Source organism: Zootoca vivipara, chromosome 2 (assembly GCF_965207765.1).
Source record: "Zootoca vivipara chromosome 2, rZooViv2.hap1.1, whole genome shotgun sequence".
In the NCBI taxonomy this organism is placed as follows: Eukaryota; Metazoa; Chordata; class Lepidosauria; order Squamata; family Lacertidae; genus Zootoca; species Zootoca vivipara.
Window position 1 is genome coordinate 75121543 of NC_142584.1, and position 72089 is coordinate 75193631.

A 72089-nucleotide genomic window follows, 5' to 3' on the forward strand; every position below is an offset into this window, starting at 1 on the left:
CAAACATGAACTAATACATAACCATTTATCGTGTATAATCTTTAACAGAACTGTCCTTTTTATTTCCCTAGTTCCTCCTGACCGTGCCTTTAAATGCAACTACCATGTGAGCTGCAGCCCAAACACACCTTTTTGCATGGTAGCCATCTGTGAAAAGTTGTTTGGATGAGAAAGCAACTTTAATCAAATGGAGGGGTGGGTGAGTAGGAAGGGAAACAAATCTATACAGCCCCTCACAAAAAAAAGCCCAATACGTATTTTCACTTTGCCCTAAGAGAAATGAGTGGTAAGGTCAATGTTGTTATTTGAACCCCCTTTCTTTTGTTGTCTTCATTTATGCCCCCAGTAATTAAAATTCACAAGTGGTGGTGGTGGTAGAGAAACAGTCTATTACCAGCCAGAAAACTGTTCCCTGATTTTAACCACAGGCAGACATTAAAAGCACTAGCGGTGCAGCAGGACTCTTAAATTATATACCTAAACACCCACACATTATTGGACCCAGAAGCTCAACTATAACCCGACCTTGTTTTGAAATATGACCTGCTCACCGATATTTGGCTGTGAATTATACTGCTGTCAACTATGCCTTAAAAACAAATGGCTGACCTTTTGCAAAGTTACTTGGCATGTAACTCTACACAGAAAGAGGGCCAAGAGGAAAATAATTCAGTACCATTCAATGGTTCTTAAGCTGTGTGGTTAGACCTTTAAGAGTTCTTGGTGAAGTTAAAAGATGCAAGAGTACGAGCTGCTCTTGCAGAAGGGTGGTTAGCACAAACTGCATGCTCAAAGGACATGCACACACTCTCTCTATATATTTGTAAAATAATAAACTTTTGTAGGAGTTCATTAACAGTATCCATGAAGGGGGCACAGGGCCATGTGCCTCTCCAACCTTCCTATCCTGAGCATCAAGATCTGATGAGGGAGATTGAAAGCAGATTCAGCTGAGTAGTCTTACGGTCCTCCACACGACTGGGAACCCTGATCACACAGGGCTCCTGTTTTTAAGGATTGTAGCATAACACAGCACACATGGAAACAGTCACTCTGGAAAGGTAGAAAAAAGTTCTAACAGACACAAGGAAGGAAGGAAACCCACTTCTTGAAGAAACCAAAACTGGTGATCTCCTGTGTTTATCGTCTGCGCAACACTGTTGGTGTATAAATAGCACAAACATGTTTCTGCATATTCTTAATTTTCCAAGGCAAGGTGATGCAACAGGTCAAATGGGAATAACCTTCAGCCACAAAGAGGATCAGCTGATTTTTTTTCAAAAAGTCCAGCCCTCTGGGTGTCATGTCTTCCTCAGCCATCCTTTTGACATTTTGTACATCTTCTTCATGCTGTAAGTCACAGATTTTTTTATTCCTTTAAAAGAAAGAAAAGAATGAATGAATTGCAGTGGGCTCCTTACATGGGGAGACATTGCTTCTCCCTGGCTATGACAGAGTGCAAGAGTTCTCAAGGGCCGAGGAGATATGCTAACATGGCTCAAGTTATCGGAGGGCTCATCTGCTCTTAAATTTTGGCTGCTGTTTTAAATCACAGTTTATTGGCTTTATCATTTTCTTGCATTAGTTATGTTAGTAAATATGTCAGTGTATTTTTAATTTGTCAGCCCCCTTAAACAGAAAGGCGCAGCAGAATAACTTCACAATGCTTATCCCCCCCCTTAAATACTGTTCATGATTGCTCCCCATTAACCGTTTTAAGAATGTGTTGACTGTTTTATAATACTTTACTTCGTTTGTAAATTTTGGGCTTGTTTCCTGCCCTGGCCTCCTTCAGGAAGAAGGTCAGGATATAGATTAAATAAATAAATAAATAGCAATAACTACCGGTAATAGACTGTTGAACAACAAATAAAACACTAACTAACTAACTAACTAACTAACTAACTAACTAACTAACTAACTAACAAATTAACTAATTTTAAAAGTAGGAAAAGGAAGCCAGACATTTAGAACAGCTTCAGTAACTAGTGTTTTATACTTTGTTACCTGGTGAAGCATCCCACAACTTTATGGCCAGTTCTTAAATCAAGAGAATTTGACAATACAGTATACACCACCTAATTAATCTATTTTAACTAGTCCCCAATGCGTTTTTGAAGACTCTCATTACTAAATCCTACTCTTTAAATGTCTCAAGACTTGAGACTCCACAGAAGTAGGTGTGTTTGTTGTAATCTTTCTGCAAAGATGACCATCTTCAAGATTTCAGTCAGCAGCCTGCTGGTGCTGTGTAACTAAATACCACACATGCAAGTGCTTCCTTCAAGCTCTGCCATTTGTCACTTTGAAAACTTCCTGGTATTTTCACTCAGAGAAAAATGGAACCACCCCCAGGCTTTTTCAGGCTAGATCTGTTGCCTGATATAGCACCCTTTGCTTTCTATTTCTCACTCCCATATAGCTTGGAAAAACAGCTGCCACGTCTCAGGGTTGACACCTGCACCTTACAATATATGCTACATGCAAAGCACTGCAGGATGTTCCGTTCACTCAGAATGAAGCAGACCAATATCTATCAAAAATCTGTCACTCAGACAAGAAACAGCCATAAGCAATCAACATGGCAGGCAAACCCGATTGCCTACATGGAAACATCTCTATGTAACTATGAGAATACAACCACAGGTTATTTGCACTTAGCACTGCTCATGCTTCCTTTGAAAAATCTGAGCTCAGAACTTGACCATCCCACTCATTTTAGATTTGCATGCCCCAGATGGCCACAACACTTAATGTGCTTCACCCTCAAGGAGATACACAATGATATGCTTCAAGATTTGTCACCAGAAGCAGAAAGGGAGGAAGTCAACTCTGAATTTCTTAACTTTAGTAAGACATTGTGTTCCTGAGAATTCATGAGCAATTTGTCATTAATAAGGATGGATCAAGACAGGCAGCTGAATCTGTCCCCAGCTAGGCTACTATTTTTACAATATGTTTTAAGAACCTTAAGACCAAATTCTTGTGAGTTTTTCTTCTACTTAGCCAATAGTATTTTCTGATTGCACCTTTGAAAAAGGGTATAATGAAAAAGGCTAGGAAGTCGTATTCCTGTTGTTGTATAACACAACAGTCATTAGAGTTCACGTTAACAGATAATGGGGTAGTATCTAATGAGCGTCACCCCACCTATTGGAGGGATCCAGCAGCAGAATGGGGAGGGAGACCATTTTTGTCTACCCCTCCTACTTGCACCTGCTCCCATGTGCTCTGGAGAAGTAAAGGGACACACATTGGTTAACACCCAATATGACAGGTAGGTAGCCATGTTGGTCTGACGTAGTCAAAACAAAATTAAAAAAATCCTCCCAGTAGCACCTTAGAGACCAACTAAGTTTGTCATAGGTATGAGCTTTCGTGTGCATGGTATCTGAAGCAGTGTGCATGCACATGAAAGCTCATACCTATGACAAACTTAGTTGGTCTCTAAGGTGCTACTGGAAGGATTTTTTTTATTTTTTTGACCCAATATGACAAGCTTTGTAGAATAAATATTTGGCTATATTGTTAGTAACAATACTGCACTGTTGTTCTGCTGTAATTGAAGAGGTGGTGCTGTTGGAGACCATGCTTAAATCCTACTGTTCTAATAGCGAATTCATTCTCTGTGGATCTTTATGGAAACAAGATGCTAACACCCACCAATAAGAAGCAAGCTTAGGAGAACCAGAATGTTTGCAAAAGTACCGAAAATATTTAAGGCAAAAAACCTCAGAGGAACCCCAAAACTACCCAATGAGGACTTGAACATACTGAGTGGGTATGGGAGACTGATAGAAAAGGAGGGGGAAGTGAAGGCATGTCCTAGAAGAGGGCAGGTGCCACTTAAGCCAGCTGGTAGTCTTAGACTCAGCAGTGGAGCATGCCAATTGGGTGCCTGGGGTGGCACCCAGGGGTGGGGCCAGTCACCTGCAGGGGTGGGGCGAGTCGGGACAGGGCCTCCAGAGCCTGCCTGCCTCCTCCCACCCAGCCGCTCTACAGCTGGGGGGGGGAGGCAGCGGGCGAACCATTTGGGCAGTGCAGAGCCTGTGTGCGCCAAAGCCACCGCATCTCTCCCAGGAGAGACGCATGGCTCGGGCATGCTGTAAGCCCCGCGGTGAGTGCCGCCCGGCATTTTGACACTCCCCTCAGTGGTGACACCCTGGGTGGCCCACCTCCACCCCACCCCCCTTGCTCCGTCGCTGCTTAGACTGCCAGCATCTACCCCAAGCTACTGGAATTTTCTGGTCTTTAACTATCAGTCTACATGGGGAGGGTGTTTTTCCTATGCAGCAGTCTGAATGTAGCCTAGCATTGTTCAAAGCTTCAAAATCTGAATACTCAGGAATACCTAGAAGAGATATCAGTTGGAATTAAATAGCAACGCATGCCTTGGCAGAAAACTAAGCACCGCTAGATCATTACTGCAAATATAACAAAACATGGCTTTATTTTATACAAGGTTGCCAAATGCAATAACTGTGTGTAACACCCACACACGTAAGAAGCAACTACCGTGTTTCCCCCTTTTTAAGACACCGTCTTATAAATTTTCCCCCCCTCAAAAAACACAGGGTGGCTTACTTTCGGTGGGATGTCTTATTTTTTTATTACCGGTACGGGTTTTACGGTTCAGGGCGCTGGCTCAGGGCGCTGCTGGGCTGTCTTGAGTGCTCGGCGCTGCAGCAGCCCCCAGTTCCGGGTGGCGGGGTGGCAGGCGTCTTTGGCCGGGCCAGGCAGAGGCCGCTGGCTCATGCGCTCCGCCCGCCGCTGCAGGGCGCTCCAAGCTCCTTGGCCGGGCCAGGCAAGGAAGAAGCAGTGAGCCCAGTGGTGGCGGCAAGCACGGAAGTGGCAGGGATGGCGGTGGACGAGAAGGCAGAGCGCGGGGATGCAGCCAGCAAGGCGGGAGCGCGATCAGCTGTTAAGCGGAGCTCTTGGAGCGCCTCTTCATAGCTGATCGCGCTCCTGCAGTGCTGGCTGCATGGAGTGACACTGTGAGTGAAGGTGCCTGTGGAGGTTGGTTTCCGCGGCGCGGAAGTATGGCTTATTTTCGGGGTATGTCTTATATTTCTCAAATACTTAAAAACCCTGCCATGGCTTACTTTATGACTACGTATTAAAAAAGGGGAAACAGGGTAAATATAAAACCTTTTCAAAGCTTCTAAAAGTTCTAAAAGATCATAAGGCCAAGAGGAAAAATAAATCAATGGATGGTGCCACTTCTAATAGAAACCAGACCAGAAGTCTTGCCACAGATTTTAGAAAACACACAGGCCCCTTTTCTTGAAAAGCTAAATAGGGCATCTGACAATAAACAAAAATATAGGGCTCAAACTAGTTTAAAACCACGCTGGCAGAAAAAGATGAAGGGAAATATTACAGTTGTTTAAAAAGTCCTTGTTTTGCTCCCTGCCAAATAATGTTTGCAAGCAGAGCACGGCAGCTACATAATGAGTGCCATCGAGGATCCAACTGCCTACCATATGGCCTGTAGATATTTCAGGGCTTAACAAGGGCTATTTTACCTGTGTTTCAGCATGTGATAAACTGTTTATAAAAATGCAGGCATCATATTGAAACAAGTAACTGTTGAGATTGCTGAATGTGAGTTGAGCAACAGCAAATGTTGACAACATATAGCAAGTCCTCCCTAGATAACAACCCTATGACTGCCAGGGAAGCAGAGAGAAGGAAAAGGGGGACATAAAAGGAAAATGCAAGTTGCTAATGCAACAACGTCTGGCTTTTGAATTCTGCCTCAAGCCTGCCATTAAAATTTGAATAAAATCTGCGTGGGAAAGAGGAAAAAGGGCGTAGGAGATGGGTGGATAATACACCAATGATAAATAATACTCATACAAGTCTGTGCTAGTTCAAAGATTCATTAGGAGAATTACAGTTGTAACAGGAGAAGGATGGTTAAGTGGTTAAACCGGTATCTTTGTATACAGCTGAATATATGAAAAACACCCACACACAGCAACCCAACTTAATTGTGTTTATGTTCTTAAGACATCTGCTGCACTGCGATCATCCATGCATTTCTGTGGGGAAGCCACAAACTTATCTATTAGTAAATTAGTATGTGTTAAGAGCTGAAAGTCAAGGCATGCTGGAATTCCCACCAATTAAACAGTTCTAAAACAGATGGTCAATGTGCCAGGATGCAGGTGTTAGCAACTGGCCTCTAGTGGCAAACATCTCAAGTATTTATGAACCCTCAACTCTGCTGGCGTGAGGCCCTCACATAGCACACTTTAACTCTCCAGAAGCCTGAAACAAAAGTTTCATGATCTGCAGATTATGCAAAGGAGAAGAGAAGGAAGCCCAGTAGCTCCTTTGTTGCTTCACAGCTAAGTCAACAGGAGTAACAAAGTTAACTTCCCTGGGTGAGCATCCTACACAATTCATGAACAGCACTAGCATGTGGGATAACTGGATGGGGTGTGGGTGGGCAGGCAAGAGTCTTGTACAGAGATAAAAATCCAGAACTGAACATACTGCAAGCCCATGACAAGGAGCCCATCATTGCAGGTATAATGTGTAATTCGGCCTTGAGATTTCTTTTCTTTTCTTTTTCTTTTTGTAATATCTCAGATGATAGGGTAGAATTTATTTATTTTATTAGATTTATATAGCACTCTTCATCAAAAGATCTCAGGGTACGAGAATAGAGGCTTCCGGTTCAGCGCCAGCGCCGATCGGCGGGGTCTCGTCTCGTCTCCGAGACGGCCCGTCCCTGCTAGGAGTGGGGAGGGCAGCGAGAGCGACGCTGCGCCCCTTAGAACCCCAGGAAGGGCGTCCCGGGGGCAAATTTTGCTCGGCAGAGCCCCAATCCGGACTCCCCAACTCTCCGGCTAGCTCTAATAAGAGCTCCGGAGCGAGGAGGGTAGAAGTCGCGGGGGCCATTTTGAGCGGCAACGTTATCCTGGCGGGGAGAAGCTTCAAGCCGAAGGCGGAGAGCGCTGGATTCTTCTGAAAATAAAACGATTGGAAATAAGACTGTAAGTAACCTCACGATTTGGATTATAAAACAATTTGGATCTGGGAAAGAGGGGAGAAAAGAGGAAGCCACCCCCCCCCCACGGCAACAAAAGAGACAGTAAATAGAAACCCGAAGCCGTAAATAGAAGATTTCAATTTAAAAGGATCCCTCAAAGGCATCAAAGAGAATCTCCCCTAAATGCAGGGTAAAAGGGGAGAGAGACTGTGGTCGTGAGTGCCCTGCAGTAAGAGGTAAAGACTAAGAAAAACCTTTCTTTTCCTCGGGAGCCGGCAGCCCAGACAACCCAGTGAGTTGATCAGGATTTATAAGTCAAACTTTATTTCAATTTTTACTTCTGGACTTTGTGGAAATTTTTTTGGTTTAAATGCTTGTGAAATGTGAGTTCGAACTTTATTTTTAATAAGACTTGAAGAATGCAGCCAGCTTGTTAAAATGGAGTCGAGAAAATAAACTGTGATCATATTCCACCCCATGTGACAAGTTTTGACCTTGGCAGGATTGAACTATGTCAACAAAAAGGTATTCGCCTGAGTTCCAGCGGACTGTTTTGACCTTAATGTGGGAAGCAAGAATAGAACTATGTCAAGAGGAGACACAACGGCAAGAGTTACAGCAACAATTTCAGATGGTGATGGCAGAATATGATTTCTTAGAAGATGAAGCTTGTGAAACTGAAGAAGACGAATGTGAGAATGACAATGATGGTGACTGCGATTTGGAAGGAAAAGATGAAGATGAGGACTGTGATAATTTAACACAAAATGAAGCCCACCACGAAAAAAATGATGACTTTACTCTACAAAAAGTTGGATGGAGTGCCTTTCCTTCGAGGGGGGCACGATTGGTATTACTGGAATTTCAGAATGCCCACAGGGAAGAAGGGAAAAATATGCAGAGAAGAGAAGAAACTCAGGGGTCTTGTATGGAGGCCTGGATGGCAAAAGGTTGTAAACAGGGGGTGGGGTGAAGGGAAAGTGAAGTTGTGATTATAAGGATGGATTAACAGGATTATAATTGGTCTGCTGACTATGGAATTTGCTGGATTGGGGGGGTGGAACCGGTAATCGGGGATGTAAGGTTAAATTGGGAATAGTTATAGTTTTAAAAGTGAATTGATTTTGGAAAAATGTGAAAATATGGAGGCTTATAGAGGGGGTAAAAATTAGGCACGGGAAGAAAAAATGGGAGTTTGATTTTTTCAGTGATTTGGACATTAGGTGAAAATGATAATAATCAATTTATAAGTAATATAAGGTATAAAGGTGTATTTTTATAAAATAAGAAACTGTTGAAGATGATAAAAAAGGGATGAAAACCGGGGGAGGGGGGAGGGTGGGGAAGCCCACAAAATATGGTTTAATAATTATGAATGAAAGAAAGATTTCTTCTGTTTTGTATTGTCTTTTTCTCTTTTTTGTTATTTTTTTCTTCTCTTTTTTCTCTTTTTTCTATTTTTACTCTTTTTTTTTGGTATGATAATAGATGGTTGGATGGATGACCTCCTGCGTACTGCCCTGGTTTACTGGAGCTCCCTGGTGGCAGGGGGGGGCTTTGGGGACAGGGGAGGGGGAGGAGGACAGAAATCCAAGCATAAAATGGACCATCTCTGACTGTTCACTTACATGGGATACTTCTGTGGCAGGGGAGGACCCATGGAGGGGGGTGGGAAGGAGGTGGAAAAGGTGTCTATGTATGTACCGTTTTTTGTAATTTGTAAAATTAATAAAAATTATGTTTTAAAGACAAAGCAGAATAGAAACACACAGTAACCACATTTCATAACCTTATATTAGGTTTTGTGTACAGGTTATATTAGGACAAGTGGTATTTATCAATAATGTACTTTGAAATGCAGCAGTGCAAGCCATTATTTAATGAAACGTTTGTTGTTGTTGTTTAGTCGTTTAGTCGTGTCCGACTCTTTGTGACCCCATGGACCATAGCACGCCAGGCACTCCTGTCTTGCACTGCCTCCCGCAGTTTGGTCAAACTCATGTTTTGAAATGTTTAATACTGTACAACACAATTCATGTGCTATTGTACTTCTGTCATTTTTAACAGAAAAATGTTGTCATTTAAAATGTCTCCTGAAACAGGAAAAAAAAAAGATCTCAGGGTACTTCACAGGATAAAAGATTATAGAATGTGTGAGAAAAGAATTAGTATCAACTGGACTTTCTAGTTGAGGAAGTGATCCTGTTGGGGATCGCTTCTCTATAGAACAGCAAGATGCATAGAGCCATCGACATAATCACTTCAAAGGGTCTTGTCCAACATTTTGGAGGTTGCACTGCTTCCTGCTATTCCAAAGAGTTATGACTGATGTAGTGGACTGGACAAAATCTGGAGTGTAAGTATTCTTCTTTGGCGATCACTGGTAGCTGAGTAAGATTGTCTTCCATGAACATGGTCTTAACACTGAGTCTGTAAGTGACTGTGGAGGCAAATTCTAGATCCACACGTCCTTCCACAGTGAGGTCATAGGTTTCTGGGAGGGAGTTGATCATGGTGAGGGTTTGCCAAATGTGTCTTCCTCTTAGCTTGTTTCTCCCTTTCGTCCTCAGTTTGAGCGTCTTCAAAGTCCATGACACCTTTGGTAAAGGCTGTACTCCAATTGGAGCGCTCGCAGGCCAGTGTTTCCCAGTTGTTGGTGTTTATACTACATTTTTTTAGATTTGTCTTGAGGGAGCATTTAAACCTCTTTTGTTGACCACCAGCATTACGCTTTCCACTTTAAAGTTCGGAATAGAGTAGTTGCTTTGGAAGATGATAATCAGGCATCTGAGCAGCATGACCAGTCCAACGAAGTTAAGGTTGAAAAATCATTGCTTTAACACTGGTGATCTTTGCTTCTTCCAGTACACTGGCATTAGTTCGGCTGTCTTCCCAGGTGATGTGTACAATTTTTTAGAGACACTGTTAGTGGAATCTTTAGAGGAGTTGGAGATGGCGTTTATAAGTGGTTCATGTTTCACAAGCATACATTAAGTTTGGTAGTACAATAAGCTTTGTAAACAAGCATTTTTGTTTCCCTGTGAATGTCCTATTCCTCAAACACACTATACTTCAATCAAGAGAAAGTTGCACTTGCAGAGCTCAGGCGATGCTGGATTTCAGCATCAATGTCAGCCCTTGTGGAAAGATAACTGCCCAGGTAGGAGATGAGATCAACACCTTCCAACATTACACCATTGCGTTGGATTTGTGGCGCTGCAAAGGGGTTGTTTTGTGCTTGTTGGTGCAGCACTTTGGTTTTTTGGGATGTTGAGTGATAGGCCAAGCTTTTTGTAAGCTTCTGTGAAGATATTTAGGATGGTTTGGAGGATTTACAGTGTTGAAGGCCTTAGTCAGGTCAATAAACTCAATAAATACAGGGGTTGGTTTTGCTTTCTACATTTCAATTGAAGCTGTCAAGCAGTGAAAATCATGTCCACTGTCCCCCTAGAAGGTCAAAAACCATTTTAGGATTCAGGAAGGGTATAGTTAGGAGATTGTTTGCTAAGAACCTTGCAATAATTTTGCCGGCTGCAGCTAATAAAGAGATGCCTGAATAGTTTCCACAATCCGTACTATCACCATTTTTAAAAAGGTTGATAATTTTGGCATCCCTAAAGTCTGCTGGGATCTTCTCTCGCTCCCAGATTTTTTGGGCTGTTTTTACTTACACTCCAGACAAAAACTGGAATGTAAGTAGTAGAAATCTCGCTGTCAAGTCAACTGAACATTGTGTTCTGGATGATGGGGAACAGGGGCTTTTCTCTGTGTGTAGGCTATGTTCAACACCCAATGCATGTGAATAACACATGAAGAAGGGTGAATATCATTGGAAGCAACTACTTAAGCAAGGCCCAGGTCACTTTTTACATTAGGAGGAATGTTTGTCATGTTGACACCAGTGTGCCCATTCACCATCTGCCCACAACTGTTTGGAGACATAAATCGCTTGGGTGTCAATGCAGCCAAGACACCTGCCATTATATTGCGTAAATTGGCTCTATTTTGCACTTGATAGGAGGTCTGGAAAAGTGGCTTTTTAAAGTGAAACAATACAGCACAAAAACAGATCAAAACAGGCTTCCAAACCAATCAAAAATCAGGTCTGTGAATTTTAATATTGTCATAATACTGTCAGCTCATTTAGATAGTTTGTTTTAACTATGCAATGCCGAGTTTAGTGAGTCAGTAACTCAAGACAGCCAACATTTCAACAAGTAACTGCAGAAATATTTCTCAGAAGCCCAAGAGCACATAGCACAGATCTGTTAGCAGAGACAGCAATAGGATGGTCACCAAAGTGATTAGAATGGCTGCTCTCAATAGCAGACAAGAACTTCCCATGCGGAGTGCTCTGTACACAGCAGATGCTGAGCATCTCCTGAACCCAACTGAAGTGCTGGTTCTTAAGGCACTTGAACCAACAAGCTCTCTCATTTCCAACCCTTAGATATGCAAGATCATTTTTATTAATTTCTGGAATAGAATTAGCCTTGCATATATATCTTCCTCAAGGATATGGTCCATCAGGAAAACCCAGCACCACATGCTCTTACCAGCTGTTAGGGTGGTTTTAGCACTCTGAATTAGGCTGGACGATCTCACAATTCCTGAAATGCCTGGAGAGAGAGGGAGCGAAAGAAAGAAAGAAAGAAAGGATAAACAAAAACAGATGTTATCCACGATACTCTTTTTTTTTAAGGTGGTGGTGGGGTTACAAGTCAAATATTTTTCTAGTAACACAGTAAACCCAGCATGACAGTATTACTTGCCAATTACCCCAACAAAAGCTGTTTATTTTGCTTTTATCAAGTAGATTCAAAAGCTCATTGAAATTATTTCATGCTATTTAACACATACATTTACATTTAAAAAAACTTTTGAAGGCCATTTCACTACAGAGAGAAAAACTTGGATTTTTCAATCAAATATATATCCAATAATAAGTTGCAGCCAATCACAGTTCTTTGATTATTCTCATGCAGCTACTAGGTAATTGTTATCAATGAGTATTGCTGGTATGAGGCACATCTTCACAAACACACATTTGTTGGATTCACCATAAAGTATGAAGAGGCCCCAAGTGCTGTTCATTAGCATCAAAATATTTTCCAGAAAACTGGATGCCACACCTTTGGGAATGAGCTATTTTCTACAAATAGAGAACAATATAGTGCCCAAGACATGCATGGAAGTACTTTTGCAAGCAGCAACACATAATTTCCCCCATTATGAATATTTATGCATGCTACTGAGACCTGTGGGTATAGGGCAGTATATAAATTCTAATTAATAATAATTATTTATACCCCGCCACTCTAGGCGGCACCCAACCGAATATTAAAAACATGATACAGCATTAAACATTAAAAACTTCCCTAAACAGGGCTGCCTTCAGATGTATTTTAAAAGTAAGATAGTTGCTTATTTCCTTGATTTCTGATGGGAGGGCGTTCCACAGGGCGGGTGCCACTACCGAGAAGGCCCTCTGCCTGGTTCCCTGTAACCTCACTTCTCGCAGCGAGGGAACCGCCAGAAGGCCCTCAGCGCTGGACCTCAGTGTGCAGGTAGAACGATGGAGGTAGAGACACTCCTTCAGGTATACTGGGCCGAGGCCATTTAGGGCTTTAAAGGTATACTGGGCCGAGGCCATTTAGGGCTTTAAAGGTCAGCACCAACACTTTGAATTGTGCTCGGAAACGTACTGGGAGCCAATGTAGATCTTTCAAGACCGGTGTTATATGGTCTCAGCGGCCACTCCCAGTCACCAGTCTAGCTGCCACATTCCGGATTAATTGCAGTTTCCGAGTCACCTTCAAAGTAGCCCCATGTAGAGCACATTGCAGTAGTCCAAGCGGGAGATAACTAGAGCATGCTCACTCCGGCAAGACAGTCTGTGGGCAGGTAGGGTCTCAGCCTGTGTACCAGACGGAGCTGGTAGACAGCTGCCCTGGTCACAGAATTGACCTGCTGTGAGTCCAATGGACAGCTGTGAGTCAAAAATGACTCCCAGGCTGTGCACCTGGTTCTTCAAGGGCACAGTTACCCCATTCAGGACCAGGAAGTCCTCCACACCAGCCCGCACCCTGTTCCCCAAGAACAGTACTTCTGTCTTGTCAGGATTCAACCTCAATCTGTTAGCCGCCATCCATCCTCCAACTGCCTCACATAGGACCTTCACTGCCTTCACTGGTTCTGATTTAAAAGAGAAGTAGAGCTGGGTATCATCTGCATATTGATGAACACACAACCCAAACCCCCTGATGATCTCTCCCAGCAGCTTCATGTAGATGTTAAAAAGCATGGGGGAGAGGATGGAACTATTGAGGCCCCCCACGAGAACTTAGGGGTCTGAACACACATCCCCCAACACCACTTTCTGGACATGGCCCAGGAGGAAGGAACAGAACCACTGTATAACAGTGCCCCCAGCTCCCAGTCCCCCCTATGGTCCAGAAGGATGCCATGATTGATGGTGTCAAAGGCCGCTGAGAGATCCAGCAGAACTGAATTAATAAATAACAACAACAACAACAATAATACTTTGCCATATTTCAGAATGGATCTCTTTAAAAGATCCAAGACACAAAGGACAGTGGGTGTACTCTAGCCAAGGTTTATGCCCTTTTACCTTAGTTTCATTGCCTCCAAACTGGAGGTTCATATGCTTGAATTTTAATTGGATTGTGCCCATTATTTTAAGTAAATGCACCTTATACAACACTGTTATGAAGCACTTGACATTTTTTTAACCTTATGCATATAGTCTCAATAATTATCAAGGTAGTGAGTGACTTTTTGGGACATTTTATAGATGAGGAAAACTGGGGTTTTTTTTTACTCCGTCAACCTCAAAGTCATTTAGGATGTCTATGATTCATAAGGTACTCAAGGACAGATCCTGGGACAACCCATCGTCTATTGGGCATAACTAATTCTTTGGCTCAGCTCTCAGGAACTGCAGTTTGCTCAGAAGGCCACCAATTATTGGTAAGACTCTAGGGGAACTGTGAAACTTAACACTGCACCCCCAAAGGAGTTTGGGGCTGGTTTTCCCCGAGTAGTATCACATGACAAGCTGTTCTTAAAACCAAGGAGTTTGATTTTAAGCAGAATGGGGAGTGAAAAATCTCACCAGGAATGCCCAAGCATTAGATCTCAAGCAGTAATTAGAATTTGTTCTACCTACCTACCTACCTACCTACCTACCTACCTACCTACCTACCTAAAAGAGTGATTGTTAAGCACTGACTCCTATAAAAAGCTACTATTATTATTCATCAGTAAGCTTACCCTGGTGTACCACTAATCCACAGTCAGGGTCATGGGCAACTTGCAATAAAATTTCTTCCACATCTCTGTTCTTTCCCGGAGGATCCATGAGAAAAGTTATTTGCTGCTGTAGGGTCCTTGGCAGAGCCATTAGCTGTGCAAATTGACCTTCTGGACTCTTATCTATCTAAAGAGAGAGAGAGAAATGAATGGACATGGGTTGTTGTTTTGAGCAACACTGCAAAAGATTTTAATACCATGCTCTGTAGGCACATCCATCAATTGCAACACATACTGCCATTGTAAGAGTGCAACCCTCCACACAATATGAACGAGAGGAACCCTGCTAGATCAGCCCAATGATCCAGCATCCTGTTCTCACAGGGGCCAACCAGATGTCTGTGGGAAACCCACAAGCAAAGTTAAAGCACAAGAGGAGGTTTCCAGCTACTGGTATTCAAAAACCGTGGAGGCAGAGCAGAGCCATCATGGCAAGTAGCCATTTTGTGTTTGGTTTTTGGTTGCAAAATTAGGGTGTTGTAAAATGGTTGCTTTCTGCATTCAAGGCTCTCCTGCATAAGAGGGTGAAAAGTTCAAAGGAAGGTTAGAAGTTTAAGGGGATGTTTTGTCAAGGAAGGTCTGCACAGGAGGGTCAAAGGATCAGCATACAAACCTGACAATTAAGGGGAAATAGAATCTTAACTAGAAGGCTACTCTTCTGATTGGCTGCGACGCGAATATGTATGTCAAGCTAGAAAATTAGGTAAGGCAGTTTATTGTGGAGTCAGAAACTTGGAGAGAAGAGCTGAAGAGCTGCAAGAGAAAAATGGGCTGAAACACTTTAAGAGAGCTCGAACGCTGGATACTGCAGGAGTAAGGAACCAGGAAAAGACCATGAATGGGCCCCATAAGCTGAAGAGAGAGGTGCAATTTTCTAAGTATTTACCCTGCCATTTGGCTGGGTATCCCCAGCCACTCTGGGCAGCTTACAGTACATATAAAAACACAGTAAAACATCAAACATTGAAAACTTCCTGATACAGGGCTGCCTTGTGTAGTTCTCTATTTCCTTGAAATCTGGTGGGAGGGCATTCCACAGGGAGGGCGCCACTACAGAGAAGACCCTCTACCTGGTTCCCTGTAACCTCACTTCTCGCAGTGAGGGTTTATTTAATGTGCTCTTATGGGCTTCTTCCTAAATTTATCTTCAGAGAAGTTGACTATTCTTGAAGAGCCAAATCCCACCAGCAAATCACTTTTGCAACTATGCAGAATTTCAAAAACAGAATGAGACATGGTGGGGTGGGGTGGGGTGAAAAGGATAAAGCAATGAGCTTCCAAAATAAGGACTATTTGGGAAACACGAGAACAGAAAATATTTGATCTTTAGCTATCTGTTTAAAGACTGAAAAGACCTATAGCTTGAATTTATATTAGGAACATAGGATGCCTGCTTATATTGAAACAGACCATTTGTCCATCTAACTCAGCACTGTCTAAAGTCCAGGGACATCCAACCAGTAGATCATGATCTACCGGTAGATCCCTGGTTGATCCTGGTAGATCGCGGGATCCTTATCATGTACAAAAAGTTACAGGGAAATAGCAAAACAAAAAACAAAACCCTCTGTGCAATCCTCCCCCCAAAAAGCTCAACATAACAACTCCGGGCACTTCCCTCCTAAAAAAAGCTCAACAACCCACCCCACGCACGCTCCTCCTCCCTCCAATGACAATGGATAGATCACTGCTAGTTTTTTATACTGGGAGTAGATCACAGCACAGTCTCTTGGGAGTTGGATATGCCTGGACTGGCAGTAGCTCACCAGAGTTTCAGGCAGGTTAGTTTCCAACCCTTCCCAGAGACATCAGAGGCTGAACCAGGGCTTTCTACATGCAAAGCATGAGCTCGGCCCCTGATCTACAGCCCCTCCATTTATTTCACCTTTTGGGCACAATGCTAGCACCTGGCTCTCAAGGCATCAAGTTCCAAACTGTCCTGTTTCTTGTACCTTCCATGCTGAGAGGTAACAGCCTCCCGGCAGCCCTGTGCTAATTTACAGTGCAGACACCCAACCCCACCTTCACTTTAGCTACAGTTGAAGAATCACAGTGCCATGCAGTTTATTGGAGGAGTATTCCCGGCAAAACAGGCTACAAACTTTTCACCTTAACCAAGTTCTTCAAGCATAAATGAAAAGCATATACGACTATGAGCAACACACCAACCAGATGAATAGCAGAAACACATTTTAATCACTTCAGGTCCATGGCTTACAGAAATCACATGACTGACACCTGAAGGGCTGTTAATAATGGTATGCTTGCACAAAAGAATCCAGAACTTACTTAATATGCAATTCTCAGAATTTAGAAAAGTTGCATTTTGCTGCTATTTATCACATTAAAAAATGGGAGTCGAACTGGTGTGGGATATGCTTTTGGCACATTTGCTACTTATGCTGAACATGAGCTCATTCATGCAGTCCAACCAGGGAAAGGGAAAGGGAGAGGGAAGGACACACAGACACGCCATCATTAGCCGTTTTTGTTTAAAAAAGCTTTCCATTATTAATGGCTTACCTCCAGCTTCCCCTGCTGGTGCTTGTACACAACTTGTGGGCAATCCTCCAATATGTTACTATAGAGCTTCTGAAAATGCAACATATTGGGCTTCACTATGTTCATAACCTTCGACTTATCTTCTCCAATTACCATTCTGAAGTCACCTAAACCAAACCAAGATGGTCAACATGCATGCTATCAATCAAAATCAATGAAAATGCACACAATCCGAGGAAGGGATAGTGTGACTTCTAACCATGTCTGCAAACTATGGAGTGGATACTTATTGTTAGGGAAACCACTCCTGCAGATGTAATGCTAACCAAGCTTTTATCCAGAAGAGAAAAGTGTGTGGGGGGAGAAGGGCACGAGGCCTCAGGCAGCTGCCAATCGCCTAACCACAAGGAGGAAACCTGACAATATTAAGTGGCTGATTTCTACATTACTTGTTACCCACGGGTATGTGTAGCCTGGAAGAAAAATAGATTATGCTTGATGAACAGGAGCCAGTTACAAGACAACAGATATATAAAGACGCTAAGCATAAAGGGTACAAAGCATTATCATATTCTGACAATAAAAGATAGCCCAATTTTTTTCTTTGTAGAATAAAGCACTGTTACTTATATAGCAAGTGCAATCAAAATATCCTAATGTACAGAGCTAGTGCAAACAGGCATGTTGGCACCCCATTAAAGAAAGAAAAAAATGTTTTGGTAACCAAAAAGAAAAATGGAGTGCAAGACATCCATCCCTTAGTTAGCAATTTGAAGCCCATAGTGAGGAATGCACTTGGCTGGTGTGATAATGGACAGAATGTCCGATTTGGATTAGGGAGAGTCCAACTTCACAGGGCAACCTTGGGACACTTGTTAGCAATGTTATCACAGGATTGTTGTAGGGAGAAAATGGGGTCAATCCTTGGAGGAACAACATGATAAATATGAGATAAGTTTAAGTGAAGAAAGTAATATGAAGCACCTGCTAGGCAACACACTTGTTTGTGGCTGTCCACATTCAGGGGACCACCCCCATTTGTAGTTTTTGCAGCTCGTCGCACAACGGCCTCCCACTTAGGTGTTACTAAGCACAGGATCATACAGATTCAGTTTGACGAGTTCCTATTTGTCTTGAAATAGAGAAGCTGACAGACACAACTGTTTCCACTACACTTCAAAACTGGGCCTCCATTTGACTTCTGAGCATACTGCCCTTCCAGTTGCTGCAATGCCCCTACCTACCCAGTTCTCTCAAAAAAGGGACTGCGCAACTGCCTCTGCATGGAGCACTCATGTAGCGCATTATGTGCCTGGTGGAGGCCACAAGATCATGCACTCACTCCTCTGCCTCAGGAGGAGGATAATTGCCCAGGTAAATTTTTGCTTTCCTTTCCTGTGATAAGAACGTCTCTTCTCTCTCCATTATGCAAACTGTAGAGGTGGAAGTGTCAGAATTGGTACCAAAAGGCACAGCAAGGGAAGTACAGCCTCAGACACATTCTTGTTGCACACTAGTTTAACGTCCCACTAAATTTTTAAGTAAGGTCCAAATCTTAACCAAAGTTAGATTTTTAAAATCAGAAATAGTTTTAGAAAGAATTATGCAGTGGCAGTCCTTTATAATTATTTTATACTTATGACACCAAACAATCGTTCATTTGAGACCAAGCAATTATCTATCACTCATTCCTTACACAGGCAAAATGTGGGAGAAAAGGAAGGCTTTATCCATCCCAAAACAGTTTGATGTGCTTTGACTAGCTTTTTTTCTAGCTCCGTTAGCAAACATTACATGCCAGGATCACTTTTTTTAGAAGGCTGCTCTATGCTCAGAGAAACAGGAAATGTGGCAACTCACACATATGTGTAAAGGGGAAAGTGGAACTGAGTGCTTTAAATACAGGAGGAATTAATGTAAGGAATTAATGTAACACAATTTTTAAAACACCAGTCAGAATACTGACCGCATTAAGCCCTCGCTAACGTGAAAACAAAAGGGCTGAGGCAGCCTATAACAACAAAGAGAGGAGGCTTTTTCTCATGATCTATGGATATCTAGGGATTATAACTAGGGATAAAATCAAAATTTCCAATGTCTAGCTTCCAAGTGAGGGACACCAACACAAAGGCGTAACAGTTACATGTTATAACATTTGTGCGATTCTGCAGAATGTGCCTTAAGCTTTTCTGAAACAAAGCACCTGGGCCATTATTCAGCCTCGTCTGACAGAAGGCTACCCATGGGAAGGTCAGAGGTAGTTTGTCAAAGGATTTCCCTTACCACATAAAAGCATAATATACTCACTCAGCTTCGAACCATGCTGTGCCAACAAGGTTTCTCTGCAATTCCAAGACCACTTAGTCAAGCCTTTGCCATAATGCACTATGTAAGCCTGGGCTTTTCCCTCCAAGATTAAAAGGTTATACATCAAACCAAAGCCTGTCAGTTCAACTATATTGTGTTGAAACACAGAAAAGCCCGAGAAATAAAGCATAAATTGCAATACACAGTGTATGTAGCTGCTCTTCCTTGCCTAGCTTTTGTTTCATTGAAATCAAGGAGTAGCCAGATGTTGAACCTCAGCTTCCACCAGCCCTCCCTCAGCTAGCATGACTAATGGTCAGAGATGATGGAAACTGCAGTCCAGCAACATCTGGATGGCAACACACTGGCTACCCGCAATTTAAGAGTTGACCTGTACATATTTCATTTTTTCAAGCTTCAAGTTTTATTGAGATGTTACTGAAGGGTACCGGTGTCTGGTTTTTGTCTGGCAGGTATGTATATATATATATATATATATATATATATATATATATATATATATATATATATATATGGCAAGGATGTGACTCTCTGTATTTTATTTGTGAAAACATTTTTACCCTGCCATTTGGATCTTACAATATAATTTTACAGTTAAACAATACAGAGCAACATAGGACATCATGAGAGTCATTAAACGGCAGTGGCTGAAGTCAACGAGCCTTCCAAAACAACGAAAGGTCAAAAAGTTTTGTGAAAGAACCACGTAAGCCAGCTGCCTAAAAACTATGAGTGAGGGGATTGGAATGGACCTCCCTTAACATTTGGGGGAACAGTCCAAAAATCACTTGTCGTAGCCCAGGTCACCTTAAACCAGCCTTCACCAATCAGGTACCCAGGTTGGAAATACAACTACCATCATGCCCAGACAGCATAGGACAGGCACCCCCAAACTGCAGCCCTCCAGATGTTTTGGCCTACAACTCCCATGATTCCCTAGCTAACAGGACCAGTGGTCGGGGGAAATGGGAACTGTAGTCCAAAACATCTGGAAGGCCAAAGTTTGGGGATGTCTGGCATAGGACTTTATTAGTTATTTCTTACATTCATGTCCTATCTTTCCTCCAAGGAGCTCTTCCTCCTCATTTTATCCTCACAACATTTTATCCTGTGAGGTAGGTTTGGCTGAGAGACTGTGACTGGCCCAAGGTCACCCGGTGAGTTTCATGGCTAAGCAGGGATTTGAATTCTTGTCTCCTAGGTCCTAGTCCAACACTCTGATACCACACTGGCTTTAAATATAGGTAGTTTCATACGGGAGAAAGCAATATATGAGGCAATGGCAAGCTTCATGTAGGACTAAATTGAACACTCCTCTTTTTTTCGTTTCTGGAGAGTGAATCCGTATATGCTCAAGTAATGCTTTTATGGGAACCCCTGGCAAGCAAGACAGGAAGCGGAGAGCAGGATGTGGCAACACATACTTCACCCAGGTTTAGGGTCCTTTTCAAACCCTGGGAACAACAACAACAAAAATACACTGAAAGTCATACTAACCACAATATGTAAGTCTTACTAACCGCAATAAGAGAGCCCAGCAATCTGCATATAAAGATCCTCTTCAGAGAAACTTTCAGGTAACATAAGAAAGGCTGCTATGACTGCGCTCTTCAAGTTACTAGCAAGGGCAGCTTGTAGCTTAAGGTTCTCATTCTGAGTAAGGATTTTCACCTGAAAAGTAGTCAAGAGAATGGGTAGGGCATCAGAAATTACAAACATTAAACTGCTTCACAGCCATAGCTAAAGTATTATACAATAATCGGATAAAATACAGATTTTAAAAATAATAAAACCATCATTACAACTGCACAATTAATATTCCATAAAATGACCGGGAGAGCTTTTTTAAACAAAAATGTCTAAGGCAGGCACCTAAACACCAAAGAACTAAATGCTGGTCTAACTCCAGATCATTCCAGAGGGCAGAAGCTGCAATGCCAAAAGCCTGGTTTCTAGTACAAAACCTTGAACTGCACCTGATAGCATACTGGTAGCCAGTGCACTGCAGCTCCCTCAGCAGAGGTATTATCATCTATGATGGGATTTATGTGCTTCATAATTGACTGCAAATCCCAGAACTATGTCACAATAAATTAATGAAGGTACAATGATTTAGAGATTTTCCAATTTTGTCAAGCTCTACTTTCAACAAAGCAGATCTTCCACATTATAAATAAAACATTTACAGAAAAACGGGCAGCAATAAACACCTATAATCAATGCAATACATCAATGAAAAGTCTGTAACATATTCTGTAGCAGTCTGTAACATATTGTTCTTGGAGGTAGAAACAATAGCAGACAGTGGTGCTCACCTGACCTCACCTGCATCACAAAGACAAAGATTGGGAAGGTCAGTATGGAGCAAATGCTAGGCTTGCCATATTTCAAAGTGAAAATCCAGACAAAAAAGTTGCTGAGCCTTTTTTAGAAGGTTGTTGAGCTTCTTTTGGCAAGATCACAACAAAAATTGCTGTTTTTGGCTATTTTAAGGGAAAAGCGGAAAAATCAGCACTGCCGACATGGGCTACCATGCATCCAGATTTTCCCGGATATTTGGCCGATTTCCACCCAGACACTGCTGATAAATGCGGTATTCTGGATATGTCCAGGAAATTCCAGGCATATGGCAACCCTAGCAAATGCACAAGTGGGAGATGGACCTATGTGTTTGCACCACGCTGACCTTATTCTCTCCATCCCAGTTTTCAGGAGCAATGCTGACAACTAGAGTCAGGTGAGTGCCAGTCCCCCATGCCAACACCCACTATTGGGTATAAATATTTTGATTTAAATAAGTTATTTCTAGGCCACTTAGTCCTAGTTTCATGATTCTACAAGACTATCAGAAATGACACTGAGGATAAAATTCAGCTTAGCACTAAAGAGGTTGTTCTGTCGGCACAAGCATTTCTGCTTGTCCAATGGAAAAAAATCTTCCTTCCCCTTTCCCCATGCACTGTTCTGAGGATGCTCCAACCCTCCAGAGCAGATCTGGAGAAGATACAGGGGAGAGAGAGAAAGCCACATTGGACAAAGTCCTTCCACTGGCTTCCACAAGCAGAATGGGTTAGTTGAATCCAGCCCTATAACAATACACATACACTTTGCATCAACTTATATTCCATTTTAGAAAATGCCCAAATATTTGAGTTTGGTGAAGTTAAAAAAATAAATACTCCATAGATCCCATGTACACATGGCTTTTGCTTTGCTTTATCACATAAGAATTTTGTTGACACTTCAGTAAAAAATAACCAGGATGCTACCTTATAATAGGTCAGATTATTTGTCCATATAGCCTTTCACACCACTTTCTACCTGATCTTTCCAAATGGAGGTGAAAGGGAACGCATGGGCCCATGTGGCACTTCCGCCTACATAGACATGAATAGGAAGGCATGCCAAGGTTGAAAGGTTATCACTCATGGCACTACGGTAACACACTATTAGTCTGGCCTGAACGTTTGTACTGCAATGTTTGGCTGCAATTACTGATGAAATGTCATCATTTGTAACCAGTTCTGACATATGCTGGAAAAGCTCCAATTTAAACACATTCTTCTACCGCTTGAGTCATCAACTAGAACAGACAAGGCGACAAACTTACTTCCGTTGTCTGTGATCGAGATCCAAAGAACTGTGAAACTAGAACAAGGGAGCCCACGGGAGGAGAGCTGGACCTGTTCTTGGACATTAACAGCCCACACCCACCATGGAAATGGCTTTTGAAAGCAAGGAGAATTTCTGAAGTTTGATATGGGATAGTGGTCAGCAGTTCACAATCAGAAGTTTCACTGAAGTAGCACAAGTCCCCTGCCTAAGCAGCTCTTTGGATCCCAGCATATATTCTTCAACATCAACTTCGTTGGATTGGTCATGTTGTACGGATGCCTGATGATAGTCTTCCAAAGCAACTACTCTATTCCGAACTTAAAAATGGAAAGCGTAATGCTGGTGGCCAACAAAAGAGGTTTAAAGACTGTCTCAAGGCTAATCTTTAAAAATGTAGTATAAACACCGACAACAGGGAAACACTGGCCTGCGAGCGCTCCAGTTGGAGAACAGCCTTTACCAAAGGTGTCATGGGCTTTGAAGACACTCGATCTCAGGACACAAGGGAGAGACAGGCTAAAAGGAAGGCATGCTTGGCAAATCCACACTGTGATCAACTCCCGCCCGGAAACCAATGTCCCCACTGTGGAAGGACGTGTGGATCCAGAATTGGCCTCCACAGTCACTTACGGACTCATTGTTAAAACCGCGTTTATGGAAGACAATCTTACTCGGCTACGAGTGATTGCCAAAGAAGAAGAATATTTGTTCTGCTGTAGCAACAAGAGACAATCTCAAAGGGCTTTGCAAATTACTTGGATAAAATTAACACATGAACCCTCACACATTTGATTTGAAAAGACAAAAAAGGAAAACCAGTCTCAAAGATGCTGAAGAGTAATACATTGATGCCCACCTCATTTTGCTGCAGAGAGGTCTTTCTCAGTAGCTTTTATGTTCCTTCGCAATTTCATGGAAATTTTTGGGAACATGGAAACCCCAGAGGGAGGTCTGTTTAGGTGGAAAAAGTGATGGTCATTTGAACATTACTCTTGGGAATCTTTGAGATTCCTTCTCCTGTTTTGCCCATTTCCTTGGATGCTTTCTGATTCTCATTTGCGTGTGTGATTTAATTTGAGGCAACCTGCACACCACTGTGTTGAATTTGTCCATAGAATAATCAATGTTGTAAACATATTTGCACAGTTATGCAATTTCCCTCCAGATTTTGCCCTGCACGATGCAGGAATAAGTATTGCCTCTAACCAAATTACCCTTTTCTTCTTCTTCTTTTTTAAAAAAAGTTTCCACAAGATGATTTTAGAGTGAAGGAGACAGCTGGAGCTAGACTGCAATGAAACAAATAGACTGATATTATTACAGTGTGCAGTTTTCACAAACATTTAGAAGGTATATGGGTAAAAGCAAGTCCATGACAAAGAGATGATTGTATCCAGAACCTCACAAGCTTAAACCAGAGCCGATGATATATATTTCTGAACACAACCCTCGAGACCCAAAACGAATCTGTGGGGCATACAAGATCATTATTCTTCCATTATCTCCCCCCCTGCATTTGAAGTGTGGTTTTTGTTAGCGACACAAAATCTGAAACATCTGAATAGTTAAAGGTAAACTGGTCCTGGGAGAGGCTATTTGAACACATGCTTTCAATTTGCTTTCCTACATGTTTTCAGAAGCCTAATTTTACAAACAAGCATTTTTCCTCCTCCTTGAGAGGGGGGGGGGAGTCAATACAATCTTCTAGAGCTGAAAATGGCAGCTGAGAAGACAATAGGGGAATACAGTGAAAGACCAGCTGCTTTTGCTGTCTGTCTAACGGCCAAATTACACAGCCAGTTGAATAGCCAAGTGACCAAACAGGCAGTTCACCTCTATTGAGAACAACTGTGTTTACATGCTAGGAAAAAGCCCAATATATAATAGCTTATCTGCTTGACTGAGAGGGGGGAAATGAAGAAATGTGGTCTTCTGACTCAATCCTTTCACTCGATTTACACTACCTACCAACTCATATTGAAGAGTCAAAACTAGCAGAGTTTGCTGGGGTTTTTTTTAATATGTTCATTTTAACCTCTGATTCAGCAAGACTCATTGTAACCATGTCCTGGGGATGTGAGTCAGAGAGAGAATCCAATATAAATGTATTAAAAGGGGAGTTCGCCATATACAACTATGAACCTATAAAACAGGCAATGCAAGCCACTCCTAAACATTTTACTCCATTGAACACAGTGGGCCTTAGTCTAAACTAAGCATACAGTATAGAGGTTTCATCTGTTTGATGCTTCCTTATGTAACATTTTCTTATAAAGACCCTGTTTATTCTTGCATGCATGCACCCCACAGGGGCTTTGGCACATTCAAGTCCACTCACAAGGTGTGGCATGTTATATCATGCTGCATTTCTGCTGGGAAGGGGGGCGGTCTATAAACATACTGTATTTTCAGGGCATATTACCCTTTCATCACAAATGGTTTGGCTTGCCAAAATTTATGAAGAGATGTTGCAAACAAGGATCCAGTTAAAGGAGGGAAGAACACACTCTGTACACAGTGTTAATCTGTGGCATAATCAGTGAAGTATCTGAGACTGCCCTAGTGATATAGTGGAGGGGAAAACAGAGAAGCACAGCTCTGGGACTTTCTTTTTTCAGAGCAGGAGCAATGACATCATCAGCCAAAGTGACAGGATAACTGATGGATTGTCCTTGCTCTGGCAAGTGAATTAATATGGTAATCAGAAATTTGAGTTAGTTTGTGACAGATCTTCAGAGGTAATCAGAGACCAGATGCTTCCTTCCTTCCTTCCTTCCTTTTATGGGATTCTGATTTCAGGCTAGCAATTTAAATGGAAACAATCCTTTGCAAGAAGCAAGCAGTTAAATTTCAGCTGGCCAAATGTGCTCTATGAGATGAACCTACACAGCAAGCCTCACAGAGTTTGATGGAGCTGACTCTCAAGAAACGATCATATTTACTCGAGTATAATGCTCCATCAAATCTAATGCACACCTTAATTTTTGCAATGTAATTTGGCCAAAAAAGGTGCACATTAGATTTGTGTAAATAAGGTATACATAGAATTGCAGTCATACAGATCCTAATATATGGTGGTGGTGGTGGAAATTAATAAACATGGCTTTCTTAGGGCCATTCATTCCAATGCCCCCACTGTGAGTAGAATTTAATGGAATACAACCTTGGGTATAATAATAATAATAATAATAATAATAATAATAATAATAATAATAATAATTTATTATTTATACCCCGCCCATCTGGCTGGGTTTCCCCAGCCACTCTGGGCGGCTTCCAACAAAAGAATAAAATAATCGATTAAAGATTAAAAAGCCTCCCTAAACAGGGCTGCCTTCAGATGTCTTCTAAAAATCTAGTAGCTGTTTTTCTCTTTGACATCTGATGGGAGGGTGTTCCACAGGGCGGGCGCCACTACCAAGAAGGCCCTCTGCCTGGTTCCCTGCAACTTGGCTTCTCGCAATGAGGGAACCGCCAGAAGGCCCTCGGCACTGGACCTCAGCGTCCGGGCAGAACGATGGGGGTGGAGATGCTCCTTCAGGTATACTGGACCAAGGCCATTTAGGGCTTTAAAGGTCAGCACCAACACTTTGAATTGTGCTCGGAAACGTACTGGGAGCCAATGTAGATCTTTCAAGACCGGTGTTATGTGGTCTCTGCGGCCGCTCCCAGTCACCAGTCTAGCTGCCGGATTTTGGATTAGTTGAAGTTTCCGGGTCACCTTCAAAGGTAGCCCCACGTAGAGATAACTAGAGCATGCACCACTCTGGCGAGACAGTCTGCAGGCAGGTAGGGTCTCAGCCTGAGTACCAGATGGAGCTGATAGACAGCTGCCCTGGAAACAGAATTGACCTGCGCCTCCATGGACAGCTGTGAGTCCAGAATTACTCCCAGGCTGCGCACCTGGTCCTTCAGGGGCACAGTTACCCCATTCAGGACCAGGGAGTCCTCCACACCTGCTTGCCTCCTGTCCCCCACAAACAGTACTTCTGTCTTGTCAGGATTCAACCTCAATCTGTTAGCCACTATCCATCCTCCAACCGCCTCCAGGCACTCACACAGGACCTTCACCGCCTTCACTGGTTCTGATTTGAAAGAGAGGTAGAGCTGGGTCTCATCGGCATACTGATGAACACCCAGCCCAAACCCCCTGATGATCTCTCCCAGCGGCTGCATGTAGATGTTAAAAAGCATGGGGGAGAGGACAGAACCCCGAGGCACACATACATTATGCTATGTATTGCTGTGTGTGTGTTTGTGTGTGTAATAATGGATGAACACAAGATGCCTGCATTTTTGTATCCTCTTTGGGGGAGGGGTTGTCATGATGGACACCTGCACTTCAAAATTCATCATCGCACAACTAGATAGCATAGTTTAAGAAGACTTCCTATTGTGATCCTTGAGAACTCTGCCAGGCAATGCAAACCAATGATCTTATTCTGCATAATGATCTTATTCTGCATAAGACAGCTTTATGCATTTAGAGCAGGCAGCCCCAAACTGCGGCCCTCCAGATGTTTTGGCCTACAACTCCCATGATCCCTAGCTAACAGGACCAGTGGCCGGGGAAGATGGGAATTGTAGTCCAAAACATCTGGAGGGCCGAAGTTTGGGGATGCCTGATTTAGAGGTATAGCACCATAGCTGTCATGTTTTCCCTTTTCTTGCGAGGAAGCCTATTCAGCATAAGGGAATAAGCTATCATGGGCATGTAAGTGGACTTTTATAATTGAGGTGGAACAGGGAGGAGGAGCTATGAGTAGGAGGAGCTTGGGACCATGTGACAGGAATGGCTTGTCTGGCTGGATAGTGCCTCCCACTTTCAGGAAGCACCAGAAGTGGTCTGCCATTCTTCAGCAGCCAGGAAACTACATAGTCTGAAGATGGGAAGCAGATCATAAAATTTTAACAGGATGGAGGTTTACTACAAGCCTCAATTGGGCTGCAATAACCCCTGTGTTTACCCAGTTCTTCAACATGAGGTTAGATGAGAACTTGGCTAATCAATCTTATGTGGTGTCCAAAGCAAAAAGCCAGCAAACTCTTGAGACACAGCCAGAGAGGCCTGGGAAGAAGAAAAGAGCTCACAATTCTCAATAGCCATTTGTGTCTTACTAGAGATGTCCTCATCTGAACTATGTGGCTCATATTAGCACTCCTGCAAGAGTATACCAAACTAAGGGAAATTAACACATCGGAGAGCGGGACTTGGCTTATATTGCCTGCTCCATAGAGACAGAAAAACACGGAAACATTAACTAGCTGGGACACAATCTTGTAGTGGAACACTAGGAATTATGCTGCTTGAATCCCTGCTAAAACAGGGGGGAAACCCATATGAACTGTTCAGTCATGTTTAATATATCACTGTCAGACTTGTGCAAAGGGTTTGTTTTTCAACATTCAAGTTTGTATTGACTGTAAATCACAGTGGAAACAGTCGATAAAAAGGTATTGCATCACAAACCTGAAACATCAGATGGGAATGCTTTCATGTTCAGATGGGTTGGTATTTCAAAGGCTTCAAAGATCAGCCCTAAAGCTGTTGTCACCAAGGTTTGAAAAACCAACACCCAACTAAAATAACAATATCTACAAGTGACATTAGTTAAAATTTCCCAGCAGCAACTACAAATTACTGGTTAATTTTGAAAGTTTAGATCTGGACGCAAATTCCAAGAAGAAAAAGAAGATAATGTTGACCCAGAATGGAACAACTGAAAGTAAACCTAGAACCACGGAAGGCATTTAGATTTACTGGATTTGCATTCTGTTTTTATTTACACTTCTAGGGCAAGATTGAATGTAGCATGAGTAGGCACCTGCTCACTTCTTCCTGTCCTCTACGCTGCAGTTTCCACCAGCAAAATCTGCTCTGAACTTTAGAGGCACTGAGGACTGGAGGGGGAAGTTGAGAAAGCCAATGTCCTGTTGCACAAGCAGGCCAACATCACCAAACACTGTCTTTCATTTTACTGATTCCCAGAAGTTCAAAGCAGGCTTCAGATAGGTAAAGTGTGACAAATGCTAGAGATCTACCTTCCTACATACTTAAGCCAAGTCACAAAATGCCTGTTCAGACAGAATGATCTTACAAAAGTTTCAAAGAGACACTGGGTACGAATTTAGACATGCTATGTCCTATGTGGTACAGTCCTCCCAGAGGTCATTCCACTGGAAAATACTCACTAGGTTAGACTGAATGGAAGCATTACTCTTCAAGATCTCCCTGCATATGGAAAGTTGATATATTTTTTATAAAGCGACTTTGAAACCAGTGATTCCCATGCACATTGCAAAATGGTGGAATCCTGGGAGAAATGAATAGGGGAATTAGAACAAACACTCAAACATATAACTATGTTTTTATTTAAAAAAAATTGTACACTGCTTGAGGAACTTCAGTTGAAGGGTTTTTTAAAACTAAATAAATATTTGATGAAATTGCAAACTTAAGTTTTACTTAGTCCCCAGAAGAATAGCAACATGAATGCTCATTTGTTTTCTGAACTTGTAACACAGACAAACTAAGAAGAGTGGGCTTGTTTTGTTCTGAAAATCAAAGGCAAGAAAAAGTACAGGTGAGACTCGGAAAATTAGAATATTGTCAAAAAGTGCATTTATTTCAGTAACACAACTTAAAAGGTGAAACCAATATATGAGATAGATGCATGACATGCAAAGCAAGATATGTCAAGCCTTTATTTGTTGTAATTGTAATTATTTGTCGTTAGGTGGGTCAATTATAAATGGAATGTAATTAATGAAATGTAATAGAAATGGTTTTTTTTGTATTATTGTAACTATTTGTTTTATTACTGTGGAATTTCCAAAAGAAAGCATTTGTAAAAATAATAATAATAATAAAATAAAAAGTTGCATTACTGAAATAAATGCACTTTTCGACGATATTCTAATTTTCCAAGTTTCACCTGTATCTTCCATGAAGTTTACTGGAAAGGACCAACAAATACTTTCCACCAACTCCTACTAATGATGTCATATGTTGTAGCAGAAGAATATTAAATATATATTAAATACATTAAAATACAAGAAGAAGTCAGCTGGGAATTCATAGGCAACTAAAAAGTATCACTTAAGACTACAGTGGTACCTCGACTTACGAAGACGATTCATTCTGCGGCCGTCTTCGTAAGTCGAGGTTTTCGGATGTCAAGCGCTGCTTCAGTGCATGTGCGAAGCGCAATTTCACGCTTCGGCGTATGTGCCGACCGCGCGCGCCGCTCTGCGCAGGCGAAGAACGTGCACGCTGGGAGAAAATACTTCCAGGGGTTGTCAAAACCTTAGGAAGTCAAAGCGTTCAGTTGTCGAGGTATGACTGTATACCCAAAGCAGATTCCCAACCCCACCCACCCCTTTCTGTCATCAGAATTCCAAGTTGAATTTAGAGTCTCTCTCTCTCTCTCTCTCTCTCTCTCCTTTTGACTTAACTCTGCTTCCATCTAGTGGTCAGTTGGAACACTTGACATGAACTCTGTGCAGTTGTCACTGACACTTTACCAGGCACTTTTAAAGCTCAGTACTCTTTATCCTTAAAGCACCGGATTCGGAGTATGGGAGTGTGACACTCTATATATTGTTGCAGTTGAGCTACAGTCAGCACCAGCCAGCATGGCCAGAGATAGGATTGGAGTCGAACAACATCTAGAGAGCCACAGGTACCCTAAAAAAGGTAAAGGTAAAGGACCCCTGAAAGTTAAGTCCAGTTGTGAATGATTCTGGGGTTGCGGCGCTCATCTCGCTTTACTGGCCAAGGGAGACGATGTTTGTCCGCAGACAGTTTTTCCGGGTCATGTGGCCAGCATGACAAAGCTGCTTCTGGCGAAACCAGAGCAGCGCATGGAAACACTGTTTACCTTCCCGCCGGAGCGGTATCTATTTATCTAGTTGCACTTTGACATGCTTTTGAACTGCTAGGTTGGCAGGAGCAGGGACCGAGCAACGGGAACTCACTCCATCGTGGGGATTCGAACCGCCGACCTTCCGATCAACAAGCCCTAGGTTCAGTGGTTTAGACCACAGCGTCACCCGCGTCCCTACCTGTGACTTAAAGACACCAGTAAACTGGTGTGACCAACTGTTAAGGAGAAATGGGTTAAGATCTTCTATCAAGTATAAAACTCACACAATACTTTTGGGAAATTATTATCTTTCAGCTTAACTCTGTATTCACTACCCTGAACTCCTGGAAGCATGCAAACATGATCAATAATATGTTTAAATATAGACCGGGCATTTCCAAGTTCTTTCCCAAGAGTGCAAAAAGGTCACAGTGACAGATGTGGGAATGGAGGAAACAAGAGCCAAGGGTTAACGGCCTCCCGTTGGATACCAATGTACCTGTTGCAGGGTAACTCGCATGTGCTTCCAACGCCTTGGCAAAGGACAGTACAATCTGGTTCCAAAACTCTGATGTTACTTGTCAAACTACATACATTAGTTCCGCACACACATCATATTATGGTAAATCATAATTCAAATCAAGCTATGGTTTGATGCATATAAGCAGTGTGGTGGTGCATGCTGCTCAAGTGTTCCCAAGGCACTTCTCTTCCACTGCTACTATGCCACAGATACAACAAGCCCAAGTCCAGCTTGCTGTGCTATCCAAACCCAAGGTTACAGTGCGCTTCCTCCCAAGGTTTGTTCTTGCCTGTCACTCATGGTGGCAGACTCAGTTGCACACCAAGGGAGGAGACCAGCATTCACCACCATACTGCTCATTCAAATCGAACAATGGTTTAATGCTACATTCAAACCAGGCCACTACATGATGCATGGTTTTGTTTTTAGAAGGTGTACTTCATTAAAATGTAAAGGTAAAGGACCCCTGACAGTTAAGTCCAGTCACAGATGACTCTGGGGTTGCAGCATTCATCTTGCTTTACAGGCTGAGGGAGCCGGCGTTTGTCTGCCTACAGTTTTTCTGGGTCATGTGGCCAGCATGACTGAGCCACCTCTTGTGAAACCAGAGCAGTGCACGGAAACGCCGTTTACCTTCCTGCCAGAGCGGTACCTATTTATCTACTTGCATTTTTGGCATGCTTTTGAACTGCTAGGTTGGCAGGAGCTGGGACCGAGCAACGGGAGCTCACCCCATCGCGGGGATTCGAACCACCAACCTTCTGATCGGCAAAAGCCCAAGAGGCTCAGTGGTTTAGACTCTTATTTTAAAGAAAAAGTAGTGGTGAGCTTCCCTGATTAGGAATGTGTTCCTGTGTTGGCCCCTGTGGTAGCTCCCTGCTGAAAATTCACCTAGCCAACACTGCCATTTGCCTTCAAATGTGCTGTTCACTGAAATTAAACAGCACCTTGAGCAAACTGCCACATAGAGGAAGGAATTTGTGGAGGCCCAATTCAGACTGTAGTCCCACAGCTGCTTTTTCTCCAAAACAGAAGTGGCCATTTCAACACCAACATGAACAATGTAACATGCAGTTCAATCCTCAGATGGAACGCAATAACAACTTCATCAGCATTTCACTTTACTTATGCCACAAATTTACATTCCAAACACCACAGTAAGAGAACAGCCTATGGCCACTTATCTCTTCACCATGTTTTTGAAATAGTTTTCCTGTGGTTATGGTTTATGGTCATTTTAAATGAGAAAACGAGTCTTAGCAGTACCGGCTTTTGCAGTCGTCCAGCTACATAGAGTGTCTTCCAGCGAAGCAGATCTTCAATCAGAACATCAGTACTAATAACACCATATTTTATAACCTGGAACGTGCAAAAATGAGAGCTGGATCACATTAAGTGTAAATAAAAGACAAATATACATCTGCCAAAAGCAAAATAGATTTGCACAAAGGCTGAATCTTTTGAAAATTCTTTTGGGGAAATAATTCTCAAAGCATGAGAGAGGTAGGGGGTTTTTTTTTGCCTCTTTTGCTAAAATCCATCCTAAGAAGCAGCAGAGGGGCACACATCAGAAACTTTCCATGGGAAAATCACTTACCGGTATCTTCCCTGTTCTCCCCATAAGCCTTTCTGTAGAGTCTCTTAGCTAACCTTCAAGGCGTCTCTTGATATTTAAACAGTTACCTCACTTGAAGGAGTCCCAAAACTAACCTAGTTTTGAACCTATCTTTTGTGATGGAAAGAGTCATAAAAGCTGTTTTATTGTAATAAAAAAAATAAAATCTAAAACAAAGATTAAAATAACTACATTTTAAATCAATTAATCCTGTTTTCATAGAACATATTGCCTTTCAAAAGAATTTTCGTCTTGGTAATAAAACTCTCACAGAGCAAAAGCCTGAATGAGTCAATAACTAAACTTGTGCACTGGGGACATACCCAAATAACAGCAAAGATGCCACCTATATTACTTACCCTGCCATTACAAGGCACTAGTGTATTGTAGTAAATCCCTGCTCCACAGTTCTGGACGTTACTGATTGGCTTGGGCCCAAAATATTTTAAAAAGGAATAATGATTACGATTCTTTAACAGGTTCATCATATGCCACGTCACAGAATCATCAACAGCAAACACAAAGTCCAGCATATTGTTCTGTAAAATAAAAAAGACGACAGAATGCATAGGGTTTTTTGCTTACAATCACAAAACACTCCTGAACATGTGAAACCCCTGAAGGCAACAAAGTTCTGAAACAAAAAAATGAAGTAACACATAAGAACATGAACGCACATCCACACACACCTGCAACCAACAAAGCATGTTTGTCCACTCCATGTTGCATCCAGATTAAATTAGGTCCCATTCAAATCCAGACTAAAGTTTCCATTAAAATCAGTGTGAAGAGTTAGTCATTAACTTAGTTCTCACTAAATTCAATGGGATTTAAGTGCAGGCTTTGGATTGGACACAGGCTAACGATAGAGTACATGATACACATCAGCATCTGATGGCACTTAATAAAATTCAAGCCTCAGTGGTGTTTTAATACTTAAAGGAGAAACTGAATCCGATACTATGCCCAAGACGTTCACTTAGAACAGTGGTTTTCAACCAGTGTGCTGTGGCACCCTGGGGTGCCTTGAATGATGGTCAGTGCCACGGGCAACACTGGCCCCTGCCCCTTTCTTTCTCTCCCTCTTCTGATGCCCTCTTGCATCCTCTCCCCCAAGGGGAGGATTCCCAAGAGAGGAGAGGAGGCTGAGGGAACACTCTACAAGGGAGGGTGTTCAAAAAAGGGTGAGAGGCTGCCAGCTCTGCAGGCAAAGGGCGACCTAACTGGGCTCCTGAGCCCCACAGGGGGGCCGCAGAATGAAAGAATGTAGTTGGTTAAGGGAGCGGTGGACTCAAAAAGGTTGAAAACCTCTGACTTAGAACAATTCCACTGATAACCCAATCAGGCCACTATTAACACATTATTCACTATGGTTAGGATTAGGAACCATCTAAGAAACAAATTGTTAAAAACAGTTGAAGCTAAGAGGGATAGGAGTGCAACCTTAGAATGAAACTTAAACTTAAAGGCTGACAGCCAGACTCTAACCTCAATTAAGAGACTGTGGCTGCATAGTTTATTGGAAGCAAATCCCATTATAGACAGTGATGGCTATTTTCAAATAAACATGCATTGATAGACGCCGCTAGGTGCTGGTTTTACTTGCAATTAAAGATTGTGTTGCATGGATGGTGCTATGAAGCATATGGCGAAAAAACGAGGGGAGCTCTATTATGTTTTCCTGAACTCATGAGGGTAGAATTGGGGAAGGGTGGGTTATTCTTAAAACACACAACCATCCCAGCTCCTTGCTCAGGGGGTTGCAGAAAAAACAACTTTAAAAACAGCCGCCGCCGCTTGATCGCTCGCAAGTTTTACAGCTAAATAATAGGCATAGGACTCGCCCCTTCCCGTCCTAGGAGTCTATTGCAGGCAGCCCACTTACCCCCGTTTCCACGGTAGAGGCCCCCGCTTGCTGAAAGACCCCGGACCCATAAGCAAAAGCTAGGCTGAGCTCTTGAGGGAAATGAGCCAGGATCCTGCGGAATTTCACCGCCGAGCTCTGCAAAGCCATGCGGCCAAAGTAAACAACGTGCGCCTTAAGCGCGCGCGGAGTCTTCGCAGGGCAGACTTAGCAGCTGGGAGTGCCGGGCGGAAGCATCACGTCGCCCAACGTCCACGCCAGTAGCTGAGGAAATAGAGGGTTTGAACCAAGAGGAAACCAAGTAGGCGTTCTGAAACCACAGCGCCCTCTCTGGTAGAGAGCTGCCTTGGGAGGCACCGCTTTCTGGCGCGCAATCCAGTCCACGCAGAAAGTACTGGTGATGAATTCACTGGGGCCTGAGCCCAGATAAACAGGGATAGGAGTGCAGCCTGGCAATGAACCAAATTATATAGGCAGCAGGCAGCCGTGCGAGCAGAACTTTTCTCAAGGTTCTTTCTGGAGTAGAGTTACTGTTTTGGGGAGTAAAGAAACCTGATCAAGTTTTAAAAAAAATCTTTTTCTTATCCTCCGCTCACAGATTCGGAAGATGGGGAAAGGCTTGTTCCCCAGGTTCACTTCATGCAGCCAATGCAATTGTTTAAAAAAATGTGTGTGTACCTGTGTTAGGGTTGCATATCCCATGATGCTGATCCCCTAGCACAAGGACTTTCTATTGCAGAAGGGAACTCCCCACATACATCCCAAATCTGTTCCTGCCGTTCTCAACCCTCTGGAGCAGACTTGGAGGGTGCAGGGGGGAGAGGTTCCATTGCATAAGTGGAAATCCTGCAGTACTATTTCATTACATAATGCCCTATATTGTATAGGTAAGCAAATATTGAGGGAACTGTAATTATTGCCTATATACCTTCTTATTGGACAAAACAAATTTGACTGAATTGCCCAAATTACTCCTGTACTTTTTACACCACCATTTGATCTAGAGCAGGCATCCCCAAACTGTGGCCCTCCAGATGTTTTGGCCTACAACTCCCATGATCCCTAGCTAAGAGGACCAGTGGTCAGGGATGATGGGAATTGTAGTCCAAAACATCTGGAGGGCTGAAGTTTGGGGATGCCAGATCTAGAGGGATTCCAACGACAGTTTACATAACAATCATACTGCCGAAGCATGCATACTGAATATATTATAATTTTAAAAAGAATATACACATCATTTGAGGGTGTGTGTTTGGATTTAATGCTGCCTGATCCTCTTGCTGCAGTCCCAGGCGTCTTAGGAGCAAATGCCACTGAATATGTCTGCTTAACTTAATTGTGGTTCAAGCTGTCAGAAATCTAATATGACCTTCCAAGCAGTAATAATATATGTAGATACAGATGGTCCTACTTGCTCTGAACTACCAAGCAATCTCATCTGATTATTCTGAATGTCAGATTGGCTATGAACCTCGGGGAATGCAGGGAGCTGATAATTACTCAACCAGGTACTGTATGCTGCTGTTGGCAAAGTGTGATATGGAAGTTATTAAAAGCGTACAGCAAAGCTTAAAGGGGCAGCTGCTCTTTTCATCTAGAGAGCCAAAGGACCTGCTATGCCTTCTGAGGAAATGTAGTCAAATTCTTTGAGAAAGGATCCAGCAGTGGCTGTCATGGTTGGATCAGAGACATTATGACACTGATTACTAGCTGCCAGCATGCAGAAGCTTGTGGGCTTCCCAGAGGTGTCTGCCTGGCCACTGTAGGCTAGAGGCAGAATCCTGAAACTACAGGTGAGGCACCATTAAAAACAACAACTTCATCAGAGTAGCAAACTAGCACCATGTGAAACAGATTAAGCTATAAACTTTCTCCCCAATGCACTAGTTTTCATTTACAGGTATTTCTTCTATGTCCAAGAGTGATGGAGAGTGGGAGTACCTATGATTCTACAGAAACATGCACCAAAGAGTCCAGACAGGACAGCAACTTAAGAGAAGATGCTCTCTCAGTAGATGCCATTCAAAAACTGTAAGAGACCCTCTGATAATTATATCTTTGAACAGACAGAATGGTATGGTTGGCAGTGGTCTAACAAAGGGGTAAGCTAATGGTGTGCCCTCCAACTCCAAGCAGCATTTAGCATGACCAATGGTCAGGGATGATGGGAACTGTAGTCCAGCAACATCTGAAGGGTGCCATGTTGGCTACCCTTGGTCTAATGGATACCTGGGTCCCGAGCCTTGTGGGGTTTTAGAGATAATCATCATGTTCCTTCATCCAAGCTGCTGCTGAACAACAGCAGTGCTTTGAAGGAAAGGGTGAAGCCATCCCTGTTGGCCCTCTTTGTTCAGGTGGAGGAACAAGTGCAAACAGCTCAGAGTTTTATGCATCTCTAGGTGAGGTTTTGGCAGCCCCACATAAACCAATAATGTGTCTGGAACCTCCATGATGTTGCAGAGGATTCTGGGATATATAGTTCTTTTCATTCAGTCAGTCATGTCTGAAAAAAAAATATGGCCTTTCAATTTTTGGTCCATCTGTGTGAATATGAATGAGTTTCCAGCGAACTAGCAATGTTACTTTAGCTGCTGAACCACCTTCCTCTTTATTCAATCAGCAGTTAACACCATTGGGGTGAATCCTTTGTGCTTTCTGTGTCTATAGCAACACATTAATTCTTTTCTTCACGACCATCTTGTTTGCTTTCATTACCCTGTAATTGTCATTATCTGCTGTTTTCATAGTTGTTACATCACACCGGCTCTTGTAATTATGTAACAGTAGCCCAAAGCCCTCACATGAGGGCTTTGCAATTATGAATATATAATTTCTGTTTTCATCTCAGATTTTTGAAACATTTAAATGAGCAAAACCCTTCAAGGATTCAAAGCCGTTGGCTTCCCAGACCCAGAGTATTCAGTAGCTATTTCAGGCAGATATTTAATTCCCCAGCATATCATCTCAAACTGGTAATTCATGGCCCGTAATCAGGTTGGTCAAGTTTATATTAATTAAGAAATGAGTTTGTAGCTTTTCTACCTTTGTGGCCTGTGTTTTCATTCTGTTATTAAGGCACAGTGTGGTACTAATTAATCATAAATTTAGTTGATTAAAAAAACTTTAGGGCAGGACTATAGGAATAGCCAGGATTTTTGTTAGGGGGGAGCAGAATTTGGTTGAGGAGCAGGACTTTTGTTGGGGGGGGGGCAGAACCAATGTGATCAGTCAATTAAGTATCTGTTCTTTTACTTGATGGGGGGAGCTGCCCCCCCCTGGCTACGTCCCTGGGCAGCATCCAGGTTCTACTTGGAAATCTGAAGCAAAGTGCATTAGGCAAAACGTAACAGGATGCAACAAGGGGGTTGGAGACTTCGTGGACTTAAGAGGAAGTTCCCAAGAATGCCATTGCAACCACTGGTATCACTCTGGGGACCATAGGTTTAGCTAGTTCTTGGATCTCAAGCTGTGTGAGGCCTTAAAGATAAGCAGCAGCACTTGTATCTGTAAATGGTGCATGCTGAAGTTAAACATGCATCATGGACATTATTTAGCTGAACAGCATATAGAATGCAGGCTTGTGTGAATCAAGATTCAAGTATTATGACCGGCACATAAAATTCAAAGCTATGTGGATCAAGTCTGTGGTTTCTGAAATCAGAGGCTTTCCAATAGCACATTCTATAATGTGATTTCTATTCGCTCACATGCAGACTGTGATGGTGAATTGTTCTGAGGGCCACATAGCATGTAGTTTAAAACAACGTAATGCAGAGTTCTATATTAATCTCCTGCACTACTACCTCAATATAAAGCATATATGACCAAATGTGAATCTCAAAACTGGCAAGAATACTTTTCTGATATAATACCACCAATTTCCCACTCCTTAGTATAGAGAACAAAAATTTGTGTGTGTGTGTGTGTGTGTGTGTGTGTGTGTGTGTAAGTGTGTAAAATAACAGAGTTGGGCTAAATACACAGAGGTAGGGAACTATTCCAATAATAAATACTTTGCTATATGCATCCAGCTGCAATTACAAACAACCACCACTTGATGTCCTCTTTTCTCAAAACTATCATTATAAATTTTTCAAAACCCTGCTTTGCTTTTAACTGATTCCATTGAAAACACCCTTTTTGTGCTGGATTGGTGTTGCTAGTTTTTGTTATAACATATATGCACTGTACTGTATATACACCATTTAGAGTACATTAGTCCCACTTTACAACCAATGAATACTGAGGCTAGAAATACATGGCCAGCCCAAGATCAGTGAGTAAATCTACAGCACAAGAATAAGAGCTGGGTAATAAAATAATTTCTCAGAGTACAGCTAGCCTGCAACTTACACACATTTGACTCGTGCTCATTCAGTTTTGAGCTCTTAGCAAAAGTATACACATACATATATAAGGGGGCAGAAAATGGGCAGGCAACCAGGCAAAAAAGACTTTGGTAATCCCACCCACCACTGCACCCAATGGGTTCTGAGTACAGTATATGCAATTTTGGCTTTAGACATGAACCCTGAAATATTACCCCTACGTAATTTGAGGGCTTACTGTATATGCTTTCCTTTCACCACTGAACAAGTGATATTTTGCCCCATATTTTACCGATCAGAAGGTTGGCGGTTCAAATCCCCACAACGGGGTGAGCTCCCGTTGCTCGGTCCCAGCTCCTGCCAACCTAGCAGTTCGAAAGCATGTCAAAGTGCAAGTAGATAAACAGCGGGAAGGTAAACGGCATTTCTGTTTGCTGCTCTGATTCACCAGAAGCGGCTTTGTCATGCAGGCCACATAACCTGGAAGCTGTATGCTGGCTCTCTCAGCCAATAACGTGAGATAATAATAATAATAATAATAATAATAATAATAATAATAATAATTATACCCCGCCCATCTGGCTGGGTTTCCCCAGCCACTCTGGGCGGCTTCCAACAGAAAAATAAAACGCAGTGATCTATTAAACATTAAAAGCCTCCCTAAACAGGGCTGCCTTCAGATGTCTTCTAAAAGTCTGGTAGTTGTTTTTCTCTTTGACATCTGATGGGAGGGCGTTCCACAGGGCGGGTGCCACTACCGAGAAGGCCCTCTGTCTAGTTCCCTGCAACTTGGCTTCTCGCAATGAAGGAACCGCCAGAAGGCCCTCGGTGCTGGACCTCAGTGTCCGGGCAGAACAATGGAGGTGGAGACGCTCCTTCAGGTATACTGGACCGAGGCCGCAACCCCAGAGTCGGTCACGACTGGACCTAATGGTCAGGGGTCCCTTTACCTTTAAGGCAATACATAGGAGAGGCTCTGTTACAAAAGACACGTTTTCATTATCACAGGTAGGCCCACAATTCTTTTCCACCAAAGAAAACCCCCATTCCCAGTCTTGTTCCACTTCCAACACCCCAATGCACGATCTATTCACATTTAAGGCTCCAGCACAGTGGAAGAAAGCACTTTTCATTTTGTAGCGTTCATGCTAATGCTTTCTCAAGAAATTGCTATGGTGGGAAAAGCTGGGGGAGGAAGCAATTATCTTGCCCAAATTCCTCCTGCCCTCCAGGGGGCTGTAAGAAACAGAGAGAGATAGTTGTACAAAAAGCATCTAACAGCACAAACTTTTATGCATCTACTTATGAGTAAATAGACGAGGCCAGGTGGCACTATCGGCTTGCATGCACTTTTTAGGCCTGGGACCTACTGGACTGGTTACAGGTGGGTTATAGATTTAATGAGAAGAGGATAAAATGTAGGTCAGCATGACTTCAATGAGGCTTCCTCCCAAGTAAGTGAGCCCAGGGGTGGAACTTATTAACAAAGAGAAGACCAGGCATAGGCAAACTCGGCTCTCCAGATGTTTTTGGCCTAAAACTCCCATCATCCCTAGCTAACAGGACCAGTGGTCAGGGATGGTGGGAATTGTAGTTCCAAAACATCTGGAGGGCTGAGTTTGCCTATGCCTGGAGAAGACCTTTCAGAGGAGCATGATCATCAGCAAATGCTTCAGCTTCAATTGCTCCAAAATGCAGCAGACAGAATTGCTGGATGGGGTTCATTTTAGAGCACATATAACACTAGGGTTACCAGACTCAATAGAGGACAGGACTTCTGTGCCTTTAATTGCCCTGTTCTCTTTTGAGTTTGGAAACCTTAAAGAGAAACCAGCAGACCCTTTGCTTGGAAATTAAACAAAGGGTCTGCTGGTTTCTCTTTAAGGTTTCCAGTCTCAAAAGAGAGCAGGGCAATTAAAGGCACAGAAGTCCTGTCAGGGCCGTCTTAAGCACCTCTGCCACCCTGGCACCATGGTGTGACTGATCCCTCTGGCACCCCGCCCCCACCCCGTTTCCCAGCACGACGGACGGGCGGGCGCTGCTGTGCGACGGGTGGCGGGTGGGCGCAGCGCTGCTACCGATGCTGTGCAATGGAGCGGCCACCCGGCGGGCGGGCACAGCTTAGCGGCGCCCCCTGGCGGGCCGGCACCGTGGCTCCCTGTGCCACCCAGCCTGGCTGTAGGGCTAGCCCTGAGTCCTGTCCTCTATTGAGTCTGGCAACCCTACTTGCACAGCAAGAAACTGGGCCTAAGAATGTGACATATGGTGTATGCTGCAACAGTAAAGCTGTTTAGATTAGAACATATGACCTTCAGGTGTCTTTGCAGCTACCGGTAGTAAGGTGATTCCTTGTTTGCAATATAGTTGATTCTGCTAAACTGGAGATTCCATTTAAGTAGCCATTAAATTTGAAACACGCCTGCAGAAAGACTGTTCTTCACCTGCATTTGGCAATTGCTTTTATTTCTAAGAGAAGCATTGCCTGAAGCCTTACTACTTTTATTAAAGCAGGAGTCTGGGAATTAATGTGTGTTGAGCAAATGGAGCTGTACTGTCGCTTGGTCTGGGAAGAATTACCCTTGCACTTTGAATGGTTGAGTACATTTTGAGGTGCCTCCAAATGACCATAGCAAAGGTATGGCCACCTCAGTAGATATATTATGCCTTGCTCTCAGACTTCATAGAGGCTGCTCAAGGGGTGGGGAGAGTAAATGTCCCTTCACCATGTCACCTATGCAAACACTATTCCTAGGACTGTATACTATGATTTACTTTTAGTAATGGAAGCCAGTTAGCCAAACACAAAATCCTTCAGGAAATCTGAACCCTGTCAAAATAAAGCATCTGTTCTGGCGTGTAACATCAGAAGGACTATAATTTAAACTGGATGTTCATTTTAGATGATGGCTGCTTCATTTATGGATTCTTTGGGTTATAAATATCTACTGGGACTGAAATATTTTAGTGTGAACCTTAAAAAGAAAGAATAAGATCAGAAATTGTCAGTGGCTCTGCTCTCTTAGTCACAGAGAGAGCAGGAAATAAGGGCACATTTCCCTGCCACAACCCCGTGGCAGATGTCTTATTCGGATGACATATTTACAGTGAGCTCTTTTTTTCTTGATTGGCTCACTACTGTGCATAATTCCTATTAAATGTCCTCAGGCTGCCACTTGCTTTGGCCTAAACAACAACACAATAGCCTGTAGCAAATCTACGACCTCGATGCCGTCTCCCAGCTGTCTTGCCTTGATTCATGGAGGTACTTGCAGACATTTCTGGATATCTTTTCATGCAAAACCACTAGTTTATGGTACATTTAAAAGCTTTTTACACTCACAGCTGGACCAAGGTAGTTTGTTCCTTGGGGTGAAGAGCGGTATGACACACACACACCCTTTCCACATACCTAGAGTGACAAATTATATCTTATTTCAGTATTGGCAAACAACTGGGGGGGGGGGCTACCCTGACTGCCCCGTCCTCCACCATTTGCCACTTGAGACAGTTACCCCACCCTGCCTAATGATAATGTGGCTGGGGAAACCTAGCCAGATGGGTGGGGTGGGTATGTATGTATGTATGTATGTATGTATGTATGTATGTATGTATGTACGTACGTATGTATGTATGTATGTATAAATAAATGAATTCGCAATCCTATCACTTTAGTTTTGCAGTTTCTTTTAATGCACAGACTAATATTGAAAATCCACTATCCAACAAGGTTTGCCAATCTTTGGATGTTATTAGATTTGGATGTTATTGCTTTCACGATCCTACAAAACAAAAGCTAGGGTTAATTACTATATACCCTTTACTGAATCAATGTATCTGTTGGAAAGTAAAAGAAAATGAATTTTCAAGTTCTACATTGTTTTGTTTCTGCTTTAGGCAAGGGGGGGAGCTCTGGCGTATGTGTGCACAGACCCTGAAAATAACCATGCTTTGTAAATCTGGAACATGACAAAGAGCAATGTCTAACATTTTAATGAAAAGAAGCCTAGGAGACATTGCTCCTAATTATTTTTTCTTCTAACCCGAATTAAACTGTCTCTCCGATAGAAGATTTTGTTTTGTCTCACAACACTTGTTGAGCTATTAATCCATTGAAATTTTGACTATAAGTACATGCTACACTTTTTGTATCTCATTTTAATGAAGCAGAGCTGTCAGAAACTCATTGCGTTACTAACGCTATACAAATCTGAGAAATGCACTTGAAGTTGTTGTTGAGTTGCTGCTTTAATTCATTTATCAAATCAAGAGCAAACATAATGCATACCTTATTTAAGAGCCTGGTGCTCCAAATTTCCAAATCACTGTTGTGCATAGCTAAACCAGAAATTAACACAGAAGGAGGAACACAATATAAAGTCCATCATTGCAAAGTGAGGGGGAAAGGAAAAATACATTTGTGGAATATTTTGAAATTCTGCACTTCAGACCAATGTACCTAAGCGAACTACAGAAAGTCATGGAGCATGTTGTTGTTGTTGTTGTTTAGTCGTTTAGTCGTGTCCGACTCTTCGTGACCCCATGGACCATAGCACGCCAGGCACTCCTGTCTTGCACTGCCTCCCGCAGTTTGGACAAACTCATGTTCGTAGCTTCGAGAACACTGTCCAACCATCTTGTCCTCTGACGTCCCCTTCTCCTAGTGCCCTCAATCTTTCCCAACATCAGGGTCTTTTCCAAGGATTCTTCTCTTCTCATGAGGTGGCCAAAGTATTGGAGCCTCAGCTTCACGATCTGTCCTTCCAGGGAGCACTCAGGGCTGATTTCCTTAAGAATGGATAGGTTTGATCTTCTTGCAGTCCATGGGACTCTCAAGAGTCTCCTCCAGCACCACAATTCAAAAGCATCAGTTCTTCGGCGATCAGCCTTCTTTATGGTCCAGCTCTCACTTCCATACATCACTACTGGGAAAACCATAGCTTTAACTATACGGACCTTTGTCGGCAAGGTGATGTCTCTGCTTTTTAAGATGCTGTCTAGGTTTGTCATTGCTTTTCTCCCAAGAAGCAGGCGTCTTTTAATTTCGTGACTGCTGTCACCATCTGCAGTGATCAAGGAGCCCAAGAAGGTGAAATCTCTCACTGCCTTCATTTCTTCCCCTTCTATTTGCCAGGAGGTGATGGGACCAGTGGCCATGATCTTGGTTTTTTTGATGTTGAGCTTCAGACCATATTTTGCGCTCTCATCTTTCACCCTCATTAAAAGGTTCTTTAATTCCTCCTCGCTTTCTGCCATCAAGGTTGTGTCATCTGCATATCTGAGGTTGTTGATATTTCTTCCGGCAATCTTAATTCCGGCTAGGGATTCATCTAGTCCAGCCTTTCGCATGATGAATTCTGCATATAAGTTAAATAAGCAGGGAGACAATATACAACCTTGTCGTACTCCTTTCCCAATTTTGAACCACTCAGTTGTTCCATATCCAGTTCTAACTGTAGCTTCTTGTCCCACATAGAGATTTCTCAGGAGACAGATGAGGTGATCAGGCACTCCCATTTCTTTAAGAACTTGCCATAGTTTGCTGTGGTCGACACAGTCAAAGGCTTTTGCATAGTCAATGAAGCAGAAGTAGACGTTTTTCTGGAACTCTCTAGCTTTCTCCATAATCCAGCGCATGTTTGCTATTTGGTCTCTGGTTCCTCTGCCCTTTCAAAATCCAGCTTGCACTTCTGGGAGTTCTCGATCCACATACTGCCTAAGCCTGCCTTGTAGAATTTTAAGCATAACCTTGCTAGCGTGTGAAATGAGCATAACAACCCAATTTATAGCTTGGCTACAGCAGTAATGCATCCGCTTCCTCGATTTCTCTTGCAAGGTAGTTGAAGATTGATTACATTTTTTATAATGTCATGACTCCAGAAAAAAAATGTTTAAAGAAGAACCATTTAAAATGGTAAGTAAAAATTATTCTGATGCCACAAAACTCATCAAATGGATTTGATTACGGTCTGTGACCTATTTATCTCTCACTATGATGCAGTTAGAGATGAAAGAAGACAAGTGCCCAGAACAGCTGACTAAAAGAAGATACGGTACGCGGGTGGCACTGTGGGTTAAACCACAGAACCTAGGGCTTCCTGATCAGAAGGTCGGTGGTTCGAATCCCTGCGACGGGGTGAGCTCCCGTTGCTTGGTCCCGGCTCCTGCCCACCTAGCAGTTCGAAAGCACGTCAAAGTGCAAGTAGATAAATAGGTACCGCTACGGCGGGAAGCTAAACGGCATTTCCGTGTGCTGCTCTGGTTCGCTAGAAGTGGCTTAGTCATGCTGGCCACATGACCTGTAAGCTGTATGCTGGCTCCCTTGGCCAATAACGCGAGATGAGCGCCGCAACCCCAGAATCGGTCACGACTGGACCTAATGGTCAGGGGCCCCTTTACCTTTATGACTCACCTAAGTTTCCTGTCCCTACAACTACTGTAAGTCAGCTCATTCCTCTCCCTATGCTTGCTGCCTTTGGTATCATTTGTAATCAAAACTGGACACAAAGTTGGATCCTTTGGCATTTCTAACTGATACTATCTGACAGGCCACATAGCATTGGTATTACTGATTCCAATTACCTCACTCTCTACTGATAGTAAGGGTTTTTTTTTTTTTAATGAGAGTGAACATACAATCCTTACTTCAAGGTGTGCAAAAGATGGTTGTCTCTTGGCCACTTTTTAAGAATTGTGACTAGGAGGATATTTGTTATATATTATAAGACAATTAAAAGTTAATTATATACAATATTTAAGATAAGATATCTTTATTGTCATTGTCCCCTTGCGGGAACAACAAAATTACTCGGTTGCTACATCCACTCAGATAAAGCATTCCGCGTAATCCAAAATTACAAAACATAATTAAAAACAGTAAATATAATACAAATAACAAATAAAATAAGATGACTTCAAAGTCCAGGCTCTCCATTTAAGCCCAAAATCGCTCTAGAGAAGAAACTGTTCCTGAGACGGCTCGCTCTTGCCTGCATTGTTCTATATCTCCGTCCCGATGGCAGGAGCTGAAAGAAATGGTGGCCAGGGTGCATTGGATCTCTTGATATGTCTAGTGCTTTTCTATGGCACCTGGTGGTGTAAATTTGTTCTAAGGTGGTGAGTGAGCAGCCAATAATGCTCTCTGCTGTTTTAATAATTCTACACAGCCCTGCTCTATCCTGAGAAGTACAGCTTCCGTACCACACACATAAACTGTACGTGAGCACGCTCTGTATGGCACAGTGATAGAAGGCAAGCAGCAGCTTTTGTGGAAGATGGTTTTTCCTTAAAATTCTCAAAAAATACAGTCTCTGCTGCGCCTTCTTCACAAGCCCCCTTGTATTAACACTCCAGGACAGATCCTCCTGTAACTCAATGCCTAGAAATCTAAACATTGTTACCTTCTCCACACAAATTCCGTCAATCAAAAGTGGCTGGACCTCGTTCTTCTGTCTCCTAAAGTCCACCACAAGCTCCTTTGTTTTCTTTGTATTTATGAGCAAGTTACTAACTCTGCACCACTCTGTCAGCCGCTCCACCTCATCTCTATAGCCCGTTTCACCCTCCTTATCAGAGTTGAGCCCGATCACGGTTGTGTCATCTGCAAATTTGACAACCCTATTTCTAGGGTGGGCAGCGACACAATCATATGTATAAAGAGTATAAAGGAGCGGACTAAGCACACATCCTTGTGGTGTTCCTGTGTTAGTCCTAAGCATGTTAGACATATAAGGGCCCAACCGGACCCTCTGGGAGCAATCTGAAAGAAAGTCCACTATCCACCCACAGAGTGATAGCGGGAGCCCCAGATTTCCCAATTTAGTTATCAGACATCGCGGTAGAATGGTATTGAATGCCGAGCTGAAATCTACAAAAAGCAGTCTGGCATAGCTCCCCCACTGCTCCAAATGTGCAAGAACAGCTTGGAGGGCAACTCATGTGGCCAACATATAGCCCAAAAAATCAGACAAAACCTTTCCACGATAAAATATGGCACCATGCTCTGGAAACCTTATTTCAGGACATTTTCTCAGTTTTGTTGTTGTAAATGAAGCATTGTGCTGCCCCTACAGCCTTAACTTCTTACTCCCACTGCTTCTTCACAGATTAATTTCCCTTTGTCTCTCTCTCTCTCCAGTGCTTATACTTTTTTATTACTGTTGTTCCCCATGAAAAGCTCCCTATTCTTTTTTAAGCAGCTTATCTACGCCTGCTTCAAATTGATTCTCTCTGCACAAAATGGTAAAATCCTGCCCAATCACTTCTGTCCCATCCCTAAAATTCTAGTTCATGCTCTGCCTTTCTCCCTCCATAACCTCAATAATATTATCCTCTCTGACAGTGCTTTGCTCAGTCTACTCTTCTTTATCCAAAATTCCACTATGAAAATTATTAACCTGCTTCATAATTCAGATCCCAAAACTGGCTCACCATCTCATTGATGTCTAGCACAAGCTCACTGTCTTTATTTTAAAGCTGCCCACAGCCTTTTCTACCCAGTCTTCTAGTTTCCTGATAACCTGAAATTTTACTGTAACTGTAACTCCATGAGGGGTAAACTACAGTTCAAGGATGCATCCCATGTGATCAAGAGATCTCAAGCATACGGAGATGTCATCTTTTGACCTCATGGATTTCAGATGCTGGAAGGCAGTCGTAGTTTCTGCAGTTGCATACTTTCAATATTCATGTGGCTCACAGGCTTAGGCTGCAATTCTGTACCAAGTTTCTTGGGAGCAATGCCACATATAGAGTACATATAGAAAATGATATGTACAATCACTATAACTTTGGCAAGACAAAAATGTATTTAAGTCTTGATGGGAATTTTGTTTTGTTTTGTTTTTGTTTGAAAGATGATAATTACATTAGCCTAAAGCTCTGAGTAGTGTAGGGAATTTGCATAATTGCACAGGCCTTCCACTCATCACTGTGGTAGGTCTATTCTGGTAGGCAGCATATTTGTTCTTTTAACACAGCATTTAGTGCCAACAAAGACTCTTAAATCCCTCTTTAAAAAGAAGATACAGACCAAATGATTTCAACAGCATATCACATGGGTAGGCAAACTAAGGCCCAATTGCCTTCTGGATCCGGCCCGCAGGTGCTCCGGGATTCGCCACGTGGATTGCCAGCGCGTGCATACTTTCCCTCTCCCTCCTCCTTCCCTCCTCCTGGCTTCTCCCCTCCCTGCCTAGAGCAGGCCCTCTCCGGAGCCCTTTCACACGCTGTTCATCGTCCCTCCACTGCCGTTCATCCCCCCCCCAAATATAGTCTGACCCCCCCACAAGGTCTGGGCCCCTGCTGGGCCCCTGCTAAAAAAGTTTGCTGACCCCTGGCATATCATAGGTTGTTGTTTTGCTTTTGAGAGCCTTATTATGTAACCTTTCAAGGAAGACCCTAATAGTCTTTAACGTTAGGAAGCTTCAGTATTGAAGTGCATGATAAATATATCAGCCAACTTGAGCATCTTTCAAGACTGTAATGGATAACTGTCTTTCTAGCATCTAGTTAAGAGTGAAAAACTGCAGCTGAAAACCAGCTAATGAGCTCGTTTTGCATTTTTATGGCAAGCCTTCCTGTTGATTTGATACTGCACGGTGAACCTAGGTCAGGAGAGTAAGAAAATGGAGGTGTCTGAGACTTCTGAAGGAACAGCTTGTTGGTGGTCAATTATTAGGACACATGGACTTCAGGCTTCCCTTTCTTACTTGTTACTGCTATATATTCAATATATTTGAATTTCTATGGAATGCCATTTGTAATGCAATAGAATACAATATGTAAGAAATAAAAGCAGGAACAATAACAACATTTATAAATCACAGAGTATCTAGCACAGCACAGTACAATAAAAATGATGGAGTGATTCCCAAGGCCCTTGGCAATTTCCGGGTGGTAGCGGGGGGGGGGGAGGCATTTGGGAATCACTGCCTTAGAATAAATGTGGGCACACAACCCTCCCAACACAATGAGATATGAAAATGTAACCAGAAGTGGATAGCTTGGTGGTACTCACCTTCTGAAAGCTGAGTCACTGCTGCTTCCCAGGAAAGAAACTGAGAGGGGCACTGGATTAGCTTCGCTAGTACATTTTCATCACACCAACCTCCCTATTGCCTCCCCCACTCCTTGCCACTAAGCAGCAGCAACTCTTAATCTCAGGGTCATGGGTTCGAGCCCCATGTTGGGCAAAAGATTCTTGCATTGCATGGGATTTGACTAGATGGCTCTTGTGGTCCCTTCCAACTCTAAAATTCAACCAAGTGAGCATCTCCCCATCATGCCATTTGCTTCTGATCTCTATGGCCATGGAAGCTTTATTTGTGCTTTGTTTTGTTTTTCCAGTTAACTATGATTGCCTCCCAAATGAACATGTAGTGATCTGGCAGTGCCATCTGGTGCTGCAGTGATCTTGAACTACTGTTGTTTTTAGCAGGCATTATTTTATTTGCAATATTGAATACTTGGATTAGAAGCATAATTTTCTAGCCAGTTTTAAACATTCCCCTGCGGCTCTTTATATGTACAACAGCCTCTAAACTCATTTCAAACTTTGATTTGTTTACTATTCACTGGGTTAATTGGCTGCATCTTAGGAACCAAAGGAGGAATTAAAGCTGAATCTCCTTCTGTTGTTGTTGTTGTTTAGTCGTTTAGTCCTGTCCGACTCTTCGTGAACCCATGGACCATAGCACGCCAGGCACTCCTGTCTTGCACTGCCTCCCGCAGTTTGGTCAAACTCATGTTCGTAGCTTCGAGAACACTGTCCAACCATCTCGTCCTCTGTCGTCCCCTTCTCCTAGTGCCCTCAATCTTTCCCAACATCAGGGTCTTTTCCAAGGATTCTTCTCTTCTCATGAGGTGGCCAAAGTATTGGAGCCTCAGCTTCATGATCTGTCCTTCCAGTGAGCACTCAGGGCTGATTTCCTTAAGAATGGATAGGTTTGATCTTCTTGCAGTCCTTCTATTTGACACCTATTTTATGGAAAACTCAGATTGGGTTAGTTTCTTCCTGTTACCGCTAGGATCCTTCTCATCTCATATTCTGAGCTTCACATAGTTTAGGATTGGGTTACATATTGTTCAGTAATGTAGGGCTAATTGATTTATAGAAAATGGATGACAATTTTACAGAAAATTTAGACTATTTAAAGGAATAAGATCTAAAGAATGGTGTTAGGCAGTGTCCTGCCAGTAACCAGATAATGCTCAGTTAATTTTATCTTGGTCTTTGAATAGCAGACCCCCATGCTATATTACAAAACTGGTTATGAAACTCCCTCGGTTTCAAAAGAGATCTGTCATGCTGCTTTAATTTCATATCACTCTTGGGCACATGGACACACAGTGCTTTGGATCTAGGACAAGGAAAATAAATACAGAGATTGGAAAGCAAATTTTGTAGGGGGGGAAATGACATCTTAGACTACTTGGGCTGTATCCAGTGAAGTCATCCTGTTTGTGCAATGACTTCTATCTGTGCAATGAGACTTCTGCCTCCACTCCTTTCTCCATGTGCTCCTCTCCCACAATTTGTTCTGGGCATTCTTCAACCCTCCAGACCACATTGGGGGAATGCATAGGGCAAGTAGAAGTCCTTGTGCTAATGGGATGACTTGTTGGCTACAACCCTTTGTCCCTATATTTAGAATAGCAATAAACCCACTGGAAAGTTAAGTCTGATTTGCAGCACAAAAGCAGTAATGTAACGTCACAAGACCATCAGCTTGAGGACTACCTGCCGCAATATTAACAATATTCTTGTCTACCACCAGTCCAAAGATCATGATCGTAGCTCATGTCTTTCAGCAACAATAATTACGTTTAAATTTGACAAGGTGCCCCATGATATTCTTGTAAAGAAGCTGGTAAAATGCGGGCTAGACAATGCTACCATTCAGTGGATTTGTAACTGGCTGACTGACCGAACCCAAAGGGTGCTCATCAATGGCTCCTTCTCATCCTGGAGAGTAGTGACTAGTGGGGTGCCACAGGGTTCTGTCTTGGGCCCAGTCTTATTCAACATCTTTATCAATGACTTGGATGATGGGCTTGAGGGCATCCTGAGCAAGTTTGCAGACGACACCAAATTGGGAGGGGTGGCTAATACCCCAGAGGACAGATTAGACAACTGGGCCAAAGCAAACAAGATGAATTTTAACAAGGAGAACTGTAAAGTACTACACTTGGGCAAAAAAATTGAAAGGCACGAATACAGGATGGGAAACACCTGGCTTGAGAGCAGTACATGTGAAAAGGATCTAGGAGTCTTGGTAGACCACAAAATTGACATGAGTCAACAGTGTGATGCAGCAGCTAAAAAAGCCAATGCAAGTCTGGGCTGCATCAATAGGAGTATAGCATCTAGATCAAGGGAAGTAATAGTACCACTGTATTCTGCTCTGGTCAGACCTCACCTGGAGTACTGTGTCCAGTTCTGGGCTCCACAGTTCAAGAAGAATACTGACAAGCTGGAACGTGTCCAGAAGAGGGCAACCAAAATGGTCAAAGGCCTGGAAACGATGCCTTATGAGGAACGGCTTAGGGCGCTGGGTATGTTTAGCCTGGAGAAGAGAAGGTTAAGGGGTGATATGATAGCCATGTTCAAATATATCAAAGGATGTCATATAGAGGAGGGAGAAAGGTTGTTTTCTGCTGCTCCAGAGAAGAGGACACGGAGCAATGGATTCAAACTACAAGAAAGAAGATTCCACCTAAACATTTGGAAGAACTTCCTGACAGAGCTGTTCGGCAGTGGAATTTGCTACCCAGGAGTGTGGTGGAGTCTCCTTCCTTGGAGGTCTTTAAGCAGAGGCTTGACAGGCATATGTCAAGAATGCTTTGATGGTGTTTCCTGCTTGGCAGGGGGTTGGACTGGATGGCCCTTGTGGTCTCTTCCAACTCTATGATTCTATGAAAAGGAAGAGGCAGCAGGGCTAGAATTTCACAGAAAAATACCTGAAACATGCAGGTACAGGAGCAGATGGGACGGCTCACTGCCTCAAATCCAAGAGCTCTGCTTTAGCTGGCTTACTTATTTGGGCTGATAATGCTCAGCGTTAACAGTGCATCATCTCACTTTTTTGAGATTAAGTTTGGAGTTCTTTCCCAGTTATGTATTTGAAAACTAAGCATAGGAGTTCTAACCTTTCAAGACATTTTGTCCATCATTTCAGTGAATGTTATTTACAGTACTGAGCTGAATCCTAGAACAATAGGATCCAGAATGCAGCAGTCTGATTGGTCCGCAGGAGCCACCCAATCCAGCTTCAGGTGGAAGTGAATCAGCAGCCTGATTGGCCTGCAGGAGCAGCCAGTAAGGCTCCTGGATGAAGCGAGTCAGCAACCTGATTGGCCTAATCACGCAAGGCCCATTGTGTAAATAATGTATATATAGCAGACGTTTTGGGGAAAGAGCCATTCTTCTTTTGCTACTACAAGCTGAATAAAGAGCATGAAATTCACTCTTGACTCCGAGTATGTTTCAGCGAAACATCCCTTAACAGAGTGACTCCATTACCAGACACCTGTAGAGTCAAGTCACTGGTAAGAGTTGTTTTTCTGACCTTGCTACAATTATAAACAATTTATGAACTCACTAGAAGTTGGAGAGGCAATGTCAATGAGAGATTTGTGTGAGCAATTGCAGTACCTGTGGCTTTAGCAGGACTGACTCTTCATTCTGCTTATCTTTTTCACTCTGCTTTGCCCATGATTTAAAACTCCATTAATTCCAAATGCAGCTCAGGTTACAGGGCCAGTAGTTTCCATCATCTTGTACAGAATGAGGAAGATAAATCCAGTAAACATGACATCGTAGTACAAATATGATTATATAACCTCACATTCCCAAATGGCTAAATAATTTCCAGTGCAATCCTACCAACATCTACTCAGAAATAGGTTCAGTGAGTGCCTACATGTATAAAAATACTATCCCAGTCTCTGAAGCACTATTGGGCTCATGTCTCACACCCACTAGACCATGGGTAGGCAAACTAAGGCCCAGGGTCTGGATGCGGCCCAATCGCCTTCTCAATCTGGCCTGCGGACGGTCCAGGAATCAGCATGTTTTTACATGAGTAGAATGTGTGTTTTTATTTAAAATGCATCTCTGGGTTATTTGTGGGGCATAAGAATTCATTTATCACCCCCCCCAAATATACAGTCCGGCCCCCCACAAGGCCTGAGGGACAGTGGACTGGACCCCTGCTGAAAATGTTTGCTGACCCCTGTCTAATAATACTACAGTCATACGGTACCTGTCTGGAACGGATTAATCCACTTTCCATTACTTTCAATGGGAAAGTTCGCTTCAGGTTAAGTACGCTTCAGGTTAAGTACGCCGCGGACCGTCTGGAATGGATTAATCCACTTTCCATGACTTTCAATGGGAAAGTTTGTTTCAGGTTAAGTACGCTTCAGGTTAAGTACAGACTTCCGGAACCAATTGTGTTTGTAAACCGAGGTACCACTATACTCTCACCTGAGAGGGGTCCAGTTTTATACCAGAGCAGACTCTCACCAGCAAAAATAAAACTACTTTCATCCACTATAAGAGTGCTTTGATGAACCATGAATATTGATACATTGATCAAACTTGTTGTCAATTCTAGTTCTGGCTCGGAGAGCAAAACTAAACAGTGATGGCAACACATCCATTGTTTAAGCATGGAACTCCCAGTCGCTTAGAAAACAGAGTGGTGGGGGGATTTTAAAAGTAAAAGCAGCATGAAAAGTGCAGGTGTCTCTGTCTATTCATGCTTTACCTACCTATGTTGTTGTTGTTTAGTCGTTTAGTCGTGTCCGACTCTTCGTGACCCCATGGACCAGAGCACGCCAGGCACTCCTGTCTTCCACCGCCTCCCGCAGCTTGGTCAAACTCATGTTCGTAGCTTCAAGAACACTGTCCAACCATCTTGTCCTCTGTCGTCCCCTTCTCCTTGTGTCCTCAATCTTTCCCAGCATCAGGGTCTTTTCCAGGGAGTCTTCGCTTCTCATGAGGTGGCCAAAGTATTGTAGCCTCAGCTTCAGGATCTGTCCTTCCAGTGAGCACTCAGGGCTGATTTCCTTCAGAATGGATAGGTTTGATCTTCTTGCAGTCCATGGGACTCTCAAGAGTCTCCTCCAGCACCATAATTCAAAAGCATCAATGCTTCGGCGATCAGCCTTCTTTATGGTCCAGCTCTCACTTCCATACATCAATACTGGGAAAAGCATAGCTTTAACTATACGGACCTTTGTCGGCAAGGTGATGTCTCTACTTTTTAAGATGCTGTCTAGGTTTGTCATTGCTTTTCTCCCAAGAAGCAGGCATCTTTTAATTTCATGACTGCTGTCACCATCTGCAGTGATCATTAAAAGGTTTTTAATTCCTCCTCACTTTCTGCCATCAAGGTTGTGTTACCTACCTATAGTTCACATCAACCCCCCCCCCCAAAATTATTTAAGTGAATTCAGCTTGCAAATGAATTCTATGCAATTGCAGAAGATCTGGATCATGTTTGGCTTGAGAACTTGTAAGAATTTTTTTTCTTGAGCAAAGATGACTGAAGAAGTGTTCTTTTTCAAAAGCAAAGAGATTTGTGTAGGTGGGTGTAGAAGCTTTTATTTTGTCAGCATTTCTGCTTGGAAAAGTTTAACAAGCCTCACAATAAAATTCCATTAGATGGAGCTGAGGTCATGTGACTGATTCCCCCCACCCACCCCTTTTTGTTGTTCTTACGGGTATCCAAGATCTTTTATTTCCTGGCAAAACTTATTTTATCCTTTGTGACAGAAAGGAACATAAAATAAACTAGCACCACAGTGACTGGCTTATGGCCTTTGGTTTTATTGTCAATCCGTTACCACAATTAGTGTGAAAAACAAATTATCTCAAGTTTGAGCTAGATAGGAGTAATAGGCCACTTGTGAACTCTAGATTACTAGATCTCAGATAGAGTGGGATTATTTCAGTGGCCGGTGAATTCTCCTTAGCTTGCTTCAGAAATAATGAGTTCAATCACTGTTTATGAGTTTTCTCAGAAAACATTTAGAAAATGTTGGTGTGCTTTTTGAAAGTTCTCCCCCAGGTTTTCCATCTGCTAGTAATGATTGTGCTGTTGGTGTTCCTCTTGTCCACTGCTATGGTGGAGGGGGGGGGGTTAGCCAGGTGTTTTTTGCCCCAGGTGAAGCTTCCAGAGCGGCATCATTGAGGCTCCCAGTGTGTATGTGTGTGTGTGCGCACGCAATTGTGCATGGGATGTGTGCCAAACTGGGTCTTTGACCCGGGTGAAATAAAGCCTAGTTTCATCCCTGCCTTGAATATTCAGTAAGAAAATATAATCATAGGCTAAGGTGGTACTGTATAGGGAAATGATTTCTTAGCCCCAGTTCTTATAAACACGAGTTTAGATCTTTGAACTTCATTAATTTCTATACCTAGAATTACCAGCCAGAGTAACTCAAGAGTTTCTTCATGTTTCTTCCTGCTGCTGCCAATTTCTAAAACAATGTTTTAGAAACTTCCTAGAAGCTTGGTATGACAGGCACTAGATGGGCACTGACAGTGAGCATAATGGATTATTAACTAAGGTTGTTTATTATAGGAATATTTTATACATTAAGAGAGTACTGATATTCATATTAAGATCTTTAAAAAGGTAAAGGTAAAGGACACCTGACAGTTAAGTCCAGTTGCAGACGACTTTGGGGTTGCGGCGTTCATCTCGCTTTACAGGCCGAGGGAACCGGCCTTTGTCTGCAGATAGTTTTTCCGGGTCATGTGGCCAGCATGACTAAGCCACTTCTGGCGCAACAAAACACTGAAACCAGAGCAGTGGTAGTACCTATTGATCTATTTGCACTTTTGGCGTGCTTTTGAACTGCTAGGTTGGCAGGAGCTGGGACCGAGCAACGGGAGCTCACCCTGTCACAGGGATCCGAACCGCCGACCTTTTGATCAGCAAGCCCAAGAGGCTCAGTGGTTTAGACCGCAGCGCCACCTGTGTCCCTATTAGGATCTTAGACATGCTTGATAGCATTTTCTAAGGTCTTGTCTTCTAAGAGGCTTGTAAAGGTAAAGGTAAAGGTAAAGGTAAAAGGACCCCTGACCATTGGGTCCAGTCATGGCGACTCTGGGGTTGCGGCACTCATCTCGCTTTACTGGTCGAGGGAGTCAGCGTACAGCTTCCAGGTCATGTGGCCAGCATGACTAAGCCGCTTCTGGCGAACCAGAGCAGCGCACGGAAACGGCGTTTACCTTCCCGCTGTAGCGGTACCTATTTATCTACTTGCACTTTGACGTGCTTTCGAACTGCTAGGTTGGCAGGAGCTGGGACCGAGCAACGGGAGCTCACCCCGTTGCGGAGATTTGAACCACCAACCTTCTGACTGGCAAGCCCTAGGCTCAGTTGTTTAACCCACAGCACCACCCGCATCCCTGAAGTATAAGAGGCTTATACTTCAGGCCAAATTCAATAAACCTCCACTCAAGCCAAATTCCCCCACAACCCAGTCCATCTACTTGGTACCACCTTCCTTTGAGACCAAAGCTCCTCCTGTTGTAATTTTGACTGCTTAGAGAATATATAGCTGATTTTAACAATCTATTTGTGTAACCTTCCCATGATACTTTGGAGAAAGCCATGTGCTTTAAATGCATGGTGTGAATCTGACCTTAGTGTACAAATATGCTAATATTTCACAACAAATAGCAAAAATTAAAAGCACCATTATCACCTCATTCATTTTCCAGAGTAAGGAAAGTCCATCATTAGTTGCTGCATCAGTGGCAGATGGCTTCACCACTTCTGCTCTGAGAAAACCTCCCAGAGCTGCACTCCTCCCTATTTCCCTATTTCCATTCTACTACACCTCTGGAATCTCAGTAGAACAAATGATTGAGGATGAGAACAAGCTACTCCTTAATTTCCCTGGAGGAAGTTTCTCCAAGTCACTGTTGCAGCACTTTGGCAGAACACTGTGAAGAAGCCCGGGCTGCACTGTGCACATTCGGTTCCTTTTCAGAAGCATCTGTTCTCAGTTGCATTAAGATGTCACATTAGAATGAAATACAAAAGGTCTTCAGTTTCCTTTTCACTATTTTATAGAATGAATATGTCACTCGCCATAGAATAAGTTGGAAAAGGATTCAGACCAATTGAATTGGCTCCAGTTCCACCTTGCACGGACTCCTTTCCAGAGTCAGTCATCTTTGACACTGCCCATGGCCTTGGCAAGCTTAACCAATCCTAGGCAGTGTATCTTTTAAACAGCTGCTGAGTCCTGTGTTTTTTGCCCTTGACATTGCACATACAGTTGAAAGCTCGGATAGGAATACATATTCAAGACCCATGTTTATTTTGCATTAACTACTTCTGACAAGCAGGTCATGCAACCGTTATTCTTTCTCTGGCATAACCTGGGTATTAAATAGTGGGTAGACGACACAGCGATTCTTCAAGAAGCTCTTTATTCGGAAGCCAGAACAGAACTGGCTCAAACAATGTATCAAACATAATTCAAAGTTCCCTCCTAAAGTTCCCTCCTAAAACAACTGTCAAGGACCTGAGGGAAAACTATATACACTAATACATAACACCCCTCCCCACCGAGAAAAGGCATTAGTTACATTCGTAATGGCTTCAATTAGGTACAAGAGCATAACGGTTTCAAGGTACATAGCTTCTATTTACAAGGCAACGTTTCAAATGTAATTACTAACATAGTCCCGTAAGTAGGATGGCCGCTTGGTGACCCTGGTGGAACGCCAAGGGCCAGTACCAGTGTCCAGGGGGTTGGCCGATTCCTGCTGAGACTGTGGCGCCACCGATGTTGGTGGGTGAGTCCAAGTTTCCTGTCTCTGTGACTGCTGAAGGAACCGCCATGTGCGGACTCGGCGGATGGTCAAGCACAGCAGTGGCCCTAGACTCTGGAGGGCCATGCTGAACCTCTAACGTGGCTTGGCTAGGATCCACGTCCGCAGCTTGTGAGGGAAGTGTAGATTGAGCCTCGCCGTCTGTTAAAGCTTGCTCTGGAGCTGGGGGTGCAGTTGGAGGCACTGTGGCAGTGTCCAAATTCCCAACCCTGCGCCTCAGCTGGTCAATGTGTCGGCGCCATAAGCGTCCGTCTTCAAGTGCCACCTGGTATGAGCGGGGTCCATTGACTCCCACTACCGTGGCCGGCACCCAAGGAATGTCTCCCACAAAGTTCCGCACAAAAACCCGATCTCCTGGAATGAAAGACCGTGGTGCGCTGACACAGCCCGGGGGTTTGGCCACACCAAAGTCCGGGTGTAGTCGATCGAGTGGAGATTGAAGGCGGCGGCCCATCAGCAGTTCGGCCGGACTCCGCCCTGTGGCCACATGAAGGGTGATGTGCTGCACGAGCAAGTACTTGGTGACCTGCTCGTGCCAATCCCCCTGGTTCAGGCGCGCAAGCGCCTCTTTTGCCAATCTCACCATTCTTTCTGCCTGTCCATTGCTGGCGGGGTGAAATGGTGCTGACAGCGCGTGTCGGATGCCCAGTCCCAGGAGGTACCGTTCAAATGTACCTGAGGTGAACTGTGGTCCGTTGTTGGAGACGAGAACATCAGGACACCCATGGGTTGCAAACAGGCCCTGCAACACCCGGATGATGGCCTCAGAACTGGTGGATGTCATCAGGGCCACCTCCAGCCACTTGGAGTAGGCGTCAACCACCACCATAAAGGTCCGTCCATGGAAAGGGCCAGCGAGATCGATATGTACCCTTGACCAGGGTGCCTTGGGTGTCTCCCAAGTGTGTCCTTTAGCTGCCGGCGGTGCAGGTCTCGACTCTTGGCACTTTTGACAGGCGGCAACCCACGCAGTGATGGCATCGTCCATGTTCGGCCACCAGACGTAACACCGAGCCAATGCCTTCATTTTGACGATTCCCGGGTGTCTGACGTGCAGAGCCTCGAGGACGTGTTGGCGGAGCTTTTGAGGAATCACAACTCGGTCCCCCCACAATAGGCAGCCACGATGAGCCGGGAGCTCGTGTTGTCTGGTCGCAAACGGCTGGAGATCTGAGGTGAAGGGACCTTGTGGCCATCCCCTCCACACCCAGTTGAGCACACGGCTGATAGTCCGGTCCTGGGCAGATGCGGAGGCCACATCAGTAGCCGACACTGGAGCTGCTGGAAGGTCTTCAATCAAGAGGATCGATGATGCTGGAGCTGGGTCTTCCACAAGCGTTGGAAGAGGGCACCGACTAAGAGCATTAGCGTGGCCCAGCGATTTGGTGCAAACAGCGGTAGAGGCATGAATGAAGCCATGATTCCGATGCCGATGTGGAGGGCGATGGATGGAACACAGTGCTCTAGCCAGAACGGTCAGCTCTGAATTAGTTCTGCTCAGTGATTCCGCTCAGTGAGCGTCCGAATCTGGCTGTGCTCTGATGTCCATCCATCCCATCTTCGTCGCCAGTATTAAATAGTGGGTAGACAACACAGCGATTCTTCAAGAAGCTCTTTATTTGGAAGCCAGAACAGAACAGAACTGCATTGCCGAGCTGGCCTGCTTTTATAGAGGCTGGCTCAAACAATGTATCAAACATAATTCAAAGTTCCCTCCTAAAGTTCCCTCCTAAAACAGCTGTCAAGGACCTGAGGGAAAACTATATGCACTAATACATAACACTGGGTTTTACAAATTCATAGCGCAATGTTATTCATGTTTACTCAAATGTAACTTCCATTGATTCAAATGGACATTCCTGTAAATAAACAAACATACCATTGTTATATAATGTCAGTGTCTAGTTTAACAGCCGGAAGAAATATCAACAACCTCATATATGCAGATGACACAACCTTAATGGCAGAAAGTGAGGAGGAATTAAAGAACCTTTTAATGAGGGTGAAAGAGGAGAGTGCAAAATATGGTCTGAAGCTCAACATCAAAAAAACCAAGATCATGGCCACTGGTCCCATCACCTCCTGGCAAATAGAAGGGGAAGAAATGGAGGCAGTGAGAGATTTTACTTTCTTGGGCTCCTTGATCACTGCAGATGGTGACAGCAGTCACGAAATTAAAAGATGCCTGCTTCTTGGGAGAAAAGCAATGACAAACCTAGACAGCATCTTAAAAAGCAGAGACATCACCTTGCCTACAAAGGTCCGTATAGTTAAAGCTATGGTTTTCCCAGTAGTGATGTATGGAAGTGAGAGCTGGACCATAAAGAAGGCTGATCGCCGAAGAATTGATGCTTTTGAATTATGGTGCTGGAGGAGACTCTTGAGAGTCCCATGGACTGCAAGACGATCAAACCTATCCATTCTGAAGGAAATCAGCCCTGAGTGCTCACTGGAAGGACAGATCATGAAGCTGAGGCTCCAATACTTTGGCCACCTCATGAGAAGAGAAGAATCCTTGGAAAAGACCCTGATGTTGGGAAAGACTGAGGGCACTAGGAGAAGGGGAAGACAGAGGACAAGATGGTTGGACAGTGTTCTCGAAGCTACAAACATGAGTTTGACCAAACTGCGGGAGGCAGTGCAAGACAGGAGTGCCTGGCGTGCTATGGTCCATGGGGTCACGAAGAGTCGGACACGACTAAACGACTAAACAACAACAACAGTTTAACAGCTTTGCTTTCCTCTCTGTTTGAAGGCAGTGAGGCCTTGTAAAAATAAAATGTGATTTACTTAGATCAGATGTTTGTAAGGCAGGTTATATTTCTATTTACAACTGAAAGTGATGTGACAAACCATTGTTGCTCATGGTGCATATATTCATTGATTTATCCCACCATCTTTGCTCTGATCAGAGTTCTTAGGATTTCATCATTCTTTAAAAACCCACAAAACCTGTTTGAGCAGAGACAGTGGTGGGGCTAAAAAATTAGGGTGTGTTCCTTCTGCAATGATGACTGTGTCACTGCCTTAGTTTCTTACATTTTACAGTCTAAACACTTGCTGTATTATGTCACTGCTTTGGTGAGAGATAAAAAGGCTTCGCTTTGATTTGTTCACTCCTAATTAACTTCCTCCCTGCAACAGTCTAAATTAATAAGATTTGAACATTTAATTTGAAAATACTAAAAAAAAAGGTGTCAGCTATTACAAAGAGGACAAATAAATAGGCACACTATGAAAACACACAGTAGAGACTTTTGTCTTGCTCCCAAATGATGCCAATTAAGCTTTTATGGGAGAAGGAAATCATGGTGAACAGCACCAGACATTATATTGGCTTTTAATATGTGCTCTCTAATTACAATAACAGGCTTGGGTTGTTTTTGTTGTTTTTGTTTGTTTGTTTTGTAATGACCACAACTCTGTCACAGTATTTTGTACCCAATATTTTTTTTCAACACAAAACCAACAGAACGATTTATGTCCAGAAATTGATAAAAAAACAACAACCCAGAGCATCCCACAATGCCTGTGGCAATGTTTGTTCCCTTCATGATTTACCTCTATCATTGTTCTGTGACTTTACCTCATCCTTGTAATATTTTGACAGCACAGTCCTAAACCTGTTTTAGTCAGAACTTCAGAAGGAAGTCCCAGAATGCACAACAGCACTTGCTCCCATGTAAATGTGAACAGGATTGCACCCAGAATCATATCTAAACCTCCAGTGTGTGGATTGTGCCTACGGATCCAGAGATGGGGGGCTTCTTAATTGTTTACCAGTTTCCTGAAAATAAAGGACTAACAATAGCCAAGTTATTAGAAAGAAAATCCAAACAATAATCTGGGCAATAACAAATGGAAATTTACCACAGCACTCTCTATGTGCTGAAGAACAAAGCTCAGTTGTCAGGTAATGTCTAATTTATGTATTTAGGGTGAGTCTTTCATTTAAAAAATAAATTATCTAGCATAAATTATTTTCTAGCTTTGTAGTATGTAATTATGTTGAGTTTTTTCCTCTGGGCTGGAGGAATAAGATGAGCTGGAGGAAAGTGAGGTCGTCTGCAATCCAAAATGCTTGTGATAAAACTTGGATGTAGAGCAGAATACAAAACAGGTGTGGTAGCTGAACTGTACTCTCTTGCTTAAAATGATGTTTCTATAAGGTCCAGCAAATATAAAACTAAATGTCCACCAGCACACCATTTCAGATGCAAATCTGAAACACAGCTCACTGTAAACGGAAACATTCAGATTCTTCTTTTGTACTACAGGGGGGGAAAAGATGGCTGTTTATATGCAACCCCAATCTTCAAGAGAGCTCCATCCATTTTGAAAATGTCAATACTATATTTCAGAACGGGCTATGGCTGCCTTAATTTGGATCCTTTAAAAGATTTGCATCAGTGTGTTTGCAGTTGTGGCTTTATTGATTTCAAAAGGCCCCATTTCATCCATCTGCACTTCTTTTCCCAACTGAATTTTATATATAGAAGTGCTATTCATATGCTGGTTCTGTTTCCCATTCCTTCAGGCAGTGGAGAGATGCTTGAGCAGACGTAGCCACAGAGCTGTCAAACGCTATATGGGCATACAGTATTGGTCTTAAACCCACTATCCTCAGAGTGAGATTGAAGCATAGACATCTGTTCAATAATGCTATTCGGGGCTTTTTTTTAACAGCTTACTCAACTTGGCTGTTTACGTGATACTCCTGTTCCTATAGCAACTCTTAAAATTTCAGGAAATGTCTACAGTAAGTAGATCTAAATTGAAACTATTAATTCAAGGCAACGAGGGTGGGGGGTAGACTTAGCTTCTTCTTTTTTTGAAAGAGAAACCTGCAGTACATAAAGAGCAAGTGTAGTAGCCTAAGACTTAAGCAGAGAGTTAGTTTAGCTATCACAAAACGTCACAGCATTGTCCTGTCTAAGGCTTGGAACAAAAGGTCACTGAAGTTCTTCTACGTGTTGCGTTATCATGTCCTCTTGGGACAATCTAGAAGCAAAGAGTTGCTCATTTGGGGCCTATTAGGATGGATTCCTGATGGCTCTATGGGGATTATCATGGCTAATGGTTCTGTTGAATTCCTGTCTGACTTCCCTCTGGAATTGGGAAATGGCCCAGGAAGCTGGCACGCAAGCATTCCTCAGAGCTTTTCAAGAGTCCAATTAGCTTCCTGGATTTATGGGGGGAAGGGGATGGCTGCAGCAACAGGAGAAGAAAACATGTGATTAATCACACCCCAAGACTTTGCAAATCATCACCTAACTTTGTCCAGTGCTGTACTGTATGTATGTGTGAGTATGCAAATTTGAGTCATGGACTTGAGAATGGATCTTTAAAGTATCTGAAGAAGTGTGCATGCACATGAAAGCTCATACCAATGACAAACTTAGTTGGTCTCTAAGGTGCTACTGGAAGGAATTTTTAAATTTTCTTTAAAGTATATAAGCATTGGACAATTCTTCATTTTTACGGGGCATGGTGCTCAAGCATATACTGGCAACTCAACTTGGCTGCTCCATGTGCTTATTTCTTTATTTTGGAAAAAAAAATCATGGTTCAATTTCAACATCATTTTGACAACTAGAAATGTTCATGTTGTTTCTCTTCTCCATGTTCCATTACTTATGCTATTTGACAATTAGAATTGCTCCTGACAGAAAAGATCTACCATAAAGACAAACCATAAAATATGTTTTGCTAATAGTGCTATATCTAATTTTATATTTAAGGACATACTCAAAATGCTTTTAAAAAAACCTCATCTTACTTCTTCAAAGAATAAATGTCTCTGAAAGAGATAAAGATCAAAAGGAATTCACCTCTTATAGTGATTGCTCCTGTTTTTTTTTATATTTACATCTTTTGGCCTCCAAAGCAGCTTATAAAAAATAACATACAGATACAAAATTCAAGTACAAAAAAAATCAAGCTCAAAAAAAATTCAAGCTAACTAAAGCTTAAGACAGTTTTTTTTAAAAAAATAATTTTTATTGAGGATTTTCAGCTTAAATATTTATCATATCATCATAACATAGACAATTAACCTAGAAAAACAAAAAAGAAAAGAAGAAAAAGGCACAAAAAAGAAAAAGAAAAAAGAAATAAAGAAAAAAACATTGGGGGGAAAAGGCAGAGAAAAAAATCAATCTTATCTAATATTCCTTAACATAACTTCGACTTCCCCGTCCCTCCCTTCCTGAGTCCATTTTAATCCCAACTTCAGCAATTTCCCCCATTTAACAAATTCCTCTTATACCACAATCTAAATTATTACATAATTAATTAATTTCACATCCTATAACATTCCCTTAAAAATATTCAATCTATAAAAACCCCTTAGCCTATAATTTCCCTAAAAAATATTCCCAATTATTTATCTAATGACCTCACTATAAATTTATTACCCATATTTTTTAACGCCTCCCTCCTTCCCCTGAGTGGCAATTCCCTGTAAACCTTGGCCAGCTCCTTATAACAATCCATTTTCGTACCATTTAGTCCATCCCCTGTTTAGAGTTCCTTATATTTTTCACCCCACTCTGTCTCTTACCCACTCTCCCTCTCTCCACTTCTCCTTCTGTTGTTCCAATCTCTGTCCCCGTTTCCCTTTCCCAGCTTTCTTCTTCTTGTCCCCCCAAAGCCAAATCTTGTTCTGATCTACTGTCATTGTCTGATTGACCTTGACCAGAATCTGGACTCCCTCTCCCACTGAGAGACCAGCATCCTGAGTCTTTTCTTGGACTGGAGCCTTCTGAATAAAATCAATGTCCTTTGCAGCTTCTCTCACAAATTGCTCGGGTTCCACTTTTTTCGGCTTATCTTGAATCTCATCTTGTAATTCCAAAGTATCCTTTAGGGGAAACAATTGTATCACTTCTTTAAAACTTTGTGTCTGTCTTCTATATTCCTGCACATCCTCCCCCAAATCTTGGACTAATTCTAACAGATGTTGCATACCATCTTTGTCCAGTTGGGGACTCATTGTTTTGTCTGTCCAGTTCCTTTGTGTTCTCAAGTTACATTGGAAGGCATATGCTGTTATTTCCAAAGACGGATCCCGTTATTTCTACACCTAATTTAAAAGTTCAAGAGTTCTTCTTGATAGATAACTTCCTAGCTGGTGACATCACAATGGCGGCTGGTCTTTGTTTCCAGGCTCTTGCCCCCAGGTTACCGAAGGGCTCGTTCCAAGTTCAAATTTTTTGCAGAGATCCACAGAATCCAATCTCCTTCCCTTGGCTCTGCCCCACAGGGAAGGAGTCCAACATAATTTTTTAGCGGATTTTAAAGTCCCGTTTCAGCATTTTAGCTGCAGGTTTTGTAACTGCTTATTTATCTCAGTGGGGGGGGGGAACGACCTCCGTTTCCTTTTTAAATTCCCCTCCCAGGATCAAATCTTCTCCAATTGTTAATCCAAAAAGAATTTACTTACAAGTCCAATCTTTATTTGGAGGTATCTGATGCTCAACTGTCATCGGCACGGAGCTTTACGTCCCAGAGGTAGCAGTCTACCCAAGGCTCCATCCCGCTCAGCCTGTTCTCGGCGCTCCTCAAAAGGTGCAGCGAACGGGACTCTGCGGGGCTCAGCTGGGTTCCCACATCCCCGGAATGCTCAATCTGGGGGTTCTCCGGGGGTCATGGTGCCCTCGTGACTCTCCCCCCCCCCGGGTCGCTAGGGGCCTCAGACACCGAGGATTCCCCCGCCGATCGGCAAATGGTGACAGACCGGAAGTCCTGCCTATGTGCTCTAAAGCTTAAGACAGTTTTTTTCGTTGGTGGTTCCAGCACAGTCTCCTGCAGCAGTCCCCTGAGATATTACTACCCTAGTCCCCTCCTGCTTGTTATGCATTGCAAAAGTAACTTCTATCTCTGTATGGAGCATTTGAACACTCTTTAATAGCTTGTGTTGCACTGACTTCTGATGCATTTATTTGCTTACTCTTGTTATTTACCTACTTACTGTATTTATATCTTATACTTTTGGTCTGGAAGAACCCTGAAGGCACCTTGCAAGGAAATTAAATTAAAAAAATACAACAGTAAAGCAATATACAATAAAGCAACAAAAAGCAATAAAAATACATAAAAGCAAAGCAAAACAGCAGTATTACAATAAAAAACCATATCCAGCAGCCCAAAGCATCAGAAGCTAGAAGCTGTTACAGCACTAAATGGATCATAAAGAGTGTTCTTAAAAAAGAGAGAGTTTAAGCAGGTTGTGTAACTGAAGATTTTAATCTCACAAGGACTGTATCTATAGAAAAACTGCAATATGCAGTGCAATCCTAAATGTATATTCGTTACAAGTTCCATTGGATCCAGCACCGCTTACTCCCAAATGAATACACAGGATCACACACTCAAACATGCTGAGAAAAAGATAGGGAAGAGTAAAGGTGTGGGATGGAAGCATTATTTGGTAAATGAGATATGGGTCTTTAATTTGGAACTACAACTGATGTGTTTTGGGGTCCAGTTTTGTAAGGTTGCATTGCCTTGATCCATGCTGAAAGTAAATGTGTTGAGTTAAGTGGAAGCTTCTAAGTGAATAGTGAAGATGGTGAGGGAACATATCTCTGTGTCCAACTGTGCAAGACTTTGGGATCTTCAGCAGAGACAGGTGAAACAATTTGGTGTGTTTAGGATTTTGACAGGGGGCTATCCTCTGCAGAGTAATTTATTCAATGTTGGAAGTGTTGACTCCACCTTTTAAAGTCTGATTAAGAAAAACAATTGATCATGTCGTACTGGATGCAACAATGAAAAGAAGAACTCTCCTCTGCAACCTGATTTACAGAGACACCAACAATTTATCTTTGGGAGCTCACTTTGGAACAAAAACCTTTGGGGTCTACTGTTGACAATTTTGTGGAAGTTCTTACAAGATATGATTCGTTGTCATTGAAAAGTTGTAGCATTATAGTCAGTACAGTACATGATGGTGGTAATAAGGCCTCTCCCCTTGGACTTGCAGTGACATTAATCCCCATAAGAAGTTAGGGTAGGGATAGGAAATCTACTGCCCCCGAGTCAAGAAGCATATATACACACACTTGATCAAAAATGTAATTTTTAGAGACCCAGGGAAGGAGGCTGAAATTAGAAGATATGTGTACAAGAATCACATTTATTTGTTTGTTTGTTTGTATACTGTTCTAGATCTGCAGGTCCCAGGGCAATTACAATATAAAAACACAATATAAAATCACAAAATACATAATAAAAATTAAAACCTCCCAATAACAACCCAATAGTAAGAAAGAAAACCAATAATTCTTATGCTTATAAGAATATCCTTCATAGTTTGCTAAAGAGCAAAACACAGAACTGACTATGACCAGGGATAGATACCAAATACCGTAATAGTTGATAAATAGCAGCAGTTGGAGTATACGAATTAGTTACACATATTAAAAGGGGAAAGAGGGTGGTGGAGAGAGATGCAGAAGCAAGTACAGCGGTACCTTGCTTTAGGAACTTAACCCGTTCTGGAAGTCCGTTCTTAAACCAAACCGTTCTTAAACCAAGGCGTGCTTTCCCATAGCAGCAGGGGACTCAATTTACAAATGGAACACACTCAATAGGAAGCGAGACGTGTTCTGCTCCCAAGGCAAAGTTCACAAACCAAAACACCTACTTCTGGGTTTGCAGTGTTCTTAATCCAAGTTGTTCATAAACTAAGCTGTTCTTATACCAAGGTACCACTGTTTTGCAAACATACTTGTAAAACAAAGAGAAAGAGAGAGGGCACAAAGGAATATGCTGGAAAATTGTACAAAAGCAATCCATTTTTTCCCCACATTCTTTCAGCTCCTAATTGTAGCATTGTAGCTTAACCAACATGCCTGGGGTTGGTTTGATGTGTTTTGCTTACAATCCAGCATGTATCAGACAGGTGGCAGGGTAAAATACATACTAGGATGTCATAGCCATGCTTTTGTTGTTCTTGAATATGAATACTCCTACTTACTTCATCATAGTGATGAAGAGGTTTCCCCTCTTGGTTCTAGCTGCTGGCAGCTCTTCAGAACTTCTTCCCACTGATTAGGTCTTGCACTTGTTCTTCCATGGCCTTAATAGCTCTCTTCAATATTTAAAGCCAGCAAACCTGTGCTGATATCAATATTTCAAAGCAAGGCAGCAGCCGCATTGCCACTAGGCAAGAAGCCTGGAAAAAATAAAACAATTTGATTTCTTTTGAACATGCACTGGAGACCTGGGATTTTAATAACATTTTGGAGTTTAAATTATATTTAAAATATTTCTTCAATAAAAATTGATTCAAGAAAATAGGATTATTATTATTATTGCAGCAGGGGGGAAAACCTGATTTAATTTGATGTGAATATGCTTATGCTTAGAGGGTGTTTGATGGATCCTAATCTCCACGATTCACAATGCTTTTGTGCCCATGTATTGAAAATGTATACTCATAAATCATTTCAGTGTGCCATGTGCACACTTTCCTGTTTTGATCTTTATGTGCCTTCTTCGGTTGATACTCAATGGGGATTTAAATGTTCCTACTTGATGTCTGCTGCACTAAAAAGTGATTTTCACAATGCATTCCCAGAGTAATCAGTTTTACTTTGGATATTGTTTTCTTGAGAATACCGCAGCTGGAGAATGCTCTGGGGCAAAGTAAATAGGGAAAATGGACACTTAGAATCATTTAGGGACTTTTCAGTAAATAGAATGAGATACAAAATGTACCATCACATGTACACTTTTATATAGAAGTGACATTATTGGGGCTTTTATTGCCACTGTTCAGTGCACAAAGTGACTAACTAAAGCAGATAGGGAATAGAGATATGCAATAATATTTCTGTATATATTTCATAAGCCTAGACTATAAATGGGGTGTTTAGGGAGAGTAGTACTTTTGATGGATGACACACTGTGTTCCTTCTGGGGTAGTTTGTCCAGCTTTTATCCCCACCCTGTGCACTCAGCTCTCATCTGTGGCCCCTAGAAGCTGTCAGCATGCTACAGCAGCCACACCCCAGGAATAGTTTTGACTGGCTAGCTAAACCAGGTTGAGGGTAGCCAGTAGGTCTCAAACCCTGAGTGAATTAGGAACTCCTCCCTGCATGTGAAGACAGCAACTGGCAGATTAAGCAGATGAAACCAATAGTGGGTCCGACGGTCAAGAAGGTGGTTTCTGTACATACTGTAGAGGGATGTGAGGGGCAGATGGAGCACATCAACCGGGGAAGGTAGCCCATCTAGGAGAAGGAAAACTCTGATCCTAAACCTCGGCTGTCTTGCAGGATATCTTAGGGGAAAGAAAAGGCTAAGGAGTAAACCCAACACAAATCCGGAGTGAACTCCCTAAGACGGTAGGATGGCACCTTGTACACCTTCTTCCAGCAACTCCTGCAGCCAAGCTGGTGTCAAATGTATTGCTCTGCTTTCCTTTGGACCACATTAGTGAGGTGGAGAGGGGGCGGTCTTGTCAGGGCAGCCCAGGACCTTCATACACACTGCCCAGGCTTGCCCTCCAAGGAAGTCACTTCGGTGCTGCTAACACAGTGGTTTGACTTCACTCCTGGAGTAACACTCCATTGTCTCTTGAAACAGACTGATGCCAACAACCAGACTACAAATATTTCTTCTCAGAAATTCAGTTTCATAAGCTATAAAGTTAATGACAGAGCTGCTGTTCAGGAGAAATAATGAATTCTGTAACTAAGCACTTGAAGATTTTAAATTCTGAATGAGCATCTGAACCTTTCAGTACATGAACGGGGAAACATTTGCAAAGAAATAGGAATGACAGTTAAATGGAGTTTCTGAGAAAATGGAAGAAGATGAACATTTGTATAACCTGCTACCTGCTCTCTATCATGGCCTCCCAATTTACTAGAAAAGGGTGGGAGATGCAATCCAAGCCAACACCATCCCATCCAGGGAGACAAATATATGCTGACTGGCTTGAATGATTACTTGGAAAGGTTTTCCTTTTTATGCCATGTTAGGGTATAGAGAGGAGTGACCCATATTATTCCTGAAAGTTGCTGCAAATTGTGAAGCCTTGAGGAAAGGCCATAGCTCAGTAGCCCTGCTTTGCACGCAGAAGGTCCCAGATTTATCACCTGGCATCTCCAGGTAGGGCTATGATGAACGACCCTGCCAAAACAAAATAAAAAAATTCCTTCCTGTAGCACCTTAGAGACCAACTAAGTTTGTCATTGGTATGAGTTTTCGTGTGCATGCACACTTGTTCAGATACACTGATACACAAATACAGTACACTGATACACAGATACACTTCAGATGCACACGAAAGCTCACACCAATGACAAACTTAGTTGGTCTCTAAGGTGCTACTGGAAGGAATTTTTTTATTTTGTTTTGACTACATCAGACCAACACGGCTACCTACCTGTAACTAGACCCTGCTAAAGATCCAGTGCCAATCAGCACAGGAAGCACTGAACTAGATGGGTCAGTGGCCTGGCTCAATCTAATGCAGCTTCGTATGCACCTGTATTGCACTTTCATACAAGCAAAGCTGTTGTCAGGGCTCATTTTCTAGGTGGGTTTGATGATAACCTGGAAAGTCTTAAATTCATGGATTTCTTACTTTGGAATTACATTGTCTGTGATTTTTCTTTACTTGCTTTGCTTTGAAAGACTAACCTGCCTGCAACCCTACCTATGCTCACCAGACACACATTCTTAATTTTGGAGCCCCTGAAGTCAGTGGGGTCATACTTCAGAGTAAACATACACACAACTGAGCTGTGTATCTTGGAAATCTTACTTACGCAAAGTAAGAAGATACATGCACAGTTACATATTTTACTTGTGCAAATGGGTTTGGGAAGATAATATGTAGCTTTCTCAATGTGACTTGTTGTTGTTTAGTCGTTTAGTCATGTCCAACTCTTCGTGACCCCATGGACCATAGCACGCCAGGCACTCCTGTCTTCCACTGCCTCCCGCAGTTTGGTCAAACTCATGTTCGTAGCTTCGAGAACACTGTCCAACCATCTCGTCCTCTGTCGTCCCTTTCTCCTAGTGCCCTTAATCTTTCCCAACATCAGGTTCTTTTCCAGGGAGTCTTCTCTTCTCATGAGGTGGCCAAAGTATTGGAGCCTCAGCTTCATGATCTGTCCTTCCAGTGAGCACTCAGGGCTGATTTCCTTCAGAATGGATAGGTTTGATCTTCTTGCAGTCCATGGGACTCTCAAGAGTCTCCTCCATAGCTGCCAAGTTTTCCCTTTTCTCGCGAGGAAGCCTATTCAGCATAAGGGAAAATCCCTTTAAAAAAGGGATAACTTGGCAGCTATGGTCTCCTCCAGCATCAATGTGACTAGAAAAACAAATTGCACTGCTTTTGTTTCCAAGTTGTTCTCCTGGATGAGAGCAATCTTGTCTGGATCTCATAACAGTGATTAGTTAAATAAAGAAAACTGAAACATAGAATGAATTATAATCCTAAACACACCACCTAAAGAAGCTGAATATGGGAACATTCAGGACAGACAGGAAAAAAGAGCACTTCTTCATATACTACATAGGTAAACTATGGAATTCACTCCCATAAGATGCAGCAATGGACACCAATCTAGGGCTCACCCACATTTACCTTTTGCCCCACAATTTGTAGGCACTGGTCCGCAATTTAAAGCACCATGTCTGAGCCCCTCCCTCTTTTTTGCCCCAGCACTTTCTCAGCGAAAACCCACTAAACAAAGCTGAATCAGAACAAATGGCAATTAGGGTTTCCCACATATTGCTGTTTGCTCCGATTCAGCAGTGAAGAGTATAAGTGTGTTTTTGCAGGGAAAGTGCAGGGACAGAAAAAGTGTGGTACAAAAGGAAGTCTGGATGAGCCCTTAGATGGCTTCAGAAGTGTATTGGACAAATTAAGGGAGGGTAAGTATCAATGGCTACTAGTCATTATGAACAAATTGCTATCTCCAGTATTGGAGGCAATCTGGGCTCTTAATCTGAGTTACTGGAGAACATGAAGGAGTGAGCAAGTGCTATTGGGCTCATATACTTAGCTTCCCATAAGCATCAGGGAGGAGAGGGCAGAAATGTTTGAGCTGCAGGAGTGATCTGCTTAGCACTATTTTTAATTCCTCCCCTTGTGTTGTTAAATTCCAGATTTTAAGAAGGCAAAAACGAGGGGTGGGAATACGTAAAGCTCTATGTAATAAAATGTCACCAGTGCAAACTCATTAACCAATAATGCCTGACTATATATTTTACTCTGTAGTTTGATTTGAAAT

General features: G+C 42.7%; 1 protein-coding gene across 1 annotated transcript; it reads right to left on the reverse strand.

Moving 5' to 3' along the window:
* Positions 1 to 1105: 1105 nt before the first annotated feature.
* On the reverse strand, positions 1106 to 34932 carry TAMM41 (TAM41 mitochondrial translocator assembly and maintenance homolog). Its single transcript, XM_035106222.3, has 8 exons — positions 34666 to 34932; positions 33140 to 33319; positions 32432 to 32524; positions 20683 to 20833; positions 16856 to 17001; positions 14294 to 14459; positions 11557 to 11619; positions 1106 to 1375 (listed from the first exon to the last, which is right to left on the reverse strand). The coding sequence occupies exons 1-8, from the start codon at positions 34792 to 34794 to the stop codon at positions 1302 to 1304; spliced, it is 1002 nt and encodes a 333-aa protein (XP_034962113.1). The 5' UTR covers positions 34795 to 34932; the 3' UTR covers positions 1106 to 1301.
* Positions 34933 to 72089: the final 37157 nt, after the last annotated feature.

What these genes read in the sequence shown, in the direction of transcription:
- TAMM41 (XM_035106222.3), bottom strand. Translation starts at nt 34,794, where the DNA reads ATGGCTTTGCAGAGCTCGGCGGTGAAATTCCGCAGGATCCTGGCTCAT. An exon ending in TGGATTAGTGGTACACCAGG is followed by an intron (nt 11,620 to 14,293) that starts GTAAGCTTACTG and finishes CTCTCTCTCCAG; the next exon opens with GCATTTCAGGAATTGTGAGA. An exon ending in TAAAACCACCCTAACAGCTG is followed by an intron (nt 1,376 to 11,556) that starts GTAAGAGCATGT and finishes TTTCTTTTAAAG; the next exon opens with GAATAAAAAAATCTGTGACT.